Raw genomic sequence first — 72,089 nt, 5'->3', positions numbered from 1 at the left:
TTTTATTTTTTAAACAACATTTTTGTAATCGTTTGAGAAAACTTAGAAGACAACCACCTAGCCGACGAGACACTTAACTTACACAATTTAGCAGACAGGCCATTTAGCCGACAAGGACACTTATCGGACAAGACATTTTGCCAAAGATGCTATCAAAAGGCAAAATGAAAATTTTGTGATGCTGCTTTTCAACTTTCTATAAAAGTTAAAAATGGTAAATTACGTTGCTTTGCTGAAGTGTAGCCAATGTTCTTAACACTGGAAAATTTAATTAGAAATTAAGGGAAGTTAAGGGAATACTCGACTAAAGAATATCGTTAACAGTTTATCTTGAGATGTGATAAAATATTTTAATGCCAAGGTTATGGACATTTTTATCAGAACGAAATTCGATTTGATCGCTATGTAAGTTCAGGATAAAAACAACGGGAATATAGGAGTCATTTTGAATACATCTATGGTAAAAATGCCAATGCTAAATATAAATTGGGTCCTTGGGTAAAAGTCTGATGTCTTGATAAGACATGCGTCTGATTTAAAAGATAAATTGACTTCCTAATCAGAAAACCAGATTATGGATCTTAGACTACGGAAACATTTTAAGAAAGATAAAAGCTTTAGAAGTATGAAAGAGATGTGTAAAATAATTCTGCTAAGTGTGAATGTGTAATATGTATTTTTACTATTTGCTGTTAGCGAATCTGAATGAAAATTATTAAAATAAAAAATGAGGTGAATTGCATTTTAAACGAAAAAAAAGGTATGTTTTGTTGAATATTACGAATTAATTTGTAATTTATTAAATGTAATGAAAAGATTTTCTTTGAATGTATTTGATATACGAGATGTAAGCGTATGATTGCGTAGTATTCTGAGTTTTGTTAGTCAAGATGCACTTGCTTGTTATGTATTGAACTACTGTATAGGAAGTTTATATATTTTGTTAATCCACCAATCCTGAGATCGAACAATCAAGCAAATTTCAGTCCCTCCAACTAGATGATGAAATAAAACAGGCGATAACAGACAGTAATCCTGAATCAGATCATGCAACAGAATGAAGACATGAGGAGCAATAGCTATCAAAACAGGGCCAATAGCAATAAAAATAAGAATCGAATAACGTAACAGCAATCAAGACATGAGAAATTATATTCCTGCAAGGAAAGTCGTTAATAAAATCCCATCCCTTATTATTTCGGAGTTACATATTAACTGGGAAATGATAAAAGGAAATTTAGACTTGTTCTTCAGTTAAAAAAAATAAAAAAATAAAACAATATAGAGCCCCTTAAAATGGAAAACTTACATTTTAAATTCTACGATGCCAAAGATTATAAGAAAGCTACAGGTTGCAGACTCAAAGGGAATATCTATTTACTTTGTTTTTATATCCAAATTCCTCATAGTAAAGCGCAGTTGTAGTATACTAAACAAGAGGAATAATAATTTTTAAGCAATCTGAAGAGCTTCCTGCTGAATGTGAAATGATACTTGCTGTTGTAACAACTTTTGCATCTATAGAGATTAACTATTGTGTTTTCTTATTAGATTACTATGATACATATGTTTCAAATATTTATGGAATATTCTGACGAGGGTAGGAAATGAAATGTTCGCGACTCAGTAAATGGAGTATTCGCAAGCTTCTCTATGCATCAGCACCATGAAATCTGCTATTAGAACAAGTGCTTAAACATAATCAAAAAGCACGTTATATAATTTCGGTTAAATAAAGACCTTCATAGCAATTAATTAAATTACATTAACACAATTTAAATTTACTACACAACACATATAAAACTACAGAACGATTGAGATTTAGACCTGTTAGGGCTCACATTTTTCTAAAACATTCTTTAAATATTTTCTAATACATTAGTCATGACGTAATCACCATGTAATTACTTTATTTCTTTAGCGTGCTATTTTTCAATTGCTGACTTATAATAACAACCTCTAAGAAATATAGAAGAAAAAGGTAATTTCCTTCAATTTTGCAGACACATATTTATTACTAGTGAATTAATTTAAACTGAAATTTATAAGAAAAATTTCGAAAAGGTAACTGCACATCATATTGAATATTACAACAAATAGCACTCAAAGCTAATTACCTTGACATGCCTTAAAAAGACATGCAATGTTTCCATTTTTAGCCCTTCCTTCAATGAAGAGGCCCACCTAGATGTTCTCTACACTTTATATCCAATATGAAGTTATTGGTAATGGATTTCTGGAGCAAACCTCTCAAAGCCTTATGCGTCAAACACAGGAGACAATATGAAGTTGGTGATTTATGGGCTATTCTATGCCAATTGAAAACACTTCATACCTAGATATAAGAACACATGAACTAAGTCTCACTCATAGAGACTGAAAAGAAAATATTGAAATTGAATATTGATCAATGAATGAATCTTAAAATAATTCTTTTGTCTTCTAAAAAAGTATACAATATTCCACCATCATCATCTTTAAAACAATGATTACCTACTTACCAGTTTTTTTCTACTTTCGTATGATATATAAGAAAATAATAAAAAAAAAAACATGTTTAGCAATCGAAGGCTCGTACATACTGACTTATTTTGAATAAAACTGCGTTGCTTTTATAAAGCAAAGCGGTGGATTGGCAGTGCAGACATTCTGATACCATCAAAATTTGAATAATAATAATCTTTCATAATTTGAATAATAGTAATCTTTCATAGAGTATGGGCGCGTGGAAGCCCTAAGTTAAATTTGAAATTTGTTTTATTTTGTTTTGTAACACTTCTACGAAATTTTGATTAACAGACTAAGCTATTTCAAACCGAGCAATTGCAACATTGTAAGAAAAAACATTTTTGTCTCCAGCTCGCGAGACTCTGTATGGGAAGTTCTAAAGATAGGCTCATTTTAAAATTATTTTGCGATATTGCTGTTGAACTGAAATTTATGTTTAAATGCGAAGAACATATTTAATAAATAATGGTAACACAGAAAACGTTAAAAAACGTTTCTTTCGGAGTAATGTAAAATCAGAAAGCTTTCAGAATTTTTATTATTTTTTTTATTTTGCTTTGGTTAGGACACTATTTCAAAACTTCCTAGTATACTTGAAGAACGTGATATTTAATAACTAAAGGTAACACACAAAATGTTACGAAAACGCCCCTTTGGAATCTGAATCTGAATCCTTTCAGATTTTATAGCCGAAAGGAGCGTTAGCTCAGGAGGGTTCTTAATTTCGTTTTGGTATTTTGCGTCGATTCACTTTCTACGTTGTTTTAATTTTTTTTTTAAATTTTGATGCTCCAAATATCAAGTGGACGAATCGAAACGAGTGTTTTTACTCGTTTTTTTCCACTTTAGTGCTTTAAGTTATTCGCCCTTTACGAGTCCATTTGAAGCATTAAAATTAATAATTAATTTGCATTTTCATAGTTTTTAGGTTACAATAGTTGTAAAAAATTTCAACATATTTAACATTTCAATTTACATTTTACTTCATTCTATAATTTATCCTTTTAAATTGGTTTTCTAGGATACTATATTCTATTTCCTTCTGATTTTAAATTTAACTTATATATATATATATCTCATAATAAAAGCAAAGGAAAAGACAGAACACTGTAGATGCGTGATTAGACCCATATTGAAGAACATTTCGATTGCGTAGTATGCTAGTAATGTTAACTTGGTAATATCTAAAGAACTTGGCAGTCGAGGCAGTTTTAATTCCATTTTTATTTGCAACTGATATTTGTGGCCACAAGATTTACATTTTTGATATTGTTGAGATAGAAAGCAAGCCAGCGAAATTATATCTTAGCACAGTAGACAGCAAAAGCTGAAGTGCGTAGTTATGAAAGATGGAAGCACGCGAAGAGAAAAGTTTCGGTTTGCAATTTGGTGATTGGTCGAGAGGCATCTGCATTATGGGTTAAGTAAGATCGCATGATTAATTTGAATGACGCAGTTTAGACTTAAGCGCTATTTTTAGGACAGGTAGAGGAAGTTCCCAAATGAAATAGAAAATAATAGAGATTATAGTGAATTAAGTTTAGAAGTTTGCTTTCATATTTTTTATCTTACAAAAAATGTAAGATGTATATTTATATTATTAATATTTAACGAAAGAGAAGCAAGTTTATATTGTTTGATAAATGCAAACCTGACCAAACTTATTCATTCAGTGTACGTATTTTCAGTTTGAAACCGAATGTATCGACACACACTATTATTCGAAGAACTAATGGATTTTGAAATTAAATACAATCTAACGTAATTAAGTACAATCTAATATAATTAACTGCTAACCTGCTGACCGCTAGTTTTTTCTTGCCCTTTCGCAGTTTAAAACTTTGAAGACGCTGTCAAACTTAAAAAAAACATTTTTTCCAAAAACCTTCTTCTTTTAAACAAACAACACTGCGTTGACTCTTTGAGGCAAAGTGGTGATTCTAGAATATTTCTTAGAATGAGGCGTAGTTAACGTGATACCTTATGCAAACTAGTGTGTGAAGGAAGGGTTTTTTCGGCAATGATTAATGAAGATCGAACCATTCATTGGGGATGTATATATATATGCATGCATGCACACGCCTTACAGCTTAGTTCTGTACTTGACCGTTCCCGTCAACGGAATTGCTTTCCTATTTCCATATGTTTATGTGGCTTTGTTCCCTCTTGATGAATTTTCTGCCTACTAAAAGCGCAAACAAATATGCGTGATGGCAATCCATGACGTTTTATAAAATCAGCGGAATTTTTCTTAAATTCTAAAGTATTTACCGAATGTTTTTTTTTCGCATCGAAGTAAGTATAAACCTGCAAGGGGTTTCAACTAAAAAATATATATATATAACTCAGAATATATTGTCCTATAAGCTCAGACGAAAAATGGATTTGTTCTGGGGAAATTCGCTTTTGAAGATGAATTTTCTTTAAGCTCCGTGGATAAATTCTTAGTAAGTATACATGACAATATTCCATGTTACGATACTATGAATAAGTAGAATAGGTAGTATTCCACAAATTCATGGTCATGATATACAGGTCTTGATTCCTTAATCGAGAGTAGACTTCCCATTAAAGAAACAAAGCATGTACGGTAAGCAAAAATCTCAGTTACCCGGACACAATTTTAATAAGCAGAGAAAGGACTATTAATCTATATTTAACAGAATATAGTAAATTCATCTAAATTTCTAAACAATTCATATAAATTTTCAATTAAATTAATTTGGGAGCTAAGTTAATTTTTTTAAACTCAGTCAGGATTAAAAAAAAAAAAAAAAAAAAAAAAAAAAAAAAAAAAAGGAAACCTTTCAAATTAGAAAGCGAAAATTTTGTTCATATTGTTTTCTTTATTTCGATCGGATTCAATGTGAAACAGAAGATTAGTAGGCGCATATTTAATATGTATTGGGATTCAGTAATTTAGTTTGAATGGATGATTTAACAAAACTTATATATTTTAGATTCTGCACGTTTAGATTAAGCATATAGAACTAAAATATGCGAATAAAAAATCTTTGGAATCTTAAAGATTTTTTTATTATCAACTGTTACTTTTCATTATCAATGCTGATTTTCTACCTTTGGATTTCCCGTAGAAATTGCTTCATTCTGATAGTTTATCACAGTAGTTTTTTCTACGTTAAGGCAAAAAAAAGCAAAAATTGAAATGGAATAGAAATATAAAATTTTAATTTATGATTAACCCAAAAGGAAGTTAGCGCAGAAGGGCTATTAAGTCTCGAAGTGGCATTTTACGTGGAATCACTACAAACGGCTCTATCACTTTTCGAATTGTATCACCGAATACTATCGCACTGTATTCTATCTAAAGAACTTAATAATAAAAAATGAAGTTATGTATTTTCTCGTAGTATTAAAGATCAGCGTAACCTAGAGCCATCAAATTTTGAATAACTTAGTCCTTTACCAAAATATGGGCATCTGGAAGCCCGAATCTTTGAATTTCGGCTTTCTTTTATTATCTTTATCACATTTTTAAACTTTTATCGATTTTTTTATCAAAAAACTCTACGACTTCAAAGCTAACAGTGGCAACACTGTAGGGAGGAAAATTATTTTTATTTCCAACACATGAGACTGTGTATCGAAAATTCTAAAGATGTGCTGTTTCTAAATATATTTAACTCAAATGTTCTCGAAATTTGTATGCATGTGTGAATGAAATTTGTATGCATGTGAATGAAAAAAAAATTTTTTTAGTGAATTTTTAGGCGTGTTTTTAATTTACGCAAACATAAGCATTTCAGAGCTTTTGGGCTAACGTCCCTTTGGATTCATTCAAAAAACATTCCAAAACAGAATATGTTCACAATTTCGGATAGACAGTCTCGCCCACTTTTGAATCCTTGAGCTTAAAAATTCGTTAAAGCTTTACAAAATATGAAATAGACAATAAATCTGAAGTTCCACAGCCGAGCCGAACGACTATATTCAAAATTTGATTACTTTAGCAATCGTTGAATTTTCACAATGCGAGAAACACAAGCTGGTCACATTATCCTCATACAGTAGGACCTCTGTATACTTCATTATTCAGTTCTGGATCCTTGGGTGTTATACGGCCAACTAAGCGGCGGAGCGGTGAAGACGCTGAACAATGGTAGTTCGATCTCAGGTTTGAGTCCCGCGAACATGGGCGTTCTCACCTTGCGTAACGTGTATACGAGCCATTTCCCTTTGGAAAGTCCTCCACGAAGGCATCCCTCCCCTGAGGGAGATAGACCTGCAGTTCTTTGCTATAATCTAATAAACCAACCAAAAATCATTGTGTGCATACCAAACGAGTTTTTCCAAGAACAAATAAAGGCAAAATAATTAGAACGCTTGGCTTAATAATGAGACCAAATTAATAACCGCTTGTAGAGTCATTAGGCTTGCAGGGCGCTAATATTGGGTGGTTACAATTTGAAAAGTGAAAGGACAATTATAGTAAATCAAAGTAACATTCCAAAACAAAATTAGGATTTCTTCTGGCCAAATTACCACTTTGGAATAATATAACTTTTTGTTAGCGATTATAGACGCTTTTTACAAGAAGTTTAGTGCGCTGAAGTTTAAAAATTAGCGATTTTTTTTATTTAATTTTATTTACCCTCATTTAGAAAACACTGACTGCACTTTTTTAACGCTATTCTCTTAAACCATTAGATTGCAAAATCTAAAAAAAAAAAGTCATCTGCGATTTCCATGGCAACTTAAATCGTTTTTATTTCTTTTTTATGGCGCTACCACAATACATAGGTACAATATCAAACTGTCCAGTTTACTGAAACAACTTATTGATTCAAAACTATAAATGTAATTTCCGTTATGATTTTTATGTCTGAAATGACTATATTCGATGGCTAGTTTTCTACGGAACTGCTAATTTATATATTTCCAAGTACAAACAGAAACAAATTAATCCAAGGAGTAAATACATATTTTCATAACTATAAAAACATTTCTAATTCTTACAGAAGTGCCTTTATCCTTAAAAGTTCTGATGAAATTGCTTGGGATGGGGGTCGTCCTAATAGCTATGTGTGCATAGTTTGGGAAGGGAGGACACTACAGCCATAAGGCAAAAAATTCCAAGTGGAGGTTACGATCCGGGTGTGGAATGACATTCATCAGAAGGAGCTTGAAAAGAGACGGGGGGATGCAGCAACGGGTAGTGTGGCATTAAATGCCAAGAAAAAAATTTTTTTAACATTCTGAAATGTAACTGTTCATAGAAGTCTAAGGCAAACATACTTCAAATTTAATCGAAAACTCGACACTTTAAAAGAAATGCGTAAAATATTTGCCTTTTATAACAGACCTTAGTTGATTAAAGAAAGTGCGTTGCTCCTGCTACTACCCTGGAAGTTTACAGCCATGGCGGGGAGGAAACAAGGAATGATGCCGAGGGGTGGGACATTTCCACGGAAACTTTGCACTCCTCTCAGCTGGGATGAGGAGGACAACGGAAGGTTTGGTCATAAACATTTCAGATTTCCACGTGTTGCATCGTTTGTGAGGGGTGGAAGGCTGTAGTGGCAAAGAAAGGTTTCCGAGTGGAGGATAGGGGTCTGAAACATTGCACTTTCTCCCATTTCGCACAAAGTTTCAAATCTTTCATAGTTTATTCGCAAGAAAATAATGCGCAGATGCAAAAATTTATAAATGTATGCACGATTTTTGCTTATTTGAACTTCCCCTTGATTGAGGAGTCCACACGAATTATACTATCAAGTTATATATCTTTTTTATAACATAAATATTATTAGTAAAAAATTCAGCATGTATTAGACTATCAGTTGAAAAATAGGCTATCGACCTTAATTTCTCAATATCAAAAACCATTCGAATTACTTCCCAATACACTTAATATATGAGAATGTTTCTGATAAGCAACTTAATAATAATCATAGCTTTATACAGTAAATAGTGCGTTAAAAGATGACATATCATTAATCTGAAATACTTTATGCATTTATTTCACTTGTCGCATGTCACACTTGACTTCGGTACGTCACCCACAGTGTCAATATTTTCAGCGTTGGTCTAATTTCTTCTCACCAAATTATCGCCCTGTATTATATTTAAAGAAATAAAGATCATCTGCAAGGTTCCAGACTTTAAATAACGTCCAAAGGGACGTTTTTCTAATATTTTGTGTGTTACCTTTATTTATTGAATATCGCGTTCCTCGTACTTAAACCATATAATTCAGTTCAAGAGCAATATCGCAAAATAATTTTTTATTGAGCGTATCTTTAGAATTTCCGATACGCAGTTCCGCGCGCTGGAGATAAAAAGGTTTTTTTTTTTTTTTTTTTTTTTTTTTTTTTTTTTTTTTTTTGTACAACGTTGCCAATTATCGCTTTGAAATCGTTGAGTTTTTTAATCAAATATTCATCGAAGTGTTACAAAATATGAAATCTATAATTTTCAAATTCATTAGGGATTTTCAAGCAATTTTCAAATTCAAATTAGGGCTTCCGCGTGCCCATATTCTATGAAAGATTACGTAAGTCAAATTTTGATAGCTCTAGATTCCTTTGTTTTATCACAATGCGAGAAACATCCATACATTTATGCAGATTCTTCATTATTTAATTTCTTCAGATATAATACAGGGCGATAGTATTGGGTGGCAACGATTTGAAAAGTGATACAGCCTTTTAAAGGCTTCAGCGCAAAACGAAAACGATAGTCCTTCAGGTACAAAGCCCCTTTGGACTAAAAATTTGACTAAATATCCAATTCTACATGAATTTCTCGGAAAGGACTTGCTTGTAAAAATTAATGTTTAACTGTTTTTATTATTTATTTGCAAAATACAAAATTGATTTAAAATTTTTCCCAATTAAATTTTCGATAGATACTCACGGCCCACTATAGATATTTCATTGCGTAGAGTGTTACCACTCCTCGCTTTGGAATCGTTAAATTTGTTAATCAACAATTCGTTAAATTTTTACAAAATATGAAATAGACAATGAAACATAAATATTAATAGATTCCAGATTCGGGATTTCAGGTGTCCATATTCGGGTGGAGTACTACATTATTCAGAATTTGATGGCTTTGATACCGTTGTTACTTTTGAATGCGAGAAACACACCGTGAGAGCAATTTAAAAAGTGTAAAACGTTTTAAGTGATTTTTTTCGTGATTTTACATATTGAGTTTCTAGAGACTGCCACTCCCGATAGAGGTATTTTTTTTCGTATAGTGTTTGCACTGTTCGCTTTCGAATCGTTGAATTTGGTAATTAAAAATTCACACAAAATATGACAATAGGCAATAAAGCGAATTTCATCGGAGTGTTTACGTCCGTTACATAATTTACATAATTTTGGGATAACTTCAATGTAATACAATTGTTCCGTACCTAATTTATAAGGGTTATCGTGGCAGCGCGGTCAAGGAAATGAAAACCGTTTAAGTTGCCATGGAAATTGCAGAAGACATTTTATTTTTAGATTTTGGATACTAACAGTTTTGAGAGAATAGAGTTAAAAAGTGCCGCGAGTGTTTTTAAACTGAAAGTAAATAAAGTGCTTTTAAAACACAGTCCACTGAAATATTTTAACAAGCGGCAGCAATTTCTGTGGGATTTTAGTAATACACGAGTTTTTCAGCTGATTATTACTACGAAATTTTTTCTTAGATGAGAACTTATACATTTATCCTTAAAAAATGTAGTCGTGCAGAAAATAATATAATATTTCGTCTACACGTTCCAACGAGTTGTTTAAGATGTAAAATTCAGAATTAAAGTGTATTGTAGTAGCGTAAAATTATGAAACTTCTTATTTTAATGATTACACATAATTAGGTAACTACATGGAGAAACGTAAGAAGCTCACACTGAAACAATTTATTAAAAAGATGTTTGTTGTAATATTTTCCGTAGATGTTTCAAGCATTCACATATTTTAGGAAATCTCCAGACTCATATTATATCTGAAAGCAATTATTCGGCAGAATTACATAAAAGAGTTTTTTTGCAGGAAAATCCTAAAACGCTGTGTGGTTGGACAAGAAATTCCACAGTAATATTTAGTTGAAAAACTCACGCATTACTAAAATCACACAGAAATTGCTGCTGATGATTTTAGACATTTGTTAAAAAATTTCACTGTTTTAAAAGAACGTTATTTACTTTCATTTTGAAAACACTCACGACACTTTTTAACTCTATTCCATCAAACCGTTGGAAACCAAAATCTAAAAATAAAAAGTCGTCTGCGATTTACAAGGCAACTTAAATAGTTTTCTTTTTCTTCATCACGCTGCCACAGTAGCGCTTATAATTTGGTACGAAACAATTGCTTTGCATTGAAGTTATCCAAAAATTGTGCTAATTATGTAACTATTGTAAAAATTGTGCTAAAGATATATTGTCGTGCTAAAGATATATTGTAATATATACTAACAATATTTGTATGAATTTAGAACCGTTTAACAAGCCGAATCTTGGGATTCAGTGAAAAGAATTTTAAAATTAGATTAGAACTATTTACCTAAAATGTTGAATTTGAAATTAAAGATCTAAGAAAATTCATAAATATTTATCAAAACAAAACAAAAACAAAAACTAAAAAAAATAAATTAAACTGCGATGCAAATTAATATTAGTACTGTAGTATCTTCTCTTAAATCCGATATTTGATAGGTTGATTTAATATATATAGTAGATATATATAACGATTTTTTGTAGGTTCATTAATTTATATGGTTTACATACGTCAAAACTGATATATTAAACATTACCTCCAAAGTGAAGTTAAAAGTGGACAAGTAATGTTAAAACTAAGTAGGAGAAAATTCAAATTAAACTCGGTTATTACACTTCTTAAAATTACATCAGTGAATATGGATGGTAATTTTAAGAAACACGATAACTCAGTTTAATTTCAATTTTTTCCTATTTAGTTTTTGACATTAATTGACCACTTTTAATTTCAAGAATTGGGAGATAATATTTTAGAACATTAATTATCGCTTTGCAAGATTTTATATAAAATATCGGTCTATAAATATCTATAAAATCTAATAAATATCTAAAAATAAAAGAAATTATTTAAAAAAAATTAATATCTGCATGTAAATGAAGAACATAGAAAAATGTTGAAAGAGTTAAAGATTTTTAATTTATGACAAAAACATAGAAAATCAGAAATAGTACCAAATGCAATCGAACTATAAATATTGCTTTTCAAATGTTGCAGGAATCTCACAGAAAGAATGAATATTGCACCAGATATTTTTAATAGGAATTTTATTAATAGCAGTTTAACCAATCTGCATTGAAATTCATATGATAATCAATGACCCAGAGATTTAGGTAATTTAGATTAAACATTAATAATAATTAAAAAAAGAGCGGGTAAATTTTAAAGCCAAGTTGTTTCAAAGTAAGAGGAAAGAAAACATTTAAGATTGTATTCGCAAGTGTACCCTGCAGCAATCATACGGTCATCACGGAGAAACGAGTCTTTTGCAACTTTCTTGACAGCTTATATCTACGGTCGGTTTTTCCGAGGAATCTGGAATTCTTTTAATACTGCGTCTTTAATCATAATATAGTTATTTAAACCCATTTCATCGAGAGTCGCGATCAAACTTGGAACTTTTGTTTTTAAACTCTGCAAAATAATTTTCCCTTCTTCAGAAATTTTATAGAGATTAAACATCACTTCAGCATGAAGTAACAAGAACGGCTATTCCTCAGCTTTAGATGGTGGGTCAATCATAACTCCGTTCATTATTTTCAAATGTTTCAATAATCCTTTTCCTTGCTCTTAGAATCTGAAACCACATCATCCTCTGATTCCGATATGCTTCCTTCTTTATCTATTTTCCTACGCTCTACTTCTTTAATTTTTATCTCGCTTTCTCTCTAATTGTGTTTCCCTAAATCCCATCTCTTTTAACCGGGTTTAGCCTCATCTGCCTCCAACTTACACTTTTCTAGCTGTAGCCTCATTTCCTTTAACTTAATTTAAGTCTGCATGGTTTTTATGACTTCGTCTGATTCTTCTAACGCCCTATTTCTCCTTTTAAGACCCTTATTAATCTGTGATATTTCCGTTTTACAGCTTTACACATGCAATACAATAATAACACTTGATTTTGCCGGCAAACGTACATATTTCATTACTACTGAATACTACCATTATTCATTTAGCATACACTAACATTACGGAACACAATAATGAATAATAGATTCTCATATTAAACTTTTAACATATATTTAACCATATATTGTTAAACACATAAATACACAAAGAAATATGCTAATCTTTTAAATTAGAATGAAAATAAAATGATTTGAATACTGCGGCATTGCGCCGTAACGCATTTTCGCATTCCTGTAGTGACTATTAAAGGTATTGTTTCAAATGGTTAAACTAATTATATTTTAATCAAGTTATTAACTTCAGTGACTTAAACATTTTGGTAAAACAAGACAACAAACAAGTCCGTACGACCTTGCTTAGTAACCTGAGTAAACAATCAAATGCTTCAGAATAACTTCTGATATCATATTTTTGAACTATTTTAACTTTCATTTAACATGCAATATCTCCTATATCTTGATAAAAAAAAGAACCATAATTTCTCATTTGCATATAAAATATACTTTCTCAGTGTCTACTGGCTGTAACGCCTGACATTCTAAGCATATTAACAGACATTCTAATTATTAACAGACATAAAACCAATTTATTTTTCTCAGTTAATATGGTTAACATATAAATTAAGAAGGACCTCTGATCCCGATAGTGGAAATGTCGAACGAAGAGCACAACTTGACGCTGTAAACTTTAATCATGAGCACACTGCACTGGCACGTAACTTGACATGATTACAACACGGTAATTCACGTTACCCCTGATTTAACATTTCGCGATTTCACTAGGATGATGAACATTGATGATCTCATTTTACTACACACTGGCTGTTAACTTTTTAGCACATCACGCTTTCACAAATCTGATGAATTTATTCGCACACATGGCCTTAAACGCGCCATTTTCTTTCGTCATAAAAATCTTCTCACATCGTAGATCCATTCGTGAACTATCACCGAATTTCATTTTATAACTTTCAGTAACTTTTTACGACCATATTTATTTATTATTTTCACTATTTAGTGATTTCCTTTTTCACAATCTTATCCTATCGACTGCGTCGATTTGCACCTCGCGCCGTTTCAACTCTGAGGCGGGTTCGTCTATTTCTCATGCACTCGCCATAATAGGAAAATAATCTCCATCAGCTTTGAAATTTTATTCACTAATTTACTACACAATAAACAATAAAACAAATACCACTACTGTATATTTAGCTTATCTCTTTGCACACGGCAAGACTGCCGGTCCAACCGCAAAAGTCTCAAGTCTCGTATTCTTCTCACCAGCTTGCCTCCACTCTGTTTTCCGGCGTAACTACGTCCCTTCCTTTAACCGTCTTTCGCCCCTCGCGGATAAAATGTTCTGGAAACGTCTTTCGCTAAGGGAACGAACATCACAATACCTAGCTGAGTATCCTGAAACGAGCTTTTTAATCATTTTAAATTTTAGAGTATTTTACAGAATATTTTGTTACGCATAGTAAAATTTAGCACTGATTATAATAAAAGGCTCATTTCGGCAAATATTTGGAAACGTAGTAAATAAGATATAAAAATTTCGGATACCTGTGAGCAGTAGTTCTTGAGAACAGGTACTACATCGAGTATAAAAAAATCACGTTCGGAGAAAAACGCGTTTTTATGTAAAAATTCTCAATTATCAAAGCATTCAATGACAAATTAAGGCTTTCAACACCCCTTCAACGATTCTATTCTTTAAAGTCCTTTCTCTTTTTTTCTATTCTGGTAAAACTTGATATATAAATTTAATTCTTTGTCTTTTAATTTTTAATTTTATATCTCTTGTCGCATTTTTCTTTAACGATTAACATTTTGCAATTTGCTTATTATTATTATATTAAAATTATGCAAAATGAACAAATATTAAATAATGAGATGCTCAATTAAAAACAAATACAGATTTAATGATAAAAGAGAAATTTTTAATGTCATTACAAACAAGATTTCAAGAGGTTCAAGAGGCCGTTGCGTAAAAAAAAGAAAACAATTCGTCGTTTCCGGAAGAAATGAAACTTTAAAAAATATTTTCGTTCTCACAAAAACCAAACTTTTTGGAACATTACGTTATTCAAACTCTTACGTCACTTCCGAGTGTCACGTTATCTAAGATGGCATAGGTTTCGGCTACGTACCCAAGCCTCTGGCATCTCCTGAGGGCGGTTGGTTACTACACTTGTACCAACGATAGTGAACTTCCGGTGATATCATTCTGTCTGTACCTGAATTAAACTGGCTCTTTTTGACGGCACACTAGCGAAACACTAAAAAATCATGATTTAAACGATGATGATTTAAATAATTTAACTGGTATTTTAAGGACGAGAATTTAGATTAACTGCTGATGATCTTTTATTTAGGTGATCGTGAGTATATGGTTTAGTGATGAAGAGTATGAATAATTTAGTAGGATGATAATAAAACTTTAGGTGATTGGGCTTTGTATTTAGGTGAAGTTCTTTTATTTTGACGACGACTTCAATGATGATGATGAAGATGATACATAGGATGGTTTAGAATGACTGACGTGATTTGGGTGATGATGGTTTATCTTATTCTGACGATGATCATGGTGACGCGATATACATGATGGTTAAAATGACGATGTGTATTAAGTGATAATAAATATTTATATGAATTTGATGGGACATAGTTTTGACTGATGACGATATTATACATGATGTGAGTGATTTATAAATTAATTTAGAGGAGTTAGGCGATGAAGACGATGATTAAATGAGGATGAAGAAGGTGATGATTTGGTTGATATTGCTTTCTATTTAGGTGATTTGGAGGATTATGATTTATCTATCTCGACGATGATAATGGTGATGATGACATATACGACGGTTTAAACTGATGATATGATTTCGATGATGATGATTATTTAAATGATGGTTTTGAATTATCTGATGATAATTTTATAATTTCTTTCTTGGTTATTCAGATAACAATTTTGATGGTGATTTAGACGGTTGAGGTGATGAAGACGATGATCAAATGAGAATTATATTGTTGATGGTGGTGATTTAGAGGATACTGCTTTTTATTTAGTTGATTTGAGCGATGATGATTTATCATAATTTGGCGATGTTTTCAATGACGATGATGATGATAATATATATATGATGGTTTAACATGAAGATGGGTTTTGGGTAGTTATGCTTAGTTAGAACTCCATGGGAGGACGCGGGACATATACCTGTTAACCTCTGTTAAGCTTCAGGCGTCCCCGTCCTCCGTCACCTGTCACCTGTCTTAGATGATGATTTAAATTTAGCAGATGAAGTTGATTGGATTTAGAAGGAAATTTATATAGACGATGATTTCAATGAGTTAGATATTGATTTAGATGAAGGTATATTCATTTGATAATGATTATTTAAACAATAAGAGGGACGTCCGAAAAATTACTTTGCCGTAAACCATAAAAAACAAAGTCTTATTACCTGGAAAGACCCTATTGCAAAAGATACAGCTATATTTCTGCTGCTACTCAGCATAAGAAACATCGGAACTGTACCAATTGTCATAGCCTCGGTTACCTATTTCCATTAGAGTGTCGTAGAAGTCTGTCGCCTGGGAAGGAAGGCAGCCCGTCACAGTTGTCTGCAACTTTTCGCCTGTGGGAAAGTGTGACCAGACAAGAACGTCTTCAGGTTCAATAACACGTGGAAATACTTGACAGCAAGATCGGAGCCATAGGATGGATGGTCAGACATCTCCCAGCGAAACGTCTGCAATATATATTTTGTGGAATTCCCCGTATGCGTCAGATGTTGTCGTAGGACACCACAACACCAGCACTGAGCATCCTAAACCATTTGTTCTGAATGGCTCTTCAGATGTTCTCTAGTAAAGCGCAATAAAGATCAGCTTTCACCGGAGCACCACTCGCCAATACGTCAATGAGCAGAATGCCTTTACCACCCCAGAATACCGTGTACATCAATTTCCGTGCATAGACTGACTGAAGATTGTCCGACGCGTGGATCCCTGTAACGCCAATCAATTGTGAGTTGCTGGTTTCTGTGGTGAAATGAGCGACCCACATCTCATCACCTGTAACGATTCTGTTAAATTGCGTTCAATAAACTGATTTATGTATCTGCTGGCTCTAGTTCTTTGTGTTTAAGTTGTGAGTATTCGAAATGGAACTCAAATGCAATCAATCATCTATATAGATTACATATCAATTCATATATTTGAATTAAATACATATTTATTTACCGGCCCGAAACTTTCTTAACACGTTGAGCGCGGCGCCGGTCTCTGGGGACCGACAGTGAACTTTCCGTGTGGCCGGCGTCGGTCCCTGGGGACCGGCACTGGAGTTTCTGTTTGCCTGGCGTCGTTACACGGGACCAACAGTATGAGTTAAAAAATAAATATAGTCTCAATGAAATATGATCAAATTTAGCTAAATTTCTAACAAAAATACGGCTTAAAACAAAAAATAAAATATCCTAACAAGGATTGTAAAGCCAAGGGTCAGATCATTCAGTATGATTTCTCTCACAGCTTATAGATTTTCAGATGAGTTACTCACGTTCGTTTTTAATGGTAATCAAAATAAAGTAAAACTGCAATTAAAAAGATTAAAATTTCGACAAATTAACTAAATGAAAAATATATTCGCTGGTCGCTTAAGATTGCTTCAACGGTATCTAGTTCCAAATTGCAAAACAGGTATTCCACACACGGATAATCGACAATATGGTATAACATTCTACAGCAAAATAATGCAAATTCCGTGCTTTTTTCATATAATGCATTCATGCTGTCAGATTTAATAGGTCTAATCTTATAATATTATTGTAAAATTACTGCCAGTAGAAATCATTCCTTGAAAATTAAGGCCCCTTGCCACCTTCTTGATGCCTAATTTCAAATGGATAATTCAAACGTGGCCAAAGGAGAAATATTAAAATTTTCAAAAAATCGTGTTTACGGTTTATTTAAATACATAGATTTACCACTGTTAACTAATATTATGATACAATAATATATTAATAATTAGTCAAATGAAATTTAGGTGGTTTACTGTCAACCAGTTGGTATTTTTAAAGCTGTGTTTGAGCAAAAACAGAACATTGTTTATTTAATCGATAATAAACATCATACAGTAACATTTAATTATTGTACACTGCTCAAAAAAAAAATTGGACAGTTCTTTATCTCCCGTTCTACTGGGGCGATTGACAAAATTCAAACTACGTTTTTCATGTCTCGAAAGCGCGACTTAGGATATATATTAGATTTATATATAGTACTATTCTAACATAGGTATTTTGACACAAAATCGGACTTTTTCTGAAATAACATACCAATTTTTTTACATATTTCGATTCTACGACTCAAATTATGCCAGAATACCAAGTTTTGTAAAAATCGTACGAATAGTTTTTAAAATATTAGCTCTCAAAATTTTAGCTCCTCAATGTTAATTGAATTTGGCAAATATTTATTAATATCTCTTTTTTTATTAAACTTTTTTGATTTTTTCTCTCACATTTCGAAATTTAGGTTCATTCCAAATAAAATTTACCCATTTTTTGCGTTTTATTTTTTAAATTTTTATTTTTAAATAATTTCTATAGATTTTTCGAAAAAAATTTTGAATTAAAACCTATAAAATTTTTACCATCATCTTAAAGTAAGTGTATTTTTAAGCATATCTGCAAAAAATTAGACTTTTTTACTCAAAATTTTCTAACATATACACGAATTTACATAATTTCGCGTTTTGAAATTTGGCACCTTTTTTTTGAGCGATAATAACGCCAAATGTGGTCTATGAATTTTTGTTACACTGAATTGCCACAGCTATTTTTAACCTTAAACTTCAAGTAAAATTTTACGGAGAATTAATTATATGACATTTTTTCCCTTAATGATGCGTAATAAATATTTATTAATACTATATGAAAGGCTATTTTTTTTAAATTATAGATGATATTATTCAAATTTTTAACTATTTTTTTAAAATTTCTCTCGTATCTTTTCTTTTTTTAAAAAAATTAAGAGTAAGTTTTTGTAAGAGTAAATTTTTACCTTCGGCGTTTAATCGTCTGCTACTTTACTTCGTTTAAATCGAATTGTCTAAAACTGAGAATTTTCGTTTGATATTTATTTGAATTTTATGACATTCACTGCATAATTTATTTCTAAACAAACTATTGCTTTTGAAGTGGCTGAAAGGGCGGCTGATACTATTATCCATATTTTTAAAGCACAATATATTTTTATAGAAACATAATATTTAGAATAATCATTTTTTATAAAAGTCAAATTATGATATAAACATACAACACTCTAGAGACTGAATTAATGGAAGTTCAATGGTTATGTAGAAATGATCTGCAGCTACTTAATGGCTGGATAAGTCAGCAGATTCTGTGGACAAGTAAGAATAATTATATAAACAACACCAACATTCTGGATTCAATAAACAACGAGGATACGATGTTTACTAAATGAATTTAAGAAGTTTTAAATCATAAAATATCAACTCATTTTTTTCCTAAAATGTATTTTTGTGCGTAGCGTATTTTCATTATATCCTTAAAATTCTAATTTAGAATGTAATTGTCAAGAACTGAATCCTAATCATCAGTAATATAATAAGTAATTATTACTGTTATTAATAAATCCTTCTTATAAACTAATTGCAAATATTTCAAAAACTTTCTGTCTGAATGCAAACATTTTTCTATGCAAATATTTTTAATTTTATATTAATCAAGATTGCACACCATATTACTTATTTCCACTTCAATTCTTACCGTCAGTTCTAGTAGAATTTACAAATCAATTATATTTAATTAAGGATTGAATTGGATTATTTAATTATGGGAAAGCACACGAGGGCTATCTGCTTAAAGGGAGGGATGCCTTCGTGGAGGACTTTCTAAGGGAAACTGGCTCGTATACACGTTACACATGGGGAAAACCCCGAAACCGCCCATGCGGCCAGCCCGTTCGCGGGATTCGAAACTCGAACCGAACTACCAGTGTTCAGCGTCTTTACCGCTCGGCTGTTGGTGGGCTATTTAATTAAGGAATGACCATCTAAGTTAAGGAACAGCGTACCGTAACAACATTTCAATTATTGGTTCCGTATCTTTCATGTTACTCCCGATTGGCTAGCTACATGATTTTTAATGAGTATTCGGATTTTACTAGTAACTTCACTTGGAAATCGCGCTTAAACTAGGTTAGTTGGTTATTTGAACATAGAAAGAACATGGGAGCTATTTGATTAAGATGCTTTCATAGAGAATCTTTGTAAAGAGAACCTAAAAAACTACGAAAACCAACCATGCAGCCTGGGTTAGACTGAGCAGCAAACAATTAGTATTTAACAATCTTTTCTTTTTCAAATGCTAGGCAACTGATGAGGCTCCAATTAAATCTCCAATTTAATATTTTATTTGTAAATATTTAAAATATTGTTGTATTCTTTGACACAAAAAGCAGAATTTAAGTTTTGTTAACTCGTTAGTAAACTACCAAGCCGTAGTGCAAATGAATATTCAATTTCTTTGGCAATGATTGTATTCACTTAATATTCTTGGAATATGAGCTAAAGAAGGAACGTTCTCGGAAGATTAAAGAAGTGTTTAAATCCAGTGATATTAGGTTTGTCTTACAAGCTCAGGATCAAAACGATTCTGCAATTGCCCGAGTAGTTGACTTGTAAATGGATGTGAAATAAGCAGAAGACTTTTAATCTTACGTTATTCAGCCAGAAAACGTATTCCAAATGTTTTGTATTGCATGACAATGCATCTTTTCATTATTCAATAACCAGTCGGAGAACCGCTTGTGTTCCGAAAATAAGTATGTATATAAGATAGAGATAAGTAATTAATAGAGTATTTGACAGATATAAACTCATCATTCAGATCTTCGAAAGTGTTCAAATAGAAAACACACGATACCGTATGCTTTTACCACTTCACTTATGATGTATACTATGCCCATATGAGGTACTTCTCCCTGTTAGAGTTAACCAAATCTACGCTATAGAAATATAGCATTTTAAAATTCTTTCCATTTGAATTTAACTGGAATAATTTTACTCTGATCTCTCTTTTTCTTTTTTGTTTCTTTATTACTTCTAGCCATCTATATCCAGTTCTATATCTTCTACTTGTGCCTCTGATATTTAATGCAACGGCTTTTTGCTTTAGACTAAATAGTTTTAAAATAATTAAAAATTACGTTACTATTTTAAAGATTCTTCTATTAATTAATTTTTCACGGTAAGCATTTTGATATTCGTCAAATGAAACTCGAACCTAAAATTTAACTTTTATTAAATCTTTAATCTATTTCTATCACAATGCATAAAAATGCCCTTTCTTGTTAAAATAACGAAACTGATTTCAGATTTACTAAAAATGAATCAAATTGCAAATTGCTCAGTTGACATTTTTCAGCTCTCGGGATACATTCCATTTAACTATGCAGTAACTCGAATGATTGTTTGCAGTTAAGAAAATGTAAAAAGCTGTTTGGCCCAGGTCGAGAAACAGGTGGTTTACATCTGGAGGAAACGAGTGTTTGAAATGTCTATATACTATAACTAAACTGTATAAAAGTATAAAAAACAGATGCATATTTTTTTCGAATGAAAAAAATCGAAAAATTAAATGCTTACTAAAGTTAAAAATCTCAGGCGAACAACACATAAGGCCTTTTTCCTTCTAAGTTATGTGAACTTCCTTTTAAGGCCTATTAAATTATACACACTTTTTGCTGCTGATCATTTAAATTTATTTCTACGAATTGCTCTTTCAAACTTGAATACCCGATTCCTAAAAGAAAGTTGCTGATTTTGAAATTACGTATACTGCACAATTTTGGTCGTGCGTTTATAATTTTTTTTCTAATTTTATTTATTTATTAGCGAAAGTACCCGATGTCAATTACGTTAGATTGAAAGCAATGTATCTAACAACAGAGAGAGCCCACCAGCGGCCGAGCGGTAAAGTCGCTGAACACTGGTAGTTCGGACCGAGGTTCGAATCCCGCGAACGGGCTGGCTGCATGGGCGTTTTCGTGGTTTTCCCCATGTGTAACGTGTATACGAGCCAGTTTCCCTTAGAAAGTCCTACACGAAAGGCATCCCTCCCCTTAGACAGATAGCCCTAGTGTGCTTTGCCATAATTAAATACACCACACCACCTAACAACAGAGAGAACGATACCGTTGTAATCCTTCTCTAACGATGTAAAAAATACGATTCATAGTTATACATTTTTCAGTCTGGTGCGATATGCAACCCCACATAAAAAATTTCGATACAAAAATATAATTCTCTCTCATTGTATCAGAAGCAATGCCACTCAGCTTTTAGTGATTTTCGTCTTTCTAATCAAATGGTCGTAAAAGCTCAACTTCCATCCAATATTTCCCCTATATTCAACTTTAGTCGATTCAATGTCGCAAAACATTTATCATAATTGATCAGAAATCAATGACGCGAACAAACAAACAAACCCACAAATATACATTTTTTCTTATATGTATAGATTCTGTAAAACTTGCAAATTTTTTATTAACAAACTATACAATTTGCAAGCGAGCAGTAGCAACACTTTTCGATATAAAGCACTTTTATCTCCAACGCCCGAGACTGGTGTCACCCGGGAAAATGAGAGCGAAAATTAAAGCTTCCACGGTTGTTAATTAGTATTTCGGCTGATTAAAGAGGTAAGAAGATCGGAATAGTCGAAATGGCTTCCCTCGAATTTTAATCGGGAATAATGTATTTAATGTTAGGCAATGCTATTTTTATTTCATCGTTTATGTATTTTCGTATTTTATCAAACAATAGGATTTGAAAGAGAACAATGGTAACGACTTTCGAAATAAAGCAGATTTTCGTCTCCAGCTTGCGAGACTGTTGCTACTCGGAAAATGAGGAAAAAAATTATCGTTTTTCCAAGTTTTAAATTTATATCTCTGATTTTAGCTACTTTTTTTTTTTTTTTTTTTTTTTTTTTTTTTGAGAAAAGTGACGTCGAGACCTATTCCGGGACCCAGAAAAGAATTGTAGAAAGTTTGGTGGTGATAGCTATAGTAGTGACCGAGTTATGAGAGGACAAACACACAAACTTTCTTCTTTATATACTATATAGATAACAAGTATGAAACTTTCCCAAATGTAAGTATACGAACCGCGAGACTATATTAAAATTTGGATTTACTTATTTGTCAAAAAAGAATTTTTTTAAAAATTTGGCATCGCCCAAATATGAATATTTTCGTGATTTAAAAACATTTCGATAACTGGAAGTATATTACTACAAGCAACGATTGCAAAAATGAAGGTCGTGTAGGGACTTTTAAGCCGGATAAAGGATGTTTGTGTACATATACGTGAGCATATACATATACGGTTGGTACAGCTAACCTGCAATATAAAAGAGAGAAGCACGCCTATTCTTTAGAAAATTTCAATATTCTTCGGCTAATCGTTTTTGAGTTATGCGAGATACATACACACATATATTATATCTACATACATACATAGAACACGAAAAAAATCCCTTTTGAATGCATTATAAAATATACTATGAAAAGGAAGAAGTCTTTATTCTGTCCGTATGAGATTTCACACAAAAAATCGTCCAAATGGATTCAGAAATGGGAAAAATGGATATTTCCACTTAAATGTGATACTTGAAATTTTTCGTAATTATAATACTTCCTTTACATTGTAAAAGGCAGTAATAAAAAAATTACATAAATGAGAAATCTTAGAAAGATGAGAATTAGCACCAAAATTCCGCAGCTATACTTTAAGAAGTGGTCGTAAACAAAAGTGGTTCGCTGAGAACTTCGTTGTAAAAGTTCAAGCAATAACTGAAAAGTTTTCGAATAAATTGTGTCTGAAAACTGTATGTTCCGTCGTTCAAAAGTAGTGAACTGTAAATTTACTTGATGTTCTCTCAGTGTAGAACCCAAGAAACCTCAGAGTCATAATGTTGACCGAAACTTCTTTATTGGCTTTCAAACATTAAGTTGGCTGAGGAACGGCGAAGAACACGTTGAAACCTCCGACTTCAGCAGCGGCTCACCAAGCAAACTCAGCAGAACCTCTGCTTAGTTGAAACTCACAGCAACCTAAAAGCTCTAAACGCGAGTTTAGAATCGTCGAAATGGATTCAGAAATGGATTCAATGGATTCCTAACAAATTTGTGTCTGCGCCGCTCCTCGGTACAAAGAGAGAAATACAATTTGCATAACACAGAACAAAGCATTTAACCATATTTTAAAATTATGTATAAAAATATCTAAATGTAAAGTTAAATATAAAAAATTCGTTTTAAAGATCATTGACGATTCCATATCCCTTTGATCTTTCGTTGATGTGGTCATCTTAGAGAGACATTGTTTAATACCTATATGTACTTATTTTCTCAGAAACATTGATCATATTAGGATGGTAGTCGACAAGAGGATTTATTGTACCTATATTTTCTTTTTGTAAAAATCTACGTTTACATATTCTAGATCTAATTTTAAATTTGAGCTTTCCAAAAAAAAAAAAAAAAAAAATAGTGTGAAAATGAATGCATTTCCGTATTTCCGTTAATAATCTATTCAAATCGCCGGCAGTGATCGAGAGGTAAAGTCGTTGAACATTGGTAGCTTGACCCAGCACACGAACTCGCTGCTTGAGAATTTTGTGGTTTTCCTAATGTGTAATATGGTTACGAAACGTTTCCTGAGAAAGTCCTCCCCAAAGGCTTCCCTGCCCTTAGGCAAAGAGAAAATAAATTTTCCACCTCTGTTACTGGATCTATGCTTTGCTAATTGCGAACTAGAAATGCGCGCTATGATCGCAATTCCTGTTCATTTGCATGTTCGATCATGTTGTTTTTGCATTCGAAATTAAGTCACGAACGCAAAGGTCCTTCTTGGTGCTTCGATTTGCTTTGCAAAAAAATATATTTGGCTTAAAGATATAAGTTGAAAGAGTAGACAAACTATTATTTGTAGCCATAACGTAGAAACTATACCCTGTAAATAATGTGTTCTCTCCAAGAGACTTTGCCAATGTTAATGATTATAAGTTACGGAGTGCCTATGGTTTAAAACCGTGTACCTCCACATCAGAAAAATATCTAAGTAGTGAGCAGAAATAGGAAAATTGCATAATTGGTTATCATGATGCACACTAGAGGGAGCTACATTAGCTCGAGAAAGTTTAGGGATAGGAAAAATCAAGTTTTGATTTTTTGGAAGTTTATAATTTTAAACTTTTTTGTATTTTTTTATTAAATTTTATAACATAAGTACGACATTAAAGCAAGAAGCGGAAAGGAAAGATTTTACAGATTAATAGGCTCATTGGCATATGGCAATAATGACAGCGAAGTAAAGATAAATTTTCGCGACAAAACACCAAAGACACTTATTTCAACTAAATATAATTTAGTAAATATTTGTTTATTTGTATACTGCTGATCAAAAGTTCACAGGAAATGTATATTCTGAACATAAAACTTGTATTTCAATTTGAACTTGTACTTCAACTCAACTGGTTTATTCTTCACAATTGCAGAGCAACAGCATTCCAAGCAGAATGCTAATATGCTTTCACGATTTGAAAAGATGAGTCAAATCATGGTGCATCTTGAAATTTTGCACGACAGACAAGTACGTCATCAGACAGCCCAAAATGGTATAAAATTATTGTTTAAAAACTAAGAAATGTAAACGGAGCGAAAGTATGTAACGTTTGAACAGATTAAGCCAATACTATTTTTATAATATAAGACCATGAATAAAGGGTCATATCTGCTTCATTTAACGAAAGAACGATACACCATAACGAGTTATGGTGATCGATGTATATATTGAGTTTAATGTTTTTTCTACTTTTCATTGTTTACTCTTATTTATCTTTACTTAATTATTGCTTAATTATTGCAAAGTGATATGGACTTTGCGCCCCCGGAGGTAGGACTTTGATTTGCATTATGTGTATAACATTTCAACGTTTGGTCAGTACAACTATGCTCCGCCCACTACTGTTATATGCCTCAACTATTATGCCCACGCTATTCTGTTGCTCCAAGGCACGGAGGAAGGAGGACACTCAGCCGTAGTACCTACGAGGAGAAAGTTATGCCAAAGTATTTATGCTACAGATGTGTTAAATTTCTTTTACGATGTGAAAGTTATGCTTCAGATGTTAAATCGCTATTTTGCCCAAGTTATACCACTGTTACATACTGCCACATTGGATGTCATTCAACACTTTAAGTGTACAGGTTTGTTCCAATATTTGGAATTTTTTTTTTCACTTTTAGGATTCCTACTAAGGTTAGTTATAGACAGGCAAAGACTTCAGGGTCGTAGACCTTCATTTAACGGTGTAATAGGTTCGGGATGGCCAACATTTTGTATATAAGATCTACTTCTCTTAAAAGTGTGTTGCGATAGACTTGTTGTCATAAGTGTAGTCAAAAGGGGAAGAAGGGTGTAAAATACATATAATGTTTATTTACTGTGTTTCGTTATAAGATGCATTCCAGCGAGATATAGGTAGATAAGTAAAATATATGTTCACAATTATTTTTATTTTTTAAATAACTTATAAAGTTTTCGAGTTATAGGCTGATGAAAGAAAATAAATTTCTAGACCCAGCTTTTAACAGAAGTACTCCGTACATGCAGTACCTGAAAAATTCGATTTTTCTGCACGTCTTCAAGAATTGATTGAAATGCTTGCACTTTGTTTTAAAATTGGTTTTGAAAGAAGTTGTTTCTTCTGTTTGCGTGCCTTTTCTTCTTTAAGCATTCCTCAAAGAGTTTCGTTTTTACGCATTCCAAAGCCAGTTCTTCTTTTCTTCGTGCTTCGAAAGCTGTCATACGTTTTTTGTAGCTTTTTGGGAAGCCGTTGAGCAAGAGTAGTGCAATATAGACTCTCCTTTATTTCTTCACCAATTTCTTGCAGTTTGTCCACTACCTCGAGCTAGTCGAACGCCCAGTGGGTACAGTAGTGCGACGGAGCAATACCTGTAAAAGCCACCGACGAAGGTCTGGTTGCTCCGTCCACTTTTGCCTATTCCTGTACTGATGTATTCTTTGAGCTTCTTTTCGTTTTCTGCCTTTAACGTATCTAGTTTTCTGAGACGGTAACGTTTTTTATTGGAAATATTTTTTCTTTCATGAGTTTTCTTTAATTCATTCCATATATTTTTAGCTGTTGTTTTATTTCTTATGTGTACGAATTGGTTGTCTTCTATGAGTAATCTTAAGGTAGCTTTTGCTTGTTCATATCTTTTTATCCACTCGGCGTTGATTTCTTTTAGTGTTTGATTCGCGAGTAAATCCCATGAAATTTCTTTCTTCAGAATCACTTCAGGTATTCAGGTATAACTTCAGGTTTGTATTTCCACAGCTGGTAGTGTTAATTGTTAAGTTTTATAATTAAATGTATATTTTTCCAGCAAGTAGCCACTTCTGCTACTGATTTTCGAATGCGTAGTACACAACTATGTTAGTTTCATTTTGCTTTTTAAGACAGGCTTGTCTTTTTGGGGATTATCCAGTGGCAAGTTATGACAGAGTATCCTTTCTGTTAATATTTTTAAGTGAGCATAAAATATTAAATTATGTTACACATAATGTATTGAGAATTAAAAAAAAAAAGAAAAGAAAAGAAAAATTAAAAAAAGAGCATTTTACGTCACACTCTAGATTTCTGGAGATATTTTAATTACTGTTACAGAGGTGAGAAACAAATTGATATTTTATCAAAATGATTAACACATGCAGAATATACGTTTCATTTATTAACATTTAACGAAAAAGGTGCAACCATACGCGGTCTGTTGAAAGCAAAACGGGCAAAACTGTTCTTTGAGTTTCAAGACAAGATATGCATTTTCGTATTGGATGAAAAACTTGAAAACGGATATTTAGAAACAAGCTCTGACTCAAGGAAAGAATGGATTTTAAAATTCAAAATAATCTCACACTTAATAATTAAAATTATTCTCAAATTACTAACCAACAGTTTTTTTTTTGTATCTTTTTGAAGTATAAAAATTTGAAAATTTCTTTTATTAGAGAACAGCTTCTATAAAACTACTGAGTTCTTTAACAAGCCTGCTTTGTTTTCTGAGACGAAGTGGTGGTTTTGGAGTATAGATACTTATCCTTAGATTATTTAAATTTCATTTTGGTGGGAGCTTTATGAGTGACGACTATTCACTGAACTCAAAACTCACGGAACTTTTAATAAAATTTAAAAATCCTTAGCTAGACATTTGTTCCTCCAAAAAAATATATATTTAAACCAGAATTGTTTTCAACTCACGTAAACATTTAAGAATTTTGGAGGATTTTACGAAGTATGAAGTTAGGCTAGACATAAGCCGAGTTACGCTCAATTCAGAAATTTATTTAAAGCTAAATTAAAAACTGAGTGATTTATAAATTAACCCGGTTTCATAATGATAGAGATAATTACTCATATTTCCGAAAAATAAACTGGGATTTGTTATAGAACTTTCTACATTTACATTGCCTGGGAGCTTTGGCAATTCAATTGCCAATCTTAATAGAAATTATACTTGACAATTCCACGAATTTTCATTAGGATTCAGAATCTCAACACTAGTACTGCAAATTAAGTTAAAAGCAGGCATAAATATTACCTAATGAACATAATGTCCTATGTGCCAAAATATAACAACTTCCCTTTCTGAAAGCATTTCATTTGCTGCGGAAAGAAACTGCTCTATTTTTTTTTTAAGTAAATCTTTTTTTTTTTTTTTTTTAAGTAATCAAGTTTAGCCGGAGTAACTGTGCTAAAAATGGGTTACTCGGTAATAAAATGAATTAAACCAGTCAGATTCAGCTCACTCAATAGTAACAAAATACTAATTTAACATTTTTAGTAATGTGTTAAAAATAAAATTAAAAATACTACAAAAATACTAGAACAAATACAATGAAAAACTGTACTTTCCCGAATTCAGTACCAATAAAAGAATGTCCGAAGGACCACTAATTCCCTTCATCTAAGTGCTCGTATCTCTAATGACATATAAACAATTAACTTCTTGAGTTTTTGGATGGCTAAATTTCTTTTAATTTACAATATATTATGAACAGCAATTCAATAACAGTTATCTTCGAATATTTGAGTAAGTAATTACGAAATAAAATCTGCTTTCAGGACATTTGTTTTTTTTTTTCAAAGATTGATGGTAAAGACCTTTGCATTATTTAGACACTATCAAAACGGATATTAAGTTACATTATAGCCCCGCGGCGGACGAAAGAGCACCGTTCCTTTTATAATGGAAGGGACAAGAAAGTGGATCAGTACCTTCAGGCAAAACGACAATTTCAAACTCATCTGCTTTGTACTCTGTTGTGGACGAACATTGAATAAATATAGAAAGACATTATTCGATGTTACTCTTTCTATAACTGGTTAGAATAGAATATCTCATATTAAGAAAACCTATGTTACAAACGTATCTTGAAATTTTACAAAATCTAAATTTGCACTCATTTTATTTTGAAAAGTGACAAAGATATAAAATTGCTACACATACATTTATTTCTACGTCCCGCCTGCAGACCGAAATGCACTGTTTTCAGTGCATCATGTTTTGAATAGTTAGCGGACGTTTACAGCGCATATACTCTAACTTGTAAGAAAAACAAAAAATTTGCATAATTTTGTCCCTTATAAGGTTAAAAATGATGGAAAAGCACCGCCCGTTTTCTAGTAGAGGCTTGAGTTCTTATGAATGTATTCTTGGAATAGGCTTCTGAGCTTAGAATCCGTGCCTCGTGGCCTGCGGTCATCTAATAAGAATTATAAATGTGTTTTAACAACACTTTTATCCATTGCTAGCAATTAAACTCACGGGCGACCTTGCCAGAAATGACAAAAATTTGTGAAAATTCAAGAATTAAATTACCATGTTTAAAGATTTACGTGAAAATGGCGCGATTAATCAGTGTGTGTATCATCAGTGTGAATAATGAGTGCAGTGCTCAAAAGATCATCAATATGATTTAAGAAAAAAAGAAAAAGAAATAATTGTTTTGATTTCTTCAAATATTTCTTTTGATACTTTTATGGCGGGCAGTCGCTGTAAAGCACGCGACGTTGCCGGCTCTATGACTAAGTATCCCAAAAGGACACAAGACTTTGAACAGTCTAGACGGATCGTGAGGAAGCGTCGGAAATGGGAAAAGGGAAGTGACCAACGTCACAAGAAGAACCAAATATTGTTTTGATTTCCTTTCCCACTATTGCCGTGTGTAGCTTGCAGATAGCAAGCTGTATACCGGCTGTCATGAATTAATAAGTACATTGCAGGTATAGCAAATGCATGAGTGTGTCCGGAGGACAGGATGCAAAGTGAAAGAGGGTGTGACTACTTTGTCACGTGAGGCTATAGCGGCGTCTGGTAGGCTGGAGAGATGCTGGTCCAAGTTTCAGGAACAGTGTGCATTTTTACAAATATTCAGTGCATAAAGACATCCAAGTGCCTTTTTCTCACAATTAGAAAGACAATCCCACAAAAGAATGCACTCTACGGGGTGTCATGAAATAGTCATCAAGCCTCAAGTGCTAGAATTCCTACCCTGCCACCAAAGACACACTGTCCCGAGCCCCCAGTTGTTGTATACTTACTTCGGGACACATGTGTCTCAGCCCCCGGAAAAGGTTAAGTCCTTGCGCTTTTTTAATAGAAAAGTTTATTTCCAGCTGAAATCTTGCGTTGGAAAATAATTTTGAGTTTCAGAAGCGGATAAAATAATTTCACATTTAGGAAGTTTGCGAGAACTATTTATATGTTTCACTTACATTTTGATGTAGGCAAGTCATATAAAATTACACTCAATGTAGCACAGCTCAAAAGTACTAATTTAGCTCAGTTAGTGAAGTGTCCGCCACTGTCTCACTAAAAGGTAGTTCGTGCTATATTCAGAGAAAAAATTAGCAGCTGTTGCTACTGGCAAGCTACACAAGAGTTTATCTGTAGGGTTTCCCAATCAAGTGTTTAAATTTGAATTCAACTTTATGTGTATAAATATTTAAATAAAACTGGAAGATAAATCTGCTTTATCCTTGTCACACTACGTTTATTACAACAAGTCATCTTTTTATGTTTGTGTTGTATTTTCGGTGATAAACCTCAAGAATGGCTTAATAAACTTTAATTTGGATCTTCACCAAAATTGTATTGTGATTACAGTTAAATAATTTTTAAGGGCACTAATCTTTCAGAAGGTTAGATAATTTTGAATGTTAATGTTAGGTTGGGTAAATATACAAGTCTTACAGATAATCTCACAGTTAATCTCACAGATAGTTCAGATTTGTAATAACGTTTAACCAAGTCAAGCGAGCGCAGATTTTAAATTAGGTTCCAATACTCTTTGCTGTATTTGAGTCTAACAAAGTAAATGTTGATGATACAACACAGTAGAGTCCATGTTGTATTACATTGAATCTCCTATCATAATTAGCATTTTATAGTAAGAAACACCACTAAACCTATAAGCCTTTTGCCTAGAAGTAGAGGCAATCGTAACAATCTTACGTGGCAAGTAAATACATTTTCTTTCAGTTAATTAGTATATAAAGTATTTCTTCCGCTCATTTGGAATACCTTCGTGGTGTGGTGGTCTGCACGCTGCGCGCGTATTTCCACAGGTCCGCGGTTCGATTCCTGGCCAAGGCGGTGCTCATTTTTCATCTCGCCTTCTTCCAAAAAATACCTATTCTCTCTAATCCAACATTAATTATTATGGCAGCGATTTCCAGAATTTTAATAGTTTAAGGGTTTTGTGTCAAGTTTTACATTATTTTGATCGCCATTAAAAACGAACATGAATAAAGTCTCAAAATCTACAAATGTGATATAAATCTTATTGAAAGATTTGAAGATAGGGATTTGATTATTCATATGACTTGGCATCCAGTCGTTATTAGAATATTTTATTTTCATAATTATGTTTTACTTTTATTGCAGTTTGTGTAATGATGATTGAAGCTTCAAGGCTTTTCCGGCATTCAATCAGTGCGCACATTGATTACAGACATGTTGAATAAAAATTAAATTCAAGAAAAATGTCTTATAACAAAACGCAGATCAACTGTAAACTCTCAGAATCAATTTTCCATTCCATGTTGAGACACGTGAATTAAGTCAAACTTGAAAATAATAATATTAAAAGGTTATAATTGTGATTTGATCTCAGGAAATTTCACAAGTACTTCGTTTATGTTCCTTAGCAAATGTATAATATTCTAGTTCATTGCTGTTGATCAATTTCTGCATTTATTTGTGATAAATTTTCAAGTGACTCTGTGATAAGAATTTTGTTACTTTTAAAAATTGAATGCGTCTTATACAGGTTGTATTGTCAAAGATTTCGAAAATTTAGTTCTTCGGATTCCAAAACATCTCAAATTTCATTTGAAATGCATCTGACGTGGTGCTATGGATTTTTAAAAGGATATTTAGCGTTTCAGATCACAATATTTATAAAAGGAAGCGCAACCAATTTATTCTTGACTAGTTTTTTCGTATACTCTTGTGCTTTATGTGATTTAAAAATGTTTTTTAAAATGCAAAAATTTCCAATAAGGATTCAATTATTATTAAAGTTGTTAAATGCATGATAGTTTTCTATTTCAAAATTATTCTGATTAAACTTGCCCTTTCAAAATTCCAAATTAATACATTTTTAATTTGCTATGAAGTTTTATTAGCTTAATATTCTTCACCAATGGTCAAAGATTTGCCAAATTAGCAGTTACTGTAGAAATGGCCTCCGTTCCTTTTGTAGAGGCAACTGGCCTTTTTCGAACTGCTGTCATTCCATACGAATATTAAAAACACACTCCATTTTATGAAAAAATAAAAATACTTAGATTTAAAAAAATGTATTTTTTCATAAGGTGAAAGCTTTCAACGTTTATCACAAAAACATTAAAGAAATTCCTAGAATTTAAAATTTTGAAACAATAATTTCATTCTTAAAATACAGTAAAAATTCAAAAAAAAAATTTAAACAAGAGTACAAAAATATTATTCGCATTAGAAACCTTCCCTAAGTAAAACATTTCTAATTTTTACCAAATTCAATAATTTCTTTTTCCCAATTCAGAAATACAAAACTACATTTTAAATAAATCATAATATTTTTGAATTATTAACATTGATCTTAAAATGGTTAAAGCAAAATATTACCATCAATAAATCATAATACAATAACTTAAAAATGCAACTTTTTTTTTCCTTTTCCGAAACGAAATAAACTCAATTTGGAACTTAATATCACTTCACGATTACATTTCATGACTTTTGATAATATTGCATTTTTTGAATATGAAAAATTAGCCGAATAAAGCACTGAACATGCAAGAGAGCACAAAATACTATTTGGCATTTCATATTTCACTTTGATGACCTTCAAAGCACTTTGGATGTTTAATTTTCTTTCTACGCGATGATCGGAGATGCATAAACATTGTGAATATTCGAAGCGAGCAAAGACGATTAACCATATTTCACTACGCTGGCGACACTGACCTTGATTCCGAACACTTTCAACTTTGAACTTACAGATACTTGATGATTTCAAAGCACTTTTAAAATATGCCGTTAAATCACACATCGGAAACAAATTTGATGATTCACTGGTAGTTTGAGGCAGCAGATGTTGAAATCCATTCGGGAAAACTTGCACCAGGTTAATCCTGTCCTGACTTTTCATATATGTATATATAAGATGCAATATATATATATTTTTTAATTATTAATATTTAATGAAGGAGGAGCAAGCTTACGTTATTTCGTGAATTTAAAACTAGGCAAATTTATTGTTTGAGTTTTATTTTAAGATTTGCATATTCAGTTTGGATAAAAATTTGAAATCGAACTTTTTAGAAACAAACTTTGATACGAAGAGCGAACTTCTCAAATGTAACACGTAATACGAAAAGTTGTTGACCACCAGTTTTTTCGTCATGTTTTGTGGTTCATAATTGCCAAAAATTACTTCGGAAGTTTAACGTTCTCATTTCTAAAATCAGAAGTTTTTTAAATAAAACTGTGATGTCTCTGTGCAAAGCGGTGGTTATGAAACAAAGAATAGATCATTATCGTTAGGTTATCTTTAGAATGGTGGTCGTGATCTATTTTGGAGATTTGAATTGAAATATGACTGACGACTCGTCAATTAAATTGAAATTGAAGGAAATTGCAACAAAATTCAAAATTCTAATCTAGAGTTCTTTTTAAAAAATATTCTTAAAACAGCACGGTTTTCATTTGACATACGATAGCAAGTGGAGAATTTTGGAAGTCCTTACAGAAACTGAAGTTAGCCTAGATGTGAAACACGGCTACGTTTCATTCAGGAATTAATTTAAACACTAAATGCAATGATTTATCAATCAAGCCTGTTTACATTTTTCCTAAACATAAATTGAAATTTCTAATTATATATTTTCATCGCAGCCAAATTTCGGCATTTTACTTAAAATATGCCAATCGTTATTGAAATGGTGATTATTAGGCCTAATCGTGTAAATCCTTTAGAAAATATTATAAGCAGCTCAGATCTCTGTTCTCCGCCAAATATATTGTAGATTAAATATTCAGTAAAGAAAAATATAAGAATTTATAAAATAGTTTTTAAATATAATTTTTCTTTGAGCAGAGGTACCGTAGTATCTCCATAATATTTCAATTCTTGAAGAGTTCAAAAGTGAACAGCTTTGCACCTTCCTTAGAAGCATTCCTAATTCAGAAATAAGAATTTGTAATTATAATTATTGCAGCACAGAAAACAATAAGAGTCCATAGGCAATTTTAAAGCGCAGTATTGCTCTGAAACTTAAATATATTTATTGAACCTGTATCGTATCTATTTTTTTTATTATACTGTGTTGTAGTAAATTCATTGTTTTTCATGTAATAAGCTCTTTTATTGGCATTGAGTGGTTGGTATTTTATGTACCAGCTGAGCAGCTTTCCATGCGTCTTCTCTATAAATTTTTCATTTTTAATTACATTATCATATTTACCTAAAATATTAGTATAAAAGAGTTTTAAGATTTTGTACCTAAGTTAATAATGGAATCTATTCCCAATTTTTAATTGTATTCGAATAGGGGTAGGGTCTCACCTGCAGGTACCCTTGTGTCTAAGGCCATTAACCCGGAAATGAATTTCTTTACGACTTTAATAAAACGCAAGTTTTGAATATATGAATGTATTTGAATATATGAATATATGAATTGGAGTATATATTTCTAACATTAGTCTTGAAGGTTTCTTTTCTAAATTCCAAATAAATCTGTGTCTGTAACTGTAGACCTGTAATTTAGAGATAGAAACTGGGTTTTTAAGACCAAGCTTTTTTCGCATACTCCCTCACTGATTCGGTAAACAATGTCTTAGCCATATCAAATTAAACATACAATTCAACAAATTCAATGCAATTCAACAAATAAGAATATTTTGAAAAAATGTTGGTACAAACTGAAACAATATTTTGAAAATTTAATTAATACATAAGAAAAATTCGTAAAATTATTCTGAACTTTTCCTTGCAAATTTGGGCGAGTGGATACCACGGCAGGCTATGGTAGTTTGACCAGATTCAAATCCCAGTGAAGAGATATTTTGTTTATTCGCTTAAACTGGCTTTCCAGCCAGTTAGGGAACGAGTTTCATTACAACGGCCTGGACGAAATGTCCAATTTATGCCACGGAAAGACAGCACAGTATAGTTATAATCGAATAATCCTATTTCTTCACTTTATTTACTGTTTTGCGGGAAAATAAAATCTTCTCTTTAAAAAAGTAACTTCGAATATTCTACAGCACTTAATAAACTAAAATAATACTTATTGAATTATGTTCTTTGATTCACAGCATTTTTTAAAAAAATGAATTTAAACTGATTCAGCAGCATCCATGATAAGTTGAATGCATCAAATCTGGAAGGACGACAACGGCTCCGAAAATACGCATGATCCGCTTGCAATTTTGTAAATTTGAGAAAAACCCGTTTTTCAGCAAAATAGCACTTCCTTGTATGTATACAATCAGTACAGTAGCTTTGAACTGAAGGGAAATAGTACTACTCTCGGATCTTGCACAGTATCGTTTATAAATGCAATGGGATGTTACAAAATGTCCTTCGTACGTTCAGCAGTCCAATTTTCAGGGATGCATTTTTATCTGATACGAAGTACAATTTGATAACTAATTCCAGGCATTAAAGACTGAAATGATGTTATAAAATTATCCAGAAGATAGAAAGGATGAACATGTAATGGGTGTGATCGTACTGAAGTAAGGTCCGATATAGAGAAAGCATTTGAAGTCTGTCTTCCTCTCGCGTATGCAGCGACAATATTTTACATGTAATCTTTCTGAAAAAATAAACTTATTCAAACTAATTACTAATTATTTGTTTATTTTCTTCTTAACTGATCTTTTTTGGGGTAATCACTTTCAAGAATGCTTTCAAGAATTCTGGTTACTTGCATATGATTCATGAAGATGTGTGTAATGATTTTACAGGTGATATATTTATTTTAGAGCTCGATTTCCGCGTGATTCCGAATTATTCTTAATTTATGGACATGAGTGTATAGCACAAATCTAAAACGAAGATTTTTTGCAATAAAATAGTTGTTGTAGTTACTAATCTCGCTTGTCAGAATCAGATCAAGCACACAAAGTCCATCGTGGCAAGGACTCAAGATTGAGATTGTCTTTGGCAAGAATCATTAACAACCATACATGTGACTGCACAACTTTGTCAATGGCGGCTCTTAATTTTGAACGTGAGTACCCCAGGGAAACTCGTCGAACGGTCTCCTTCCGATCTTCTCCTAGATGAAAACTGTAGAGAGGACTTTCGCCTCGCCCAGATATTTGCTATGCTCTTATGCCGTAGGTAAAATATTCGTTTACAAACATTCATGTCATCTCCGGGATTCGAGCCCGGGTCCTTCAGTATGGCAGTCAGCGTCGCTAAAAACTATTCTGGTTGGAATGTATAAAAATACTATGACAAAGCTGAAGCTGTTTCTTCCGCAGTTCAATTCCGGATAAATATAAACTTAAAATTTTGTTCAAAGTGAACTATATGATGCAGTTGCACTTAAGTTAAACTCTTACGAAGCTTACCAGTAACACAGCCACTATCTAATGCTGGACTTCAGATGCATTTGGCAGTAACTACATTTTAATGAGACAGTAGCGAACACTCGTCTAGCCGAGCTGAACTCCTACTTCTAAGCTCTGTCGCGTTGAGTTTAAATTTATCACCTTATGAAGGGTCACTGTAACGGAACAATATTTCTATGCATGTATTATATTTTCTTCGGGAGATTTCATATCAAACAGAGATTCTTTGCTGGACTTTACTTTTCTTTCATGTTTCGCAAAATTTCAAAAGATGCTTACTTCAGGAGCCCTGCACTTTGCTTTCTAAATGTTCAAGGACTATGGTCGAACCTATTTGTAATCTTGTGGTCTTCACAAAGAGAATTGTCGAAGGAGCACCAGAAGTGGAGAATTACACTCGCAATGAAGGAAACGTTCGACTCCAGTTTTGTTAAGAACATCTTAGTTAAAGCATCCAAATGTCTGACAGCCCCTTGCCTACTATTACACTCTCTAGAAGACTTTTCACTCGATAGTAGTTCGCGTCCGCAAAGGGGGCGATATATATAATCATTGAACACTGATAGTTCCGACTTGGGATAGATTCCAAGTGATCGGGCTGACCGCGTGGACCTTTTCGGGCTTTTCTCTCCCATGTGTAACGTGTGTACGAGGCGATTTCCCTTAGAACGTCTTTCACCTAAGGCATCCTTTGGCAGATAGTTTTAGTGTGCTTGGACATAATCAAGTGAAATCAAACCATACAAGCGTTTCCACGGCGCAAAGAGACTATACACTTAATGACGGCTTAATGCCTTCATCAGGATTCGAGCCTGTGACAACCGCTTCCCATTTCCGTGCCAGGAGACTACTGAACAGAAAGTATTTGAAACATATTTTAGGTCAGTAGGCGAAACAAATTTATAGATTATCCCTGGAGTTATACTATAATCAGAATGGGACGTTAATATAATTAAGTTGTAAACAGAACCGATATTTAAATTCTATGATGCTTACTTTTCCTAAGGTCAGTAACTTCACCAAGGAAAAAATTTGCATTTGAGAATTCATTTCTCTTATTCAGGAATTCGCGATTATACAAAACGCGATCTGCTAATAATACAGCAACAATTTATTGAAGTGTCGCATAATAGAAATTCACAACAAAGAATTCTGAAGTATAAATTTTTATTAAAAACTGAGTGATATATTTACATTGTAATGAAATTGGATATTTACACGTGTATGAAATAAAAAATAGGCAAAATATAATGAAAACAAGTAAACAAATTTAGCTCCAAAATAAATCTTTCAGTTAACTACAATACATTTCTGCACAAAAATAGAGCGTTAATATTGCAACTTATTGCAGCAAAGAAAGTCTTCGAATCTGAATCCATAAATATTTAAAAAAAAGAATAAATTATATTTAGGAGTATTAGAAAAAAGCTCTCAAAAAAGAACCTAACACGTTTGAAATATTTCATTTGTACAGACACCAAACTGTAAAACATTTTTTCTATTTACTGCAATGCCTGGCTTGATTACACTTATTTGTGCATTGCATAAAATGTTTCCATGGGATAGTTGACGAGCTGGAAGTGTAACAGAGTGAACCTGGGGTCTAGAAGGTATCCTCAGAAATCGTTCCTCTGTTTGGCTCTGTTGTCAATGGCAAGCAATATAGTAAGAGAATAAAATTGCGTATACGACATTTTTGCACATTTCACTATGACTTCAAAGATACAAAACATTAATGAGTTCATAATTAAAAGAATGATTTTGGTAACCGAGTGAAAATTAAAATACTAAATATTCATTAAAGCCCTCCAACCGTTGTTTGGCGCTGAAAATTCCAAAGCTTCCAAAAATGCCATCGAAAAAGACGATGATCATAACTCCAAACTGCGGCTTCTATTCCTCTACATTTCCAGCTCGAAATTCTTCGAACTCGCTATTGTTCTTTTATAATAATTAAACATTATTCGTGGTTTGGCCACATTTAAGATTCACATTCACGATAATATTTAAATGTTTCGGTAAAAATGTTCTCGGATTTATGCATACAGCCCGGCCTGTTTGAGGATTTGAATTTTTTCGAATTCTTCTAAATTATGTTATCCAATATTGCGCATACTGGTTCGGAAACCATAATATCAAAGACTGTGGGGGTAAGAATAGCAACCTGCATTAACTGCGCAAACTTTAACTATCTTGCCAACAGCAATACCAGAAGTTCAAGCGAACACCCAGCATATGCAGATTTCATCCACGATTCATAAGATTGACATTCACGATGATATTTAAATGTTTCGGTATAAATGTTCTTGGATGTATGCATAGAGCCCGGCCAGTTTGCGGATTTTAATTTTTTCGAATTCTTCTAAGTTATGTTGCGGCTATTTTATATAAATATTTGCATGAGATATAGCTATGTAGCAAAGCAACGATACAGCTGTGTATTAGGAAGAATTTTCAAACATTTAATTAAAGTGTAACAACTGGTTTATTTGAATTCACGGATGAACATTTTCTATCGTTTTCATAATTTTGGATAGATGTTTTAAAGCATGAAATAAAGAAAGCTGAACATACTTGTATGCCATAACTTTATTTCTTGATGAACATTCCAAGCCTAATTCATATATCTGAGAATTTACGTTATAGCGTGAAGTAAGTCAAGCTAGATATATATCAATTGACAAGATATAACCACCGTTGAAGAAAACTAGATTTTCCTGGAATGTGTTTTCTGAATCGAAATGCCTGCTTCGAAATCAAAATTATCAGATTCTCTTAAGAAACTGAACTGGAAACAATAATAAATCAAGTGTCAATGTTTTATATGAAAGCAAAGGAATTGTTTGACCATATGAAAAATATATGCGTTCAAAGATGAGGGACCTAAATCTGATTACATCTAACTCCGTCGAGGCAGGATTTGACAGGCTAAATGAAAATTTTAAAGTATTTATTTATTTTAATTAAACATTTATTTTATAATAGGCATTTCTGCTGCAAGTTCTCCCTTTCCGTATTCCTGCCAGAATGTAAATTTTAGCACCCACGTATCTCAATGAGTTAGAAAGTTTTGTTTGTTTGTGTAATTATGGCAAAGCCTCGAGGGCTATCTGCCTAAGGGGAGGGATGCCTTCGTGGAGGACTTTCTAAGAGAAACTGGCTCGTATACACGTTACACATGGGGAAAACCACGAAAACTTCCATGCAGCTAGCCGGGATTCGAACCTCAGACCGAACTACCAGTGTTCAGGGATTTTACCGCTCTGCCGCTGGTGGGCCTCAATGAGGTAGAAAGAAATAATATTTGATGGAATATTTTAGACTGTTTACTCAAAGCGTGTTCCGCCTGCTAGGGTTACGTTACTAGTTTAGGTTCTGTAAATTTAAGCTGACGCGTATTTAATGGGGTAGACAGAAAGAGAATTTAACGGAAAGTTTTAGACTGTTTAGTGACAGCGTGTTCTGCCCGCTGAAAGCCATTTTACTAGCTTAAATTATACATTAGCTGCCTTCTTCAGAGTTGTTTGCTACTGCCGTTCGTGCTTGTTGTGACCATACAGATTTCAGCTACATACCTGATTATACAATTCAGAATAATAAGGTTTAACATGCGGGTAACGCAAACCTGCAAAAGCTATGCATAGTTAAAATAAACATAGTTAAACTATCAGCCTCAATCTGCCATTTTAAAAAGGCTACATTACTTTACAGAATAATATTTTCTTTTTCATTTACATTAACTGCATAACAATTTCCTATACCTAACTGTTTTTTTTAATTCTGAACTGCGTTAATTTATTATTGAGTACGACATTTTTTGACTGTATTATGGGTTGAGGTGTAGGGCACCCGGGGAGTAGACATAATCCAATACTGTAGTTGTACGATTTCCAATCAGATGATGACATGAAAAGAATGAATAAGTAGAGAGTGAAAGTTCATAGTATTTTGAATTGAGTTCATATCATCATCAGCAGTGGAATGGCATTTCGTGAAGATGTCAGTATTTAGGAGCCAGTACTAGCAAGGTAGATAGCGTTGAAGTCAGTGGAATATCATAAGCGACATTATCCGAACTCTACCTGAATCGCATCCGTGTAGTAGCTTATCGATAACAAAATGATTTGAAAAGCAGTTAATGAAGTCTAAAAGTGCTGAGCTGGTGGGGAAGCGTCCTACATGGCAGGCGGCTGGAAAGCTAATGGGTGTAATTGGGAGGTATGCTGGGCAATGTTGAAGTAGTCACCGCCCATCAACGTTAGCGCTTGATTTGCGCGTTTCAATGCAAGTTTCAATGCAAATACATTTTTCCTTGAGGCCCACCAGCGGCCGAGTGGTAAAGTCACTGAACACTGGTAGTTCGGTCCGAGGTTCGAATACCGCGAAAGGGCTGGTTGCATGGGCATTTTCGTGGTTTTACCCATGTGTAACGTGTATACGAGCCAGTTTCCCTTATAAAGTCCTCCACGAAGGCATTCTTCTCATTAGGCAGTGAGCCCTCTAGGCTTTGCCATAATTAAATAACGTAAACTAACCCAGTGACGGTTGACAAAGTGACCTTGCTTTTGACAGATTTCTTAAGCAAGTACATCTGACGTGAAAACAGGTATCAATTCAATGATGCTGTGGACTTTTAAAATTATATGTACACTTTGAAATTATACTGTGAAAAAAAAGATATAAGTAATTTGTTACTTGCTAGTTTTTGCGTATACTCCTGCGCTATATGTATTTTAAAATTACATAATGTAAATTAAAATGAAAACGATATGGCAATTTTTTTTTAAATCAAGCTGCGTTGTCAATTTTAGGCACAGCGGTGGCATTGGGATGAGTTGTAGTTTTCCTGTTCATAGTAATCGGTTTCGCACTTAATTTTTTTCACACTATATGCGACTGCGCCGATGTTGTGAGGTCAAAGTCAAGCGTCTAAAAAGCCTTTGTGAGCGTAATCCCGTCTCAGACAAGCGCCGTGAGAGGGTGGACGGAACCACTGGAGGTATAGACGTGGCTGTAGTGCGTTGAATTGTCGACAATGGTACCGTTTGGGCGTCGCGATCAATCATCCTATTTTGCCTCGCATTTGTGCTCCTTGGCCTTCCAGAGCTTTCATTTCGTCGGCAAGTTCCTTGTAGCAACCATTGCTGCCAAAATCGTTCCGCCGCAGTGTCTGTACGCTTCAGGTGGCGACCTATTGCTGGGTATGACCACTCAGATTCATGCAACCCTACAATGCGACCACGTTCGAAATCGTTTATTTGTCTGTAAAGTCATCGATATCGTATTTAGGAGCCAGTACTAGCAAGGTAGATAGCGTTGAAGTCAGTGGAATATCATAAGCGACATTATCCGAACTCTACCTGAATCGCATCCGTGTAGTAGCTTATCGATAACAAAATGATTTGAAAAGCAGTTAATGAAGGCAACAAAAAAGGTAAATGTTCTGCCCCTGTTACTCGTTTTATGCTTTGCGAATTGCGCACTAGAAATGAGCGCTATGATCCCAATTCCTGTTCATTTGCCTTGAAACTTGGATCATTTGCAAGTTTGATCAACATGTTTTTGCATACAAAATTCCATCACGACCATAACTTCGAGGTTTTTGAAAAAGAGTATATATATATAATTAAAAAGCTATGTAGTAATTACTATATAAAAAAGATTATAAAAAAGATATAAAAAAGATATTAATAAATTATATATATATATATAATTTATTAATAAAGTCATGTTACATTCATGTGTAAGCGAGAGGGTCGCTATGTCATAGTGACTACCAGATCTCCAACTCCGTTTGATTTCCTGATCACAACAACGGAGACAAAATTTTCGGCAAGTATCATATTTCAGCTTTGGAATCATTTCAAGAGCGTAATAAGTAACAGACTTTAGGTGCAGTGGTCCCTTGAAGAAAAGGGAACACCAAAACGTGAAATACCCACAGAGCTTTGTACGCGTTTCATTAGATCCTCCTGAATCTAAAGCTATTTATCATAAAACCTGTGGCTGTCTTTTGTTCCACCTACTGTAGAAAAAACGCAGGCGTCAGTTTCTGCTTCTTGCTGGGACGTCTACGAAGTCAGAATATGAAATGTCGCAGAACTATTTGGTTATAATTGAACAATTTTATCGAATGCCATCTAGTAGCGACGAAAACAACCTGCAGCAGTCGACGTACGGCTGCGATGAGAATGGATTCTCCAATATTACGTGCCCGTAAATAGAAAGTTTATTCTAAATTCTAGGTATACTGCTTTGTTGTATGTACCATTTTTATGATTTTTGTTTTTGTTTCTGTACTTTGTTAATACATACGTTTAGAGCTAACCGGCATTTGCGTTCAAAGGAGAATGGTTACACTATAGTTAAGTTTATAAAGCAAAGTTCTCAGAATTCTCACTAACCTAGCAATGGAAGTTTTCAACAATTTCCTTGCCGCTTTCTTTGCTGCCGTTAATGATATTTCCTACATTTAATAAACTATATTAGATTTGCATTCACTTGAATGATGAATGGGGATTCGTGACGGCTCTAGAAAATCTCTGATATATCAGCATTACTTACTTTCTCTCTTTAAGCTTCCTTTTTAAATTGTATTAACTTGACTATATTTGGTAAGGTCATTAATTTATTGCCAATAATGAAGAGTATCCTCAGAACACGCTAATACGTCTTCCAAGAAGGTCGCAGGCCACGAGGGACGGGTTCCACGAAGGCTTTTCGCAAGAACGCAGTCATAGTCAATCCTCTAGGAGAGAAGAGGCAGTTTTCTTATCATTTTTAAACCTATAAGCTACAGAATTTTGATTATTTTCTATATCCCTTACAAAGTTACATAACATGACCCATCGAATTTCGCTAAATATTCAATACATGGTGAGCACAATACAGTGTAATTCGGTCGAAGGTGGGGGATTAGAAATAAAAGGAGGTGTAGCAAAAATTTGATATAGTAATCTCTTTTCAAAATCAAAAGAGCGCAAATTTAGTTTTTGTATAACTTGAGCTACTTTCGTTACAGAAGTGTTGTTCATATGAGGTATTATAAACAGTTATAGAACGAATAACGCAGAATAATGTCTTCTGTACTTAGAAGGATACCAATCTTGAAATGTCGTTTTGCCTAGACGTATTAGTGCATATTTTGTCCGTGCAATAAAAAAGAGAGCAGTGCTGATTTGTGCTTCATTTTAACTTAACAGTATCGCCTGGACTACAATCTGAATTAGTAGCAGTTTTGATAGTATAATGTTACGCATATAGGAATTGTTTGGCACCTCGATATAAAATTAACTACTCCTGTATATTGAACATGAGCTAAAGTTTTGATTTCAAATATTGAACAGTCTTGTGTGCTTCAAATGAAAGACCTATTTTAATTGTGCAAGTGTCCATATCATGAGCTTTTTAAAAGCAAATATTATAACCTAAACGTAGATTTTAATTCCTAATTACTTACTTAAGTAGTCGAAGAAAGCTTTTAATCGTATTGCTGTTCAGAACGTGTTGTAGGTAAAAAAACAATTAACTGTCCCAAAACTAACGTTAATAGTTCATATACGATTACAGGTCAAAATTAGCACTTTGATGTATTAAATTAGAGTTACTTTGGACATCCTTTTAATTATATTGGGATCCGTAAAATATAGAAGCTTTCTTTCCGTTGATTCTGCATTTTTTATTTACGCTTATTTTTAACTCATTTTCTAAAAATTTTAAATTAGCAATATTAATTTGTCACTATTAAAAACCTTACTGCATTGGCTAACCCAGTTATTTTTTATACACACCCGTTTTTAGCACAGTTTTAAATCTGGTTACTAAACATTTGATATCTTTAAAAAACATAAAGAATGAAGCTCAGTCTTTCTTCAGTAAATGAGATGTTTTCAGTAAGAGGAGTTATTTTTATTTACCATATGCGATGTTACGTCCATTGGATAAACGTTTGGACATTCTTGATGTTGAAAGTGATGCTGAGAGGTAAATGTTTGAGTAATAATTTAGGGACTGTTCCTATTTCTAGCTTTATTTGCAAGCTAGACTAAGGAATCCATATATTGTTGAAGATTCTTGGCATTATCAATCAGCATTTCAATAACAAATGGCAGCTGTGAATTAAAATGCCGAAATTTGCTCGCACAGTAAATAGTTCTATCAGAAATCCGAATTTACGTTTGGAAAAAATAAATAATAATAATATCTATTGATATTTAATAGGGCTGTTTGATAAATCAACCCGTTTATCGTTTACTTTTAAATAAATTTCTGAATCAATCGTAACTCAATTTTATATCCAGCTTAATTTATTTTTTGAAAAACAATGTCTAGATTAGTATATTCCGGTAACTTTTAATTAACTGAATTGTCTATTCTAACATTGCAAATTCAAATTCCGGAATAAATCACGGACACATTTAACAGCCAACACCACCTACAGAGCAAGCAAACTATCTTTTTTTTTTTACTAACCCACCACTTTGCCTCAAAGAAGCATCGCAGTTTTATTTAAAAGAAATTGTATTTATTCATTTTCTTTAATTTTCGCAGCTGCTTTTGAATATTTATACCACAAAAAAATACGAAAATACTGGTGGTCAAGCATATAACAATTCTTTATATTATCTATTAGATTAGATATTGTTTCATTCTATTTCTCCTTCGGGAATGAAAGCTTGTATTAAAAAAGTCGATTTTAGAATTTTCATCGAAAGTGAAAATGCAATCTTGACATAAAACTCAAAGAAAAAATTCTTCCACTTTCACATTCACCAAACCGTGTAAACTTGCTTCTCTTTCGTTAAATGTTTGCGGTTAAAATATATGTCCTGCAAATTGATCTTCATTTTTTATTTCAGCAAACATATTGCGGACACAATCAAGTTGGCACAGTAATTGTACCTATTCCAAGAGTTTTTACATTTTACATATATCTGCAGGAAGAAAGAAGCAGACAGCAATTCAGCTAAGACAAAGCGCAGGAAGCAAGCACGTAATGTTCAGGATGAAATCTTAATTCAGACTGAGTTAGTTTAAGTTCTGGATGCATTTTGATTGGATAGTTAATAGTACTATAAAATTACCATTGGCTGTTAGAGTTTTAATACCATTTACATAATCTGAATTATGTAAGCGTAATATGACATGGATTAATCTAGAATAACGCAGTGCAGAGAGGGGTTGCTATTTTTAGAGCTGAGAAGAGAAAGTTACGTTGCTAAGTTAATTTTTTATATATTCTGTATTTTCCTTACATATTTATGATTATAGTGCAAAAGAAGAAGGAAAAAGTCTGAAGGCTTTCAGAATTGTTACTACACCCAAACGGGCGTTTTTTAACGCTTTGTGTATTACATTTATTTATTAAATATCATGTTGTTTGCATTTAAACCATGAAATTTTATTCTACAACAACATCACAAAATATTTTAAAAAGCATATCTTTAGAATTTCCGATACACTGTATTGCGCGCTGAAGATAAAAATGTCCCTCCCCCCGCACACTGCCAATGATGCCAATGATTATAAGTTATAGAGTTGTCATTGCTTGCTTTAAAAACGCTGAGTTTCTTAATCAAAAATTACTGAATGCTTTACAAAATAATTACAAATTGTTTTCTATTAAAGGACACTATAGTGAAATTCCATTTCTTAATATCTTGCTAGTTCATAGGGACTTAATATTTTTTAAATACTCTCATGTACAATACATGCAAACATAGCTTTAATAATCAATACCTTAATAATCAATGTACTTTTGATTTTAGCAAAAACTGCCAAGCAAGTCTATTATCTTTATCCTATTTATTTACTTTAACATGAAAAACAACTGCATCTTGGCGTAAAACAAATTTATTACTCTAATTCATATTGGAGTTTAACAAGTGATATTTAAATCGTTCAGCAACTCTTGTTACTATATGGCTTTTGTTAGATTGTCAGACTGAGTTGAATGTTATTGAAAATACCATTCTTTGGTATATTTCTTCCATGTTAAATTGAATCATTCCAAATTGTTAATTAGTTTTTAATACATTACTCTAGAATTTAACAACCTAGTAAAGGCAAACGTTTGCTGATTGATAATTTAAACTTAACGAATGGGTTTCTCAGTTCTTAGTGAAATTTAATGAAATGCCTTAAAATGAATAACGTTTCTGCCTCATATCCATTTTGTATTTCCTATATTACATCATTTTCCAAAATTAATAACGTTAAGTCTACTTTTCATTTGCTTTTATGCAGTATAATTCTCTAAAATTGTTTTTCCACTTTACTATATAATTTCGCATTCATTTCTAAAACATTTAGCTCAGAGATTCCTTAAGTGTCGGCCTCCAGCAGAGAAATATATGTAGTGGTGAGAGGCTTCGAATCTCCTCCCCATTTTGGAAGTACCACAGCGGCCGACCGGCAAAGTCGCTGAACACTTTGGTTCAGTTCGTAGTTCGAATCCCGCGAACCAGCTGGCTGCATGGGCGTTTTCGTGGGTTTCCCCGTGTGCAACGAGCCAGTTTTCTTAGAAAGTCTGGCCCGATGGCATCCCTTCCCTTAGGCATATATCCCTTTAGGTTCTGCCATAATCACATAAACCAAACCAAATGTCCCCGTTTTGGCAATAATCATACAGATGGGCCAGCCGACCGACAGTAAAATCATTGAAAATTACTGGTTAGATCTGGAAACAAACCTCAGAGAACCTTGTCGCGTTTTTTCTGTTTTTCTCCACGTTTTATCATTAATACGAGCCGTGTTCCTTAGAAAGTCCTTCACGAAAGTATACCTCCTTTTATATTAATAAAACTCGCATACTAATAATATAATCAAATAGTTCGAGGACTGAGAAAATACTGCTTCAGTTTACTGGTAATACCAAAACTCATTCGGGGGGAATCTGGGAAATAAGTTCATTAGGACTCTTCGTGTCCGTATTATAGAATGTCGATAATTCGGAAAAATCGTAACGTTGCGTCCGAAAACATAATCCTGCGAAAGAAATGATTTGATCCAGTCATCCTAAAAGTGGAAAATAACACACTTACTTGAATAGAAGTCGAAAACTTTTTTTACGTAGAATTCTAATTCTCAAATAAAGTGAATGCACAGAACTTTAATAAAGACAAAAAATGTTTTGTCAAGCCGAATTGATATGATTAACTTAGAAAAGACCATAAAGAACGGGAAAATGTATGCAATAGTTAACGCCGCATCGTGAATTCAAACATTTACTGCTATGCTGCTTTTGAATTTTTTGTAATTTTTCTGTTGATTTGCATATGGAGTAAATGCGAATAAAATGATGTTCAGTAATAAAACTAAAAAAAAGGGGGTTAGTAGGAGGGAGTGTAGCAGGAGACTGGTAAACTCCGAAGTCAAAAAGAGCGTAAGAAACCATAACAAACTCTTTTGGGGGATCGTTAAATTTTTAAACCCTCCATATATTTTTTATAAGTTTTTAATTTGTCCTTTAATTTAGAGACAAGTTTACAACCGCAAAGTAGGAAAGCCATTAACCGATATCCGATAATTGAAATATCGTCAAACATAATTTTGCTATGTATCGCTGATTCTCTAACGGGTATTGTAGCATTAGATATTCTAAGTATTGGAAACGTGCTTCAGAAAAATGCATCTTTGTCTAATTCTTTTCATTTTTTGAAAATGCGAATTTTTGTTTGGAAGGATTATTCGAATTGGTAGCTTCTCTTCTTTCAGTATTCAATACATTTTTAAGATGTTTGAACGATCTTTATTATATTATCTTGCAAACAGTAAACGCGCTGTTACGACACATGCAATTAACACAGAGCATTTCTTAAATGCATATTTTCATAACTGTAAAAGCATTGCTATTTCCTACAGGAAATAAAAATCACATACTGTTTAAGCTACAATATTTAGATCTCTTATAAAAAGTACAAATGTATAAAATGTACTGTATATTACACATTTGATAAAATTATACGTTTCTTTTATAGGACATATTTTTACGTTGATGAGCAATGCAACTTTATAATTTATAATTAAATCCATACCTGGAGGACAAGACAGTAAAATGCCTTGCAATATTATGTCAGTATACTATCTAATTTCTCCGGGTTAATTTCTTTCTCCGATGCACAGTCTCAAGTTACTTATTTACAAGCCCATTCTCAGACCATTATTATGTTATGCAAGTCCAGTCTGGGCTCATACAAGAAAAGCAAATAGGCAGAAGCTCCAAGCATGCTAGAATATGGTGCTAAGGCAGATAACCAGTGCCGGCTGGTACATCAGAAATAATCGAATATAATAGGAGCTTGGTGTAGAGTTACTTAGAGCCCACTACATTATGCAAATAATTAATTACATTGTATAAATTTGTGTTACAAAATAGCAAAACATTTTCATGAAAAACAAATATAATTGATAACTCCAGTATTAAAATCTGTACTTATGACTACAATAATTTAGACAATATGGATGGGCCCTCGCCCCAACTGAACACCACTACTATGTAACACCACTACTATGTTATCAAGAACCAACTGTTTACACGTGCCATAATATTTTCCTTATCCAAGTATCTTCTGCACCATGTGTGTATTTATGTTATTTGTAATTGTGCTTACTGTATATTTTCCACATGTTATATTTTATTTTGGTATCTTATGATCTATAATGGATTCAGGTTACTAAATATTTGCATTCAACCATACCATGTATTTATCCCAGCATCACCAGCTCGACTGCTTCTGCGAAATTAATAGTTCTTGACAAATTGCCCCTTTGGACTAATAAAATGTTTTGTTACTGATTATAGGCATTTGTTACAGGAATTTCTATGGACAGTATTTAAAAAAAAATTCATTTTACTTACAATCTAAAAGCTTTCAGGTTTTCTGCATTACGCCCAAAGGGGCGTCCCTTTAACGTTTTGTGTGTTACCTTTATTTATTAAATATCATGTTCTTCGCACTTACACCATAACATTCAATTCAACAGCAATATCGCAAAATAATTTTAAAATGTGCAACGCTTTAAAATTTCCGATACACAGTCTCACGGGCTGGAGATTATTATTATTTTTTTCTTTTCGTACAGTGTTGCCATTGCTCGATTTGAAATCTCTGAGTTTGCTAATAAAAATTTCCTTAGTTGAAAAAAATATGAAATAGAAAGTAAAACAAATTTCAAATTCCAAGTTTCGGCTTCCAGATAACCATATTCGGTAGAAGATTACTTTATTCATAATTTGATGGCTCTAGGTACCGTAGTTTTCCCCCAGTGCGAAAAACATACATACATTTATGTAGAATCTTCATTATTTAATTTCTTTAACTATAACTGAGGGCGATAATATTTGGTGGCGACAATTTGAAAAGTAAGCAAACATTTATAGTGAACCAACGCAAATTAGTAGCTCTTCGGGGCAAATTGCCCCTTTCGACTAATGGAATTTTTTGTTGCTGATTATAGAAACTTGTTACAAGAATTTCTATAGACTGCATTTAAAAAAGAATTCATTTTACTGAAAATCTGAAAGCTTTCAGGTTTTGCATTACGCCCATAGGGGGCGTTCCTTTAACGCTTTTTGTGTTACCTTTATTTATTAAATATCATGTTCTTCTCACTTAAACCATAAAATTCAATTCAACAGCAGTATCACAAAATAATATTAAAATGGGCAAAACTTTAGAATTCCCGATACACGGTCTCGCACGTTAGAGATAAAAATGTCCCCCCCCCGTAAAGTGCTGCCATTCTTCGTTTTGAAATCGTTGAGTTTGTTAATCAAAAATTCGTTAAAGTGTTACAAAATATGAAATCGATAATAATAGAAAATTTAAATTCCAAGTCTGGGATTCCAGATTACCATATTATGTAGAAGATTACGGTATTCAAAATTTGATGGCTCTAGGTACCGCTGTTTTATCCCAATGCGAGAAGCATACATACATTTATGGAGATTCTTCATTATTTATTTTCTTTAACACAGGGCGATAATATTTGGTGGCAACAATGTGAAAAGTGAACCAACATTTATAGTGAAAATACCAAAACGAAATTAATAGTCCTTCAGGTAAAATTGCCCTTTTGAACTAAAAATAAAAAGTCGTCTGCGATTTCCATGGGAACTTTGTTTTCTTTATCTTGATCGCGCTGCCACAATAGAAACGTACAACTAAAAGATGTCACAAAACGGTATATTTTCACGAAAATGAGTTTGTCTTTTAGGAATGAAGCTTATACAGGTTGGGCTGTCAAATACTCTGGAAAATGCATTCTTAAAATTTAAAACAAAATTCAAATTCCTTAATGAAATTCGTCTGACATAGAAGCAGGTTCCCATCCGATGATGCCACCGATATTTAAAAATATATTCACAGTTTGAAATCGTAATTATTATAATAAAAATTATATAAACAATTTGTTACCCACTAGTTTACTCATACTCTATCACGCTTTATGTGCTTTAAATTACAACTAATGAATGTCTTGACAGTAACATTATACCCTTTTTTTTTAATCAAACTGTTTTGCCTATTTCAGGCAGAGCGGTGGCTTTGGAATAATATGTTTTTCTACTATCTGCTGCTTTATTTTCTGCTTAAATTGTTTCTTCAGTTTACTTTCCACCGAAAAAGCGTTCAGAAAGGTTACTCAGAAATCTTGATTTTGAACACGTGTGGCGATGATTCAGAGATGATTGATTATTTTTTATTGAAAAGCAAAATATTCTGCAAAAAGTGCCAATAATTAAATATTAAAGCAATGGAGATTTTTTAAGCCGAGTTTGTTGGTATACAAGTAAATAAAATGCTTGCACAAATGAATAAAATAATCCTCATAGTTACCATTTCGATGTTTCATATAGAGAAATTTGAGCTGTGACCTAATAATAAATTAGAGTTGCTCTTTCAGTGTAATGTTTGTTTAAACTATTATAAAATTTGTTTCACACAAATGCTTCCACAAATTGTTACAACATTTAATCATTTCATCGCCTTAGTCATATTCACGTTCACTTGGCTCGAGAACTCACTGAAGGACTTTTCACTACAACGCCCACAGTTAGATAATCTGAGGTTACTGGCAAATAATACTGTTACGAATTTGCTATTTAAAAAGCTAATGTTAGTTCAATTATAAATTAAATGGTTTTATTTCTCGCGCAGTGCAGCGCGTGACGAATATTAAAAGAAAGCTAAGCCGGAAAAATTAAAAATACAAGAGCGCGTGCGTTAAATAAATAAATATCTCTTTTTGATTTCGAGAAAGTACTGGAAAATTCTAGCGCGTGATTTTAAAAATGTTATAAAAGGAGGAAAACATCTCAGTTTGTAGTAGTTGCTTAGTTTGTTGTTGTTTAGAAAACTGCTGTTGTTGATTATAGCGAATTCGCGGATTAGCGTTCTTTAGCTGTTTTGAATTACGTTCTATTGTACATTTGAGTAGTTAAAAGATAACTACTGTGGGATATTGTAATACTGCATGATAATTTGAGAAAATTTAAGCATTTTTGTTGTGATAATAATAAATTTTTGTTCATTTTTCATCGGACTTGTGCATTCTTTTCGTAACGAACCCGTACGCACGCAACAATACCTAAACAGCACAAACTCAGTATAATCACATATGTGACAAAGTATGAGTTATCTTTCACTTCATCTGAGCTGAATTTTCCCATTTTTGGCTATTGTCTTTTTTTCCTTTCTGTTAACATTTTGAATATCGGATATGGAATGAAACGATCTTTAAAGATAGTAGGTGCTTCGAAATTTATAATCGTCGGTCTTTTTGCATTTAATTAGGAAAATTCTCAAAGCAAGACCCAATGTGGAAGTACTTCAGGTTACTGAGAAGTACTGCTATGTGCAGTACAATTACTTCTGCATCAAGGTATAAAACCAGCCCTTTAATCGCTCTGTCAACGTTTTCATATAAACGTGGATTGCAGTTGAAATTAAACTAGTTGCAAAAGAATAAAACTTCCAGATTTATTTTGCGATGACGTGAAAACAATATGTATGTGTTTACAAGCCACGTGGACATATGAGCAAATTATGTTCCTGAACACTGGTACTTCGATCTAAATTCAATTCTAAAAGGACTGATTGCATGGGTGTTTTCATGACAGGTAAATTATCTGAAAACATGACAGGTAAATTATCTGCAGAAAGGTTATTATCTGTTTAAGGAATATACTAACTAATTTCGTTTGAAACACCCTCCAAGAAGGTCTTTGGCAGACAGCCAACGTTTGCTTTGCTATAATTAAATAATACACTTATTATGTTACATAAATTACCTTGCCAGTGGGTATATAGAATAGATGGATAGATAAAAAATAAAAAAAAATAGGTAAACACTTTATTTGGCTCCCTAATACATAAATGTAACCTAGTAATTAAAATGTTCTTTTCAAAACACTTAAAAAAGGCAACTAAATATAGATTTGTTCACCGGTGTGGTACACTGCTGATCGAAAGTGCATACTGAATGCAAAGTCTGAACTTAAAAAGTCCTTAAATTTTATTCGTCGAAGCTCAGCTGTCATTGCGGAAACTATTGTGTTTGTGGAAAATGTACAGGGAAAAAATGGAGTTACTATTATTTGGATAGCTGATACCTGCCGAAGAAAGGTTATTTGACAGGAACCGGAATAGACGTAAATTCTGAATAATTTTATAAATTTCTGAATAGATTTCTTGAATTCTTGTTATCGTTCACCCTAGATAGGTTGATTTATTTTCTATATATACAGATGCGTCAATAGTCTATATGTCTATTCGATATACGATACATTTTGTTCTGAGACTTCCGAACTAATTTTCTTCATATGTTGAACGAATGTCTCCTGTACCACGTTTCTGGATCACTTACAAATCGCTTAATTGCTTCTTATGGGTAAATCCAAAAATTAAATATTTGTACTGCTTATAATCACTTTTGGATTAATAGATATTAGATTTATGTATTTGTGGTACAAAAATATTTCACGTTTTCTACAATCGGTCTGTTTTTGCCCTGATATCATGGTAAACATTTTACAATACATTCTTAATACCTCATAGGATATTTCCTTAGTAAATCGAATTGCCATACCTACACATGCCCAATACAAGAACTCAGATTATACACAATTTAAGAACTCAGAACAAAATAAAATAAATAATTATATAAATAATTGGTTTCGATTTAAAAATAAAAGTTTTTTTACTTGTGTTGCCATATGATAAAACGAAATATAAAATAATCAATAAAATTAAGTAAAGTGAAAAAATAATATTCATTTCTACTGTCTTTCTTTTCTTCATTTAAATATTACAAACGATTAAAACATTTTCTGAAAATGTTTTTCTTCAGAATGATTTGTAAGAAATTCATGAAAGGAAGTATGCAAACGATTGCAAATGCTAAGTGCTGAAAAATTTGAATAAATAAACAAATAATTCTAAAATAATATAGCCAGCAAATTTTTAATGTCTAATGCTATTTTATCCCCTAATTCGTTTCTTAAATCATCAGCATTGCTATCAGCTTAATATGTTTTTCAATTTTACAACACTAGAACAAATATTTATTATAATAATAATTATTATTATCTTGGTGGGTGTTTTGTGGTTTGACTGTCGTATGGACCGCATAGCGTAGTTAATACGGGTACATTAATTTCTGTGCTACGACTGGGACTAAGACAACTTTATTGTGACCGAACTATTGCAAAGGGCAAATTGAAATAATGTCCATCTCTTTGAAATGAAATCCGGAATCACATGACACAAAATAATTCCAGAGATGGGAATCTCAATAGGAAAATCGGAGACAAGAAGATAAAAAAAAGGACCACGCGGGCGAAGAAAAGCAAGCCCTCATAGAGAGAATTGTAAAAGGAAATTTTATAATTTTTGTGTTTAAAGACCGGACACCAAATTTTTGAAGTTGTTTTGACAGATTAAAACATATTTCGGGAAAATTTGTATATTTCTCTTATTGGTCTGAAGAAGTATTTAATAATAAAGAAATTAAAAAAAAAATAAATGCATAATGCACAGTTCTGAAAAGACACTGCTTAAAATTTATATAATTAAAAAATTATTTAATTTTGGAAAATCTTGTTCCTCAGATTTTAAATATTTTCCATTCTCAGCGACAAAGTTTGAATTTATGATGTTTTCCTCATACGTATAATCGTAGAGTTTCGCCTCCTTAATCGAACTACGTAGATATGTAATTTTATTGGAAAAAGTTTAAAATTTTGGATTATTCATTATTCGTATCGTTGAACTTTGGCCAAAAAAGGGAGGAAAAATGTTAATTAAATCTATATTTTTAATATAATTCATTGATGAAATTATATAGTAATTAAATAAATCTGTATGTATGAATACTTATATGCAAAAGAGGCAAATGACCTTTTTTCAAAAACAAACAAGGAAGGGCGATCTAAACAAGTTTGAACTCTAAACTTTTCTGGGTTCTCTTTTTAAACTGCATGATAGATGTAAAACACACAAATACTAAGAAGTTAAGAAATGCTATTTCTGTCTCTACATGGACCATTATCAGTAATGACCGAAATTTTCAGCTGTCTTTTATTAACCAAATAGCCTTCAGCGGCCAGAGGGGACAGGACCCTGGAGTAATAAGGCTTGAACGAAACACCCGTTCTCACGGATGTTAACTAATGGTTCACTCTCCCCAATAGTATAAATAGCTGTAATTCATCCGCCCTCCCCTGAGTTCAGCCACTTAGCTTGTTTTTAAACTCAATACTCAAAACTAAAGACCTTCAAGCGTTAGTTTCCCGAAAAGTTCTTAATTGCTTTCATCTTGCATACAGATTGCTATAATTCCCAGGCAAATCCTAATTCTCACTTCTCTTTCGAAACAAATATATACTACCACTATTAATGAAAGAAAAAATTTCATTTTATGAATAACTGAATATGAAATGTAATCATTTATTAAAAAATGAACTTTTCTAAAAAACTCATAAATCAATATTCTGAAAATTTGAGATGTTTAAAGAAACCTAGACAGAATTAAACGCATTAATTTACTACATAGTTGATGTTCCACTGGTAGCAGCATCATTTTTAACATCCCCATTACAAAATTGTTGCGCGCATCTTCTTATAGAGGCTTAGTGACAGACTGTCAATTTCTGTTAGTGTGATTTGTGTCATTTGTGATAATTACCAAGAAGGCATAAAAAAAATCAAGTCAGCTGAAACAGATAAATTTGGATTGAAAGGGTTAAGCAATTTAAGATGTTTTATATATTTTCAGTATTTAGTTATTCAGATTTCAACCAGTAAAATCATCTTCTTCAAATGCCATTTGTTAAATGTATTTAAGTCCTCAAAAAAAGTATTTTTCCTTTCATTTAAAGATTTTATATTTTGACAACTTGCACATCCTTATTTTTGATATTCTGCACTATATCACACGCAAAATTATAAATTTTTGCTCATAAAAACTCACAGATTCATGCGTCTATTTGAATTAATTGTGTTTCTTATATCCAAAACATGTTTAATACGTTGAAGACGTATATTAATAGAGTTTTATAATATATGTTTAGTGGGAAATATGCATTAATATATAACATGCATTAAAATAATTGAGTCACAGGATCAGTAAGAAACCATGGTTATTACCAAAATAAATAAGGACAATGTGCAACATAATAAAGACTACAGAAATGAATAAGGACAATATTTAAAATAAATAAGGACTATATACAGCTCCTCACACTCCCACATCATCACCACTACATAAGAATTAAACATGTTGCAACAATAAAATGAACAAAAAAGAGAGAGTTTGTGCAATCCATTACTCCAAAAAAAGCATATGTTTTGGGTATATACAAGTATTAATACATAGTATGAATCACAATGAACACACTAAAAGTTGTACTAAACTACAGCACACTAAAAAATACTATACTTCAAAGGTAAAGAATTCTTAGGACAAAGAATCGCCACAAAGTAGACTCTCTCTCAGAAATATTAATTTTAATTTCGCTACAGATTTCTGGAGTGCATAAATTTAGATATTCTGAAAATTAAGAAACACAAAAGAAAATCATTAAAATTGTCTTAGGAAGTTTGTCACTGTAAGTTCAATAAGTAATTACAAAATTGTCGAGTAAAATGTATATGAAAATTTAAATAAAATACTCTTAAGTGCTTATAAGAAATGTCTTAATATAAAAGTTTTCTTCTACCAATGGCGGCCCTCAGCGGACTTTGGTTTGACCACTACTAAGTGATGGTCACTTTATTACGGCGGCACCTAATTATAGGTGGGCCACATTTGCCTCCTATTGAAGGACAGTTACAATCCTGCCTTCTCCGAGGTTCGAACCCGGGACCTTTGGTATCACACCCCGGCGACTCAAATCGCTATACCGTCTAGGCGGTCTAAATATAAATGTAAATGTAAGCAATCCTATTTAAAGCGACTACTCAAAATTCCATTCTTTTTAATCTTGAGTGAATGTGGTGAACTTGCGTAATGATTAAAACCAATGTTTATTGTTCTCAAAAACACTATTCATCTTAGAGGGAGATAGTCACCAAGAAGGTTCACTGCAAGTATACATTATTTCTAAAAAAAAAAAAAAAAAAGCTGCATGAAGATTTTCGGGAAGTATAATGTGCATGTGAACCAGTTCCTGAGAATGTACTCGACAAAGGAATCCCACCCCTTAAGCAGATAGCCGTAGTGTGCTTTGGCATAATCTAATAAATATAAAACTTACTGAAATATTATATAGCTGACTTTCTTCAGAACTAAAAAATCAGCATTCAAGTAACTGACTGCACGCTGTGCATGAAAATTTTAATGTCATTTTAAGAATAAACTGAAACAAAACAAGAAATAATTTTCTCTATAAGTGTATTAGATTATCAAAATTGAAAAAAAATAATCTCAAAATTAACTTAGCAATTTTTTTAAAAATAAGGTTATGCAGTTACTTAACATCCTTTTTCTAATCTTTTTTAGATAATACTTTTCATGAAAAATTACCAGTAAAAACTTTATAAAAATGATTTATTAATGACCTTTGATTGTTAACTATTAATATTACTTTGTTACTATATATATTACTTTGTTATTACTATATATATTACTTTGTTAGTTTGTTAGTTAAAATTCTATTAAGTGCTATAAGTTGCATTAATTTTTATGCTTAAGTCTCCTTCTTACTTTTTCAGCAAAAATTTATTAGTTAATAAAAAATATGAAAGTAAAAATTATCCTTCTTTCCATCTTGCGCTCATAAATCATTACGGGAATATCCATTTACAGTTATTAAAGCCTGAAAAAAGCATGTCTGCGATGTTATCGTGATGCGATGATTTGTAGATACTTTATTTTTTACCACGATATTTTCGACGACGATGTTTTTAAACTGCGAAGTTTTTGAACCGCTTTATTTTCGACGACGATATTTTGTACCACGATGTTTTAGAACTGCGATGTTTTTTCTTTGCGATGTTTTCTTCCACAATGTTTTGTAGCACAACGTTTTTGCCTTGCGTTGTTTTCTCCGCGACGTTTTCGTCCGCGATGTATTTGCAGCGATGTTATCGGCGGACACCATCTATTATATATTTGGTTATTTGATTCATTTTCTATGATCCTGCTTCGGAGAAATTTCCAAAAAAAGTTTTGAAGGAAGCTGCTATGCATAGTATGGAGCATGTGGGAAATTATGGAAGTTCTTATATACGTTTGCAGGCATGGAAACGAGTTATATTTTTTTGTGTGCTAGATATATATTCAGTTCCTTTCCAAAATGCAGTAACAAAACAAAGGCTCCAGTTATTGCCTTATGGACTAAAAAATAAAATGTCCGTCATTTGTTAAACTTGTTGCTCACAGTGTGAAAAACATTTTCAACTAATGTTAAGTACTATTTATATAATTTCATTCAAATAATATATTTAATTTTTTCCGTAAGGCTTTGTTCTACACCTGCGCCAGACAGGGCTTGCTGATCATCGTGGCTCAAGACTTCATTTCCTGATTACTTTCATAGGGTATATCAACTGGAAAAGCTTTATTTTTGGGCCTTCACCATGTGCTAGGTTAACAAAGGGATGCATTTAGCAGTCTGGAAAGAGCGGGAGTATTGCATATCCCGCTGCGTGGCAGAATAAACAATCAAAGTACAAGGCTATAAAATTTCGTAATAAACGTGAATCAGTCCCGATAGTTGACGTGATTATAAATGTATCTTTGTGAATATAACGGCACATAACTTAGACACGACACTGTCTACTCGAATACTGTTTGCGAAGCCTCTGCTATACAAACGTTGCCTTCGAGCGCTCTGAGGTAAAGAAATGTGTGACCTGAAAACAATTCAGTAGTTTTTATTTTTTTTATTTTAAATTCTCGACTTGTATTTAAGAACAAATATTTAGGTTTTAGCAAAAATCTAAAGTCTTATACGCATTGATTAAACTGTTGCTATATGTACCTGCATTCGATATTTATTTTAATCTCCAAATATAAAATTACCATTTTTTTTGTAATTGAATGGTTCTTGATTTTGATTGATGTATTTCGTGCAAAAAGAACACTTCTAAAACCTTTATTCACTTAAAATATTTATTTAAGCAATAAAGATCTTGAAAGTTAAAAAATAATTAAGGAATTAAAAACGCTTTAAAATTTGCTTTTAAGTAGTAATCCTAATTAGGTATTAATTTATTTCCTTTAGTACTTTAGTAATTTTATATAAGTACTTTAACGTTTAGTAATTTATAGTTAAGTAGTAATTGTTATGATTAGCACCTCTGTAATATGATCACAGTCTGCGTCTCTTTGTGAATTGAAATTTTAATTTCGCTGAATATTTCTCTTTAAATGCATTAGGAATTTTGAAATATTTAATCATAAATATAAAAATCTTTTCAGAGGACACCGTATAAGAAATATAATTTTCTAAAACCAGAAAATATCTTACCATTTTTGCTTTGACGATAGGCAATATTTATTCTGAACCGAGTAAGATTATTAATTAGAGAAATGGTAATTATAGTGCATCGCAATTCAGCCCTTTATTCTAAATACGAAAATATATGAGTCCGCTGAAATCCTCTGAAATCATCACTATTGTTTTGTATTAGCTGAGAAATACTTTGAGATATGAAAATCTTGTGTTAGATTGCGTTGTTTCTATAATATTTGTGGTATTATTTTATCGTGGCTTGTAGCTATCGACGAGGAATAGAATAATTCAACTGTAATGGAAATTATTTCATTTCAAATATAAAAAGAAAAAAGTCTATATTATAATTTTAATGTTTCTTTCTGAATTTGAAGCGGAACCCGTTTCTGAATATAATAAACGAATACTTAATAATCCGTTTGGGAAAAGGCATGTGAGAAAACGTCCGTTACGAAATAATTTGGGAATAGCTGGAATGCTTTGGTGATGGTTCTTTCCATTAAACTGCGAAGGCTTTATTGCGTAGATGGAATGATGGACTTCCAAACAGAAGTGGCCGAGGTCAACATAATTTCATGTTGGATAAAGAAATTCTGAAGAAGCAATATTTGATTCACACATCTTAATGGGTGCAATATTCATCCCACAGTTTATAAAAGATTGACTACTTTTAAGACAATAGGCGATATACAGCAGCAAGCTACTTAAAATAATAACCACTTTTAATAAGGTCCTTTCAGTTCTAAAAACATAGTTGAAAGACCTTCATTATTTAAAATAGGAAAATGCAAAAGATAATTAGGAAACCTTTACTACTACTATTCGGGGAATGCTGTATTATAACTTCAATTCCATGTCTGACAATGTCATTTGAAAGTTCCCACTATAGTTGCTTTACCCTCTACAAACCGATCAAACTGAGTAAATATTTTAACATTAACTGAACTGTCTTCAGTCGCATTACAAATTTAAGTTGCGAAACAAATCGGGAACGCAATGACAAACAGTGATCGTATATTACATTAATAACCACCGCTGCCACAAAGAGACGGCGAAGTTTTACTTAAGAGATGACTGCGAAGCCATTGGAGTGTCTTATGTTCGAATAATTTTCAATAATTTATAACACACGAAGGAATGAAACAACTGGTGGTCAGCCATATATCTTGGTATTAGATTGGACTATATTTGAATTGAAATTCATTACTGCTCTGAAACAAAGGTTGTTTCAAAAAATTCGATTTAAAATTTTTCAGCTTACCTGAAAATGCTCTCGACTTAAAACTCAAAGAATAATTTTTTTTTTAGTTTAGCATTCACCAAAATCTTTCACTAAATATTAATAGTTCTTACGTCTTATAAGCTACAATTTAAAATCATAAAAAAATAAAAGATAAATGAATACGGTATCCTAGAAAACGTGTTTAAAGGAATTTAAAAATTAAACATTAGGACTAGTAATCTTTAGAAAGAAGTAAAATGTAAATTGAAAGTTTAGAAAATAATGAAATTTTTTAAAACATTTTAAATTAAAACTATGAAAATTCAAATTAATTATTCATACTTTATTGCTTCAAATCTACTCATCAAGAGATAATAATTTAAAACATTGAAGTTCAGTGGAGTTCCTAACATTTCGTTCCACTTGATATTTTGAGCACCAAAAATTTATAACAAAAGTAAAATAAGTTTAAAAAAATCTGAAAGTTTTTCAGATTTTATACTACGCTAAATGTACGTTTTTTTCCCTTTACGCACACATACAACTTTCGACAGTATTTCGGCTAATGTCCCTTTGGGCAAAAAATATTTACAAACAGCATATCTTTAGAAATTCCGATAGAATGTCTCTCGAGTTGAAGATAGCGGAATCGCACGATGTTAAATTTGTAACTTGACGTACAACCGGATTAAGCAACTCGTATTTCGCTTCGATCGTGGAATAATACCGGCAGTTTTCTGGGCAGGGAAGTTTTAGACAAAGCGACGGTGATTCAATGTTATGATCCATTCCGGTGACGGATATTTATGCCATAGTCTTGGACTTTCCACATGCACACGGCTACTTGCCACCTGGCTATTAGATTTGAGATTCTTGAAATTTAAGAACCATGTCAACGATGCACGATCCGTTCCGGAGCAGGAATTTTCAGCCGCAGAGATAATGATGAAAATATTATACGGCTTTATTTATGGCGAACAAATCATTCCCTTTGACGCGGCAATTCCTCTCCGGCTTAGACCAGCATTTATTCCAGTATTGTACGACATTTTCTTGACCGTTTATTTCTTGGGAAAAATAGCTCCGATTTTCTCGTTCCTCACATCTGTGTGAAGAATGATTTGTCGTGATGATGATGCGTCAGGATTGACACAGATAACGCTTTCTTTAGTTTGTAAAATGCATCCTCACTTTCATTTTCCAGAAAAAATTTTGCTTGCTTTCTGTTAGATTCTGAAAGCTCCTTGCGATGGAAGGAAACTCCTATAGAAATCTCCTGTATTATGTGCATAGTCCCAAGAAACTTCTCTGTTAATGGATATTTTCCAGCCGTCTCCAATCTTTAACTGTTGACACTTTTTCTGGATTTATACTCCTATCTATGGCAGAGAGGGCATGTCAAAGGTACGTAATTGTCTGTCTGAGTAGCGTACATTTAGCGGAACGTAACTTTAGATCTTTTGTAGGTCATTTGGATGTATAATTACTTGCCAATACCCACTCTTTAAGCCAAATAAATGTGACCAATGTAATTAAAATGCAACGCTAATTTGCACTTAATGGAAAAAAAATTGCCATCACTATCTTATCTGCAGCTGCGGACCTACGGCATACATGTGATTCGAAATTCTAATCTTCTGCTTGATAATGTGTTTACCAATTCGTTTCGCCTCCCGAATTTCAAAGATCGAAGTGCTCGCGAAACGCAGCCTGCGGTGAAATTTTCAGACTTTGATGTTCCCCAGGCAACACCATACTAATTCTTGCTAAAAAGGGACAAGGCCCTCGAGGTAAAATTGCCCTCGAAGTATTTAGAATGTGTTAAATTACCTCGTAATTAATGCGGGGAATTTGGTTATTTCAGCTTTAAGCATTTGTCTTGTCACAACCAAACAATTAAATTGACAACCTTTCTATAATACAAATGGCTAAAATTTTTAGTTGTTTACATTGTTTCAGATTTCTAGAAAAATTATTTCCCTTAATCTTGCGGTCTTAGTCCACATTATTAAATAGAACTTTGAAAGGAGTTATAAATCAGTTATAAATTAAATGTGTAGTACAATGCAAATCTCGAGATACAAAACTTGACTCTAACGTACTAAAACAGTAATAAATTGCTTTAAATTCAATGTTGAATTATGGAATATTCTCTTCTTATAGCTATGATGCTACAGCATGGTAAAAAGTGAAAACTTTCCAGTTCCTCGCATAGTGTGGGAAGAGAGACGTTCGGTCTGACCCATTTTAAATATTTCATTGCCTAAATGCTGATGATATTCAGCATGCACAAACATTTTACCATGAGGAATGGGTACAAAGATATAAGAGGTAATTCCTCGCAAATCGTTTCGCTTTGAATACCTGGCTGTTAAGAGTAACTAGAGACTTATCTCTTGTACCGTGATCAGTGAACAACTGAAGATTAAAAGTACTTGATAAGGATTTTATTACATGACAGTGTGAACAATAATTATTTTTCTCAGTTTAACATTTATAGGAATGCGCCGTAATATTATTTCGTCTTAACCGATATTCCGTCTTAAGCGTTTTCGAGTTGAACGTACTTCCCTGTACCTATCTGTTAACTGTTAAACGCGCGTGTTCCTACATTTTTACTTTTCCGCCGTAGCTTTGTCTCATGTTCCACTGCACGGGGATATAAAATAATTTAAATTTTAATTTTACTAAAATTAGCTAACTAAACACAAAATCTATAACAAAGGTATCTAAACAGTGATCTAAAGCAGAGCTCTCAATTTTAGGCATGGATAGTTAGAAGCAATGGAATAAAAAGATCCCTTAAAAGATGACAATTATAAAAAAAATGCGGCTTTCTCTACTTGTAAAATATAGAATGCGAATAAATTAATGCACTATTGTGCAGACGGGGAAAATTGTTCAGACAATATCAGCGATAGAGAGTTTCATCAGAAAGAGTATCCATGAAAGAGAAGAGGTAAGAACTAAAATCTTCAGAGTTTATCAATTTTGAAATCAATTCTAAGCAATATATTTTATTTGTGCAATGTGCGATGTTGCAGAAAAATGTAAAAAAGCATTCCATGATAGCGGTTTTGCGAAACGAGTGCAGGTGAAGGCGACTAAAGAGTCTCATTTTATGTACCACGAGCATAGTCGGTCAATAAACATTTCTAGCATATGAAGAAACTACCAAAATAGTTTATAAAATCCAGGGTGTCTTAAACCCTTAAGGCACGCCTCATTTTGTAAAGACTCTTCCATCAGTAATCACGTAAAACTATCTTCTAGCTAATGAATTGAGAATTCAATGATCTGTCCCGTGTATACGAGCCACTTCCCTTAGAACGTTCTTCAAGAAGGCATGGCTTCCTTTAGGCAGATAGCCTTCGAGGCTTTATCTTAATCACATAAACATGATCTTTCGGATATCCTGGCGGTAAGGTCCTTACAAAATGGGGCATGGCTTTTAAGAAAGCACGAACCCTGTTAATTTGCTTCGAAAACACTGTCCCACAATAAGTGCTACATCTGTGGAAAGTAAAAACTGAATGAAAATGAATGAGAATGAAAATCTAGTTACAGTGTTATATTCATTGTAGTACACAGTATAATTTTACTACTGTCGATCTACGAATTGAATCGAAAGCTATTTATGGCTCCACATACTTGAAATGTAGCAAAATTTGACACACAATTTCACTTTAAATGCCGCAACTAATGAGACGGAGGAAGAATACCATATACCAGAATCATAAGTTCTAAATATTGATGGCACATATTTCAAAACTCTAAAACTTAGTGTTGCAGGTGTACACTAAAAGCAGTGAAAAGTGATCTACAAAATATTTCAAAGCCACCACTTTCGCCTGAAAGTAGCAAAGTAGTTTTGTTTAAAAGGCGTGCTTTTTATTAGAACGAGTATCTCAATAAATACTTATTGAAAATCTCTATATCACAATCTTGCATGGAGAAACTGGTAGACAAAGATTCGACAATTTGTTTTTCATAATACACATTAATATTGGATAGTTTCAAGATGCAGTGGGCCCACCAGCGGCCAAGCAGTAAAGTCACTGAACAGTGGTAGTTCGGGCCGAGGTTCGAATCCCGCGAACGGGCTGGCTGCATGGACGTTTTCGTGGTTTTCCCCATGTGTAACATGTATACAAGCCAGTTTCCCTTAGAAAGTCCTCCACGAAGGCATCCCTCCCCATAGACAGATAGCCATCGTGTGCTTTGCCATAATTAAATACACACACACAAGATGCAGTGGCCTTTGATTTGATGCCTATTACCCAAAATAGAGAACCCAAGCCGAAGTGCATATTTTGATTTCGGATAAAACTATAAATTTCCCAGTTGTTGCAGCGTGTAACCTAAATTCTCATCCTTTAGAAGTTTGTTATAAACTATCACAGACGTATTTTAAACTTATCAGAGCTAAATACTTTATTTCGTAAATGGTAATCATCGAAATATTATGCATTACTTGTATAAGGGGATGTAATGTAAAGGAATTAGTTATGAAAGTATGAAGATGCAGCGCGGCATTTGTAAGATTTATTAATTATCAGATTGATACATTGAATTTTAATATCTTTTATTAATCTTTAAATTTCTGACTTAAATTATACGTACCCGCATGATACGGATAGTTAATTATGATGTCATAAACCGTTATACAGTTTCTTAATGAACTTTTGTGAAGCACTCACTTGACGTTTTGAGATGTCGCTTTCCCTTTTGTGTTATGACGCAAAGTATTAATAACATTAAATGTAATTTCTTATTTAGTTCTCTAAGTTTATGTAGTGTTTAGATCAAAGTTCCCACTCCTGCGTTCTTTCACCTACATGTGAGTTGATTAATTGACAAATGGTTTAGCAGGAATGTTTTCACAAAAATACATAATTATTGTGTTTTATTGGTAATTTTTTAATCAAATCTTATTTTAATTTGTTGCACCTACAATAAAAATCAATACATATAATAATAGTTTAGAATTCTATGTTCCTAATTTATATGTTAACAATTCTTGCCATAATACGATATTTTTCATCCTCTTTTTCTCTCATCCTCTTTTTAATCCTCATCTCCACATTTTGGAGCTTACATCCTATAGTTTTATTTATATTAGTAACTAACATGTTATATGCGAAACTAACATGTTATACTATTGGGCAGACTGAAAGCAGTATTTACCGCATAGTCTTTAGCAGTCTTTCGTGGAATCATTGCATTAATTGAAGTGATTTTTGGAAATATCCTATACTACCTTGACTGACATAATAAATTTAAGCCATTGACTATTTCTATTTTAATGGTTTAGGATGGCTTAGCAAGTTCAGAGTATAGGGCGGGAGCACCCGATACTGTTGATAAGGTTATATCGTCTGCCTATTAGAGCACCTTTATGTGTATAAATAATAATTATGTGACGAATATATTATGCTTAGCCAAATACTATTTCATCATCTGTTTTAATATTAATAGCAATAAAATTATGTTATATAATCATCTAGATATCATATATAATTAATGTATTTATAATCATTACCTTACAAACATATTAAATGCATATATCGCTTTTTGTGCTTCTCAAATCAGCCGTTTTAAACGCTATTGAAACAATTTCGAGAGGCATAATAAAGGGAATAACATCATAAAATAAAATAATATTAGTTAATGTACTTCTTGTATTTTAATTTCATTTCTGACTTATACATTCACATGCGTATAGAGGAATATTAAAATAATTTTGAAATTCTTCGTGTTTGTTTTTATATTAATTCAACAACAAAATCCACATTTTGCTTTCATCAAATTATGTAGGAAAAGATACTGAATTGAACATAAAAGGTTGTATACGAGCTATTTATGTTAATCAAAAAATAAAACTGAAAACAAAAATGGAAGAAGACTTCAAACAGAATTCTGTTCTTTCATTTTTTGTTCGGCAATTAAAATACACCCAACGCTTTTTTTACACGGTAGACACGTTCCTAAGACAACCGTGCAAAACAAATCGTGTAAAAAATATATGAATCACATAGTAAATTTGGGAATATATTCCACAACTTTAAAAAATCGTGCAAGATGAAAAAAATATTTTCCCCAAAAACCGTACAAAAAAGTAATAATGAAAGCCATATTATATATTTATAAAATAAAAGCAAATCAGTTTTATTACAAAAAAAATTTAAATTAGTGTACAGTGAAAATTCGGTTCATAAATACTTATAAAAATTGAAATTGAAATTAGGAATAAAAATTAACCGAACTGCTTGCACTTGCTGTTGATTGATCCATATCGCAGTTTGATCAGTAATTTAATTTACGTTGTTTGAACGGCAAAAACAATAGTGTCGGAAGTTCGAACCGGATAAACGTTACCTTACTTGCGTCACCTGCACCTTCGACTTTCGTCACGAACAGTGTTCAGCTATATTTACCGCTCAGCCGCTGGTGGAAGCTAGATTATATACAAGAGGTAAATTTCCGTTATGATATAATGTGTGGTTAAAATTATTAATCAACATCCTTTGAACTTTATTTTTTGGTACCTCAGTAGCTTTATTTCACGGTTGTCAAGCGTGACCAATGGTCATCTCCTAGTTTATCCTACGGACCCATCCTGATCATTCAACTCACTGCATCGCTCGTAGTAGCAAAATATGTGACGGCAGCCGGAACAAAGGAAGCAAATTTACAAGCTACTCATGGTTTAACATAATAACTGGAACTGGATGGTTTATGTAATACTTATTTCTACATAGCTTTTAAGTGAAACGCGATCGGGAAGTTCCCGTTACGTTATGATTTTATGTATTTGCCGGCGTATAAGACGCACTTTTTTTCTTTAAAAATAAGTCTGAAAAACGGGGTGCGTCTTATACTCAAGTTTTTGATTACATTCATTTCTCGAAATTTCCTCTATTGAGTTATGCGATCCTTTTTCTTGTTTCATTGCGGAGTTTGGGAATATTGCAGTTACGTAGAGTTCAGTGAATGCGCATGCGCTGTCATCGACGATCACAGCTGGGTTCGTTTAAACTTTCCAATTTTTGTGAACGACTTAGTGTGTGAAATTTCTAGTGTTCAATTTTCTTAAAATTTGTTGGCAAGTTATGGCTCAAAACCAACGTCGGCATTGCTATAACATAGCATACAAGCTACGTGCGATTACGTATGCTAAAGAACATGGAAACCGGACTGCAGACAGGCATTTCGGGCCTCTCCCAACTGAGAAAATAAAAAGAACTTGACGGAATTATAAATCAGTAATAACTTTTATCCTTCAAAAACGTGTATGAAAAAGGGGGTGCGTCTTATACGCAGGCAAATAAGGTAAATCAAAAAGGTGTAGAATTTCTTCGTAGCATTCCCGTTTGACGGGTGTCAAGTACTGTTTCCTGAGTGCAAGGATTAGTCAATCGTACATTGCGCGTACACTAAAATCACCTTTCGCAGGTGTTTATATGAAAAAACGTGTTAAGTATAATTCCGCTTAATATATAACGTGTGATTTAAACAAATTTAAATATCGTTGTAATTAAAAAGGAAAAGCGCAACAAATGATATTTGAAATAATTTTTGTTACTGCTTAATAAGAACGTGATACAATTACTTTCTTATGCTGGAGATTTTTGTCTGGAACAACGGCTGATGTAGCTCCTAAAATGTCTAGCGTTAAGAAGCGCAAAGTTTTTCAATGCGTCTTTAAAGTGGTTATTGGTTTCTTTATTTGGGTTAATCTCCATTGCAAAATCAAATAGTTTCTGTGCCTTTTCGAACAATTCGTTCAGCTTCTCAAAATTTAAAGGCAATTTACCTTCTGCATTAGCATTGCGTTGTTAGTCGTCTGATGTTTATCGTCCAGTTCTTCCCTCTTCCTTTCTTTGTCATTTCTCGATTAGTTCGTTGATTTCTTGTTCTTGCCATATCTAAAAATCCTTCGCCGCCAGTTGTTTATGCGCTATTCATTTGGAGTCATTTACAATCGATTGAAATCCTTTAAAATTGTCGACAACGTCTGGCGATAAATAATGCCAGCAAGCATCCAGTGTTGATGTATCAAAGTTCACTCGCCAATGATTGTAATTAGAGATGGGCAAATTAAATGGATACAATTCAAATAACGATTGCATGTGATATCGCTTTCTTTAAATTTGCTGGAAGAGTTTATCGAAAATAAATAATTTAGGTTATAGCCATATTTTAATGTGCTCAAATGTAAACTGCCTACGTAGAGGCATCACTTCAGAAATGAATTTCTGTAGGCAGTTTAGGTTATTTAGATATGAGAAAGCACAAACGTATTATCTGCGTAAGAGAAGGGATGACACCACTGCAGAATATTTTATGGAAAACGGACTCGTATTTAGTACATTACAAATGAGGAAAACCTTAATAAACAACCATGCAGCCAGTCTGTTATCGTCTATTATCGAACTCAGGTATAAATCCTAGTATTATGTGATCATAAATGTCTCTGAGATAAGTGCGTTACAGCACGGTGGCGCCTTCTTTTATGTCTTCTTGGCCCATCTCTTTGAGCTTTGTCTGAGGTTGCAGCTATTAGCCATCAATTCCTTTTCAGATTTACAGTACTCTCGTGTTTTGAATTTTAACATTAAACGTGACGATTTGCCAACATATTATGTTCTGGAAGTCTTAGCACAAAACCTATTCAATATTTTTATATTAAGTATTGTAATATGTTACAAAATAGAAAAACAAACGCATTCTGTTCGATTAAAAAATTAAATGGCGTTAGAAAATATTTCATTTTTTACAGAAATACATTTATTGGACTTATAAAATGCGCAACAAATGTCCATGCGAATACACAGCAGTATCCTTAAGGAATAAGATTTGTGAATATGTTTGGGGCTCGATTATTTTGTAATGCAAAAATACTGACTTTTATCAATAAAGTTTATGCTTCATTTCAAATAAGTGACTAATAAATGAAGAATTAATTTAAACTCTATGGTATAGTGCATAATTATGGGAATTTTAAATACAAAATAAGAAAATTAAAAAAAGTAGACAAAAAAAAAAATAAAAATAAAAACAGAAAATCTGAAAGGTTTCAGATTTATACGCTTACATACAAGTTTCGAGAGGATTTGGGCTAAAAATATTTAAAAACAGCCTATCTTTGCAAATGCGGGTAAACTCCGTCGCACGCTGGAGATAAAAATATTTTATTCCGCGAGTGTGTTTCTACGGCTCGCTTTGAAATCGTTCAGTTTCTTAATCAAATATTTGTCTAGGAGATTATAAAATAGGAAATCGATAATAAAGTAAATTTGGAATTCAGGATTCGGCCTTTCAGGCGCCCATATTCGAGTGGGGGACTACGTCATACGAAATTTGATGGCTCTAGGTATCTTTGTTTTTTATATTGCGAGAAACATACATACATTTATGCAGGTTCTTCATTATTTAATTTCTTAAAATGTAATACAAGGTGATGTCATTTGATGGGAACAGTTTGAAAACTGTTACACCTCTTTATATTGATTCGGCGCAAAATCCCGTTTCGACACTAATAGCCCTTCTGGGCTAAAAATAAATATGGCGAGTCAGGAATGGAGAAAGGGTGCGTTTCGCCGGTTAGGCAACATCAAAATGATATTCTGAAGTTTTGACATAGAAATTCATAGCAGTAAATTGAAGACAGAGTAGCTAAGTTTTTTACATTTAAGAAATCTAAATAAAATATTTCATATAGTAAAAATGGATATCTTCTGATGAGCATAGTTTTTCTTTTTATTTTAAGAATCTTTATTTAATATAATACAAAGAAACAAATCAATTTTGTTATGGAATACGCAATAGGTTAGGTTAGGTTATTTAATTACTGCAAAGCCTGGAGGGCTATCTGCCTAAGGGGAGGGATGCCTTCGTGGAGACTTTCTAAGGAAAACTGGCTCCTATACGCGTTACACAGGGGGAAAACCACGAAAACATCCATGCAGCCATCCCGTTCGCGGGATTCGAACCTCGGACCGAACTACCAGTGTTCCACGACTTTACCGCTCGGCCGCTGGTGGGCCTGGAATACGGAATAGAAGAATATACTTTATCAATTAAGTTAGTACCTGTTTTTGTCGCAGATTATTAACTTCCAAACAAGGAATATTGAATGAATTTCTAAAATATTTATAAATAAATTTTATTTAAAAATCGTTCAGCCTGTCTTTCTATGCGATGAAACTCTTTTCATCCCTACTGGAGGAATCTGTGATATTAGACATACTGCTTGAAAATATTGAAAATTTATTCATGATAAGTTATCAAAAATATTTTGAGGCAAAGAATTTTTTTTTTGCATTTTGAGTAGCTCAAAGTATAAAGTTGGATTATTCATTGAATTCTTTTAATCGTTTGGTAAATTTTAATAATGTAAATTTATAGGAACAACACATCGCGCAGTAACATCATAAAGCTAATATTTCAACACAGTTAAAACATAATTTAAATTTTCTTCGAGTATAAAACTATGGTGGTCTTTAACTGGTTTCTAGAAATAGACGAAGCCAATATTGCGTTATAAAAAGGCGTGTTCTACTATAAGACATGCAAAGAACGTCTTAATTTGTGCAACGTGTTTCAGGATTCAGCCTCAAAATTTTGTAATTTAATTTCTATCTTAACGGAATGTTAGTCAAGAAAACCTTTTGTAGGTTTAACAAAGTTATATTAACAAAACGGTACTTATTTACCATCGCTTTTATGAGCATACCGTTATAGTTCCGTCGATTCGATCTTAAATACCCCTTTTTTATTGAAACACAGTACAACATTCACTTAAAAAATCAACAGTTGCTGAGCATAGAGGTTCTTTTAAATAGGTGTGCATGTTGAATGGATTACAAAACACATTCGTCTCACAATGTTTTACCGGTTTCGTAAATCTTCTAATGAAAATTGAGATTTGAGTTTCCAGATTACAAGTTAATTTGATGATTCTATATGCTTTTGCAAATATATTTCAAAACATGTTTTGAAAATATCAAAAATATATTTGCTTTTATCAA

The sequence above is a fragment of the Stegodyphus dumicola genome, chromosome 5 (assembly GCF_044657685.1).
Source record: "Stegodyphus dumicola isolate Sdum_Otavi_A_Nest chromosome 5, ASM4465768v1".
In the NCBI taxonomy this organism is placed as follows: domain Eukaryota; kingdom Metazoa; phylum Arthropoda; class Arachnida; order Araneae; family Eresidae; genus Stegodyphus; species Stegodyphus dumicola.
This window is presented reverse-complemented; position numbering follows the sequence as displayed.